Source organism: Pristis pectinata, chromosome 2, assembly GCF_009764475.1.
Source record: "Pristis pectinata isolate sPriPec2 chromosome 2, sPriPec2.1.pri, whole genome shotgun sequence".
NCBI lineage: Eukaryota > Metazoa > Chordata > Chondrichthyes > Rhinopristiformes > Pristidae > Pristis > Pristis pectinata.
In genome coordinates, this window is record NC_067406.1 from 130446079 (window position 1) to 130507848 (window position 61770).

At 43.5% G+C, this 61770-nt stretch overlaps 1 protein-coding gene across 1 annotated transcript; it reads right to left on the reverse strand.

Moving 5' to 3' along the window:
• Positions 1-11028: 11028 nt before the first annotated feature.
• Positions 11029-51090, reverse strand: LOC127583628 (insulin-like growth factor-binding protein-like 1). Its single transcript, XM_052039806.1, has 5 exons — positions 50591-51090; positions 18433-18542; positions 14968-15084; positions 13485-13602; positions 11029-11768 (listed from the first exon to the last, which is right to left on the reverse strand). The coding sequence occupies exons 1-5, from the start codon at positions 51042-51044 to the stop codon at positions 11731-11733; spliced, it is 837 nt and encodes a 278-aa protein (XP_051895766.1). The 5' UTR covers positions 51045-51090; the 3' UTR covers positions 11029-11730.
• Between the last annotated feature and the right edge of the window lie 10680 nt (positions 51091-61770).

A 61770-nucleotide genomic window follows, 5' to 3' on the forward strand; every position in this document is an offset into this window, starting at 1 on the left:
CACCCTGCAAGTTTCAGGGAAACGCCAGGGCCAGTCGCCGCTGATGGCTACGGCGGCTGGCCGCCGACAGAGCCTCCTCTTCGTTCAGGACAAGAAATCTGGACGGCATTTCCTCGTTGATACTGGAGCGGAGGTCAGTATTTTGCCCCCGACAGGCTGCGACACTCGTGACAGGCCACCAGGTCCTCTACTCAATGCCGCCAACGGTACAACGATACGGTCTTTTGGCACCCGTACGCTTCAATTACACTTTGGCGGCAGCCGTTTTACCTGGACCTTTACCCTTGCCACCGTCGCCCGACCACTCCTAGGAGCCGATTTCCTTCGGGCCCACAACCTGTTAGTCGACCTGCGAAGGAAGCGGTTAGTCCACTCTAGCAATCTCCGGACCTATCCCCTGGGAGAAATCAGCCCACCAGCCCCGCGCCTGGACTCCATTACCCTTTCTGGCGACGATTTTGCCAAGCTCCGAGCCGAATTCCCATCGATTTTGGCACCTTCGTTTACAAATTCTCGGCCCACACATGGGGTATGACACCACATCATTACCACAGGGCCACCCCTTCATGCCCGAGCACGACGATTACCTCCAGACAATCTCCGCCTGGCAAAGGAAGAGTTCCATCACATGGAGGAGCTGGGGATTGTTCGCAGGTCAGACAGCCCCTGGGCCTCCCCACTGCACATGGTCCCCAAAGCCACCGGAGGGTGGAGGCCCTGCGGCGACTACCGCAGGCTGAATGACGCCACCACCCCGGACCGCTATCCCATCCCTCACATCCAGGACTTCGCAGCGAACTTACACGGGGCCCGCATCTTTTCCAAAGTGGACCTCGTTAGGGGATACCACCAAATCCCGGTCCATCCGGATGACGTCCCCAAAACTGCAATTATCACCCCATTCGGCCTGCTCGAATTCCTTCGGATGCCGTTCGGCCTTAAGAACGCCGCGCAGACCTTCCAGCGGCTGATGGACGCGGTAGGCCGAGACCTGGACTTCGTGTTCATTTACTTGGACGACATACTGATCGCCAGCCGTAACCGCCAGGAACACCTTTCCCACCTCCGCCAGCTGTATTCCCGCCTCCGCGATTTCGGCCTCACGATTAACCCGTCCAAGTGCCAATTCGGACTTGACTCTATCGATTTCCTCGGCCACAAAATCACCAGCAATGGGGCAACACCCCTACCCGCCATTTTGCCCGCCCCGACACAGTCAAAGGCCTACAGGAATTCCTTGGGATGGTCAACTTTTACCATCGTTTCATCCCTGCAGCAGCCCGTATCATGCGCCCTCTGTTCTCGCTGCTGGCTGGTAAGGGCAAGGACATCACCTGGACTGACGAGGCTGCGGCTGCTTTCGTTAAGGCCAAAGACGCCCTGGCAGACGCCACGATGCTGGTACACCCTAGGACTGACGTCCCGACTGCCCTCACGGTAGACGCGTCCAACACCGCGGTGGGTGGGGTACTGGAACAGCTACTCGAAGGCCGCTGGCAACCCTTGGCATTTTTCAGCAAACACCTTAGACCGCCCGAACTGAAGTACAGCGCTTTTGATCGGGAACTTCTAGCGCTGTATCTGGCGGTCCGGCATTTCCGATACTTTCTAGAAGGCAGGCCTTTCACCGCTTTCACCGATCATAAGCCTCTGTCCTTTGCCTTCTCCAAAGTCTCCGATCCCTGGTCAGCTCGTCAACAGAGACATTTATCCTACATTTCCGAGTTCACAACTGACATCCAACATGTCTCCGGAAAGGATAATGTTGTTGCTGATGCACTTTCCAGACCAACCATCCACAACCTATCCTTGGGTGTCGACTACACGGCCCTGGCTGACGCACAGCAAGCCGACGACGAACTGCCCAGCTACAGAACCGCAGTCTCGGGTCTGCAGCTCCGAGATTTCTTGGTTGGTCCAGGTCAGCGGACCCTACTTTGCGACGTTGCGACTGGTCAGCCCCGCCCTATTGTCCCTGCAGCCTGGCGGGGACGCGTTTTTGACGGTACATGGGTTGGCGCACCCGTCCATCAGATCTACTGTCCGACTGGTCGCCAGCAAGTTTGTCTGGCATGGCCTGCGCAAACAGGTCAGTGAGTGGGCCAGGACTTGTCTGCACTGCCAGACGTCAAAAATCCAGCGACACACCAAGGTCCCACCACAGCAGTTCGAGCCTACCCGTAGGAGGTTCGACCACATACACGTCGTCCTCGTGGGCCCTCTGCCGGTTTCAAGAGGAGCCCGGTACCTCCTTACCATTGTGGACCGGTTCACGAGGTGGCCTGAGGCAACCCCCCTGACTGACATCACAACTGATTCCTGCGCCCGAGCGCTGCTCACAACTTGGGTCTCACATTTTGGCGTTCCGGCCCACATCACTTCAGACAGAGGCACCCAATTCACTTCCAGTCTCTGGGCTGCATTAGCGAACCTGCTAGGGACGCAGCTGCACACCACCACGGCCTACCATCCTCAATCAAACGGGTTGGTGGAACGTTTTCACCGCCATCTAAAATCGGCCTTGATGGCCCACCTGAAGGGTCCTAACTGGGTTGATGAGCTGCCTTGGGTCCTGCTCGGCATACGCACTGCCCCCAAAGAAGACCTCCGCACTTCGTCAGCTGAGCTTGTATACGGGGCGCCACTAGTTGTCCCCGGGGATTTCATACCTGCCCTTCAGGACCAAGGGGAACAACCCCCAGCAGTTCTACAAAGACTGCGCGAGAAGCTCGGTGCCTTGGCCCCGATTCCCACCTCATGGCACGGTCAAGCCCCATCCTGCCAGCCCAAGGAACTACGGGACTGTAAGTTTGTTTTCGTTCGCAGGGGCACACCTCGGGCGCCATTGCAACGACCATATGAGGGACCGTTCCGAGCCATACGGAATAACGGATCCACTTTTATTTTGGACATTGGAGGCAGGGAACAGGTTTTCACGGCGGACCGCCTCAAACCGGCCCATTTGGATCTGCAACAGCCTGTCGAGGTTGCCACGCCACGACGCAGAGGCCGCCCCCCTAAGCAGCAGCTGGCACAGCCCACGGACCTTGGGGACTGTCTCGCCGGTTCTGGGGGGGGTTGTGTGGCGACTCACCGTCTAGTCGGGCGAACCGGCTCGGCAGTCGGGTCGCGCGGCGTCGGAGCGACGAGGCCCAAGATGGCGGCGGGCCTCGTCTTTCCGAGCGACGGGGAGAACCCGCGCGCGGGTAAGTCCTGATGACGTAGGACTTACGTCATTGCCGGTTTTTTTGGGCGGGAGTTTTTCTCCCTTAAAGGGCCTGCACAAGGCGGGAAAATAAACCAGTTCTGTTTGGCAATCCTCCGAGTAGAGTCTTGTTTTATTCCGCGGTAGCAACCGCTACAATGTGCACAAGTACGGTGAGGTACAACTACAATGAAAACTTGTTTGCAGCAACATCACTAGCACATACAGTGGCATGCAAAAGTTTGGGCACCCCTGGTCAAAATTTCTGTTACTGTGAATAGCTAAAAGATGACCTGATTTCCAAAAGGCATGAAGTTAAAGATGACGCATTTCTTTAATATTTTAAGCAAGATTACTTTTTTATTTCCATCTTTTACAGTTTCAAAATAACAAAAAAGAAATAGGGCCAGAAGCAAAAGTTTGGGCACCCTGCATGGTCAGTACTTAGTAACACCCCCTTTGGCAAGTATCACAGCTTGTAAGCGCTTTCTGCAGCCAGCTAAGAGTCTTTCAATTCTTGTCTGGGGGATTTTTGCCCATTCTTCCTTGCAAAAGGGTTCTAGTTCTGTGAGACTCTTGGGCTGTCTTGCATGCACTACTCTTTTGAGGGTCCACAGATTTTCGATAATGTTTAGGTCAGGGGACTGTGAGGGCCATGGCAAAACCTTCAGCTAGTGCCTCTTAAGGTAGTCCATTGTGGATTTTGAGGTGTGTTTAGGATCGTTATCCTATTGTAGAAGCCATCCTCTTTTCATCTTCAGCTTGTTTGCAGATGGTGTGATGTTTGCTTCCGGAATTTGTTGGTATTTAATTGAATTCATTCTTCCCTCTACCAGTGAAGTGTTTCCCGTGCCACTGGCTGCAACACAAGTCCAAAGCATGATCGATTCACCACCATGCTTAACAGTTGGAGAGGTGTTCTTTTCATGAAATTCTGCGCCCTTTTTTCTCCAAACATACCTTTGCTCATTGCAGCCAAAAAGTTCTATTTTAACTTCATCAGTCAACAGGACTTGTTTCCAAAATGCATCAGTCTTGTTTAGATGTTCCTTTGCAAACTTCTGATGTTAAATTTTGTGGCGAGGACGCAGGAAAGTTTGGAGAAAAAAGGGTGCAGAATTTCATGAAAAGAACTAGTCTTGAAGTCAATTGTTGAAGTCTTCCTGATCTCCTTACTAGTTTTTGGACTTTTTGGTTCCAGATTTTAATGCAAAGAAGATCGTGTTTCTTTGTCAGACTTGCTTAGATTTGGTAATTCATTTTCAGAAGTCTGCACTGGATACAACTCACACAAAACTTCATGACAGAGTGGTTCACATTCAGAGCTATTCACCTCTAGCAGAGTTCATTTGATCTACATGAACATTTCAGATCTTGTCACCAACTTGAAGCAAATATCTCTTGGTATATCTGTCAATAGAATGAAGGTAAAAGCAGGTGTAATTCTTTATTCCATGAGCTCCTTTCTCAGTTGGTATATAACCTCAATTGCTCCTTGTTAGAGTGTGAGAAGCCAGAGTAATGGCTTTTATTTGCCCATCACCTTTTATGTGACTTATCACTGCATCTACCTTGTGAATTGAGACATTACATGCCAACTTCACATCCTGCATAGTATTAAAATGAACAGGAGAGCTTGTGGGTGCTTCTTTTCATGAGTTATGGTCTGGGGAAATTGAATGAGATCATGGAAATACCACATATAAATAGTCAATCCAATATCATGCCAAATTTTCCAAATTTGTGTAGAGTTCTAGGCACATTATCTGTCTTGCCTAAAAAGAAAGCAGATTTTAGTGCTCAAGCAGACAGAGTCTGTTAAGTAGCCTTGTCTCAGCTTGTCCTTGGCAATCTCACTGGCTCTCCACTCGACTTTGGAGCACCTAGACAACAGCAAAACATATGTCAAGCTGTTGTTTATCGATTACAGCTCGGCGTGCAAAACCATTATCCCCTCAGTACTAATCAACAAGTTTCAAAACCTGGGCCCCTGTACCTCCCTCTACAACTGGATTCTTGACTTCCTTATCAGGAGACCACAGTCAGTGTGGATCGATAGTAACAACTCCTCCTCGCTGACAATCAACACAGGCACACCTCAGGGATGCGTGCTTAGCCCACTGCTCTACTCTCTCTGCACTCATGACTGTGTGGCTAGGTACAGCTTAAACACCATCTATAAATTAGCCGATGACATAACTGTTGTTGGCAGAATCTCAGATGGCGATGAGGAGGCGTACAGGAGTGAAATAGATAGGCTGGTTGAGTGGTATCGCAACAACAACCTCATACTCAATGTCAGCAAAACCAAGAATTGATTGTGGACTTCAGGAGGGGGAAGTCGGGAGAACACACACCAGTCCTCATTGAGGGGTCAGCAGTGGAAAGGGTGAGCAGCTTCGTTACTGGGCATCAACATTTTAGAGGATCTATCCTGGCCCCAACACATTGATGCAATCACTAAGAAGGCATGCCAGGGCTCTACTTCATTAGGAGTTTGAGGAGATTTGGTATGTCACCAAAGACTCCTGCAAATTTCTACAGATGTACGGTGGAGAGCATTCTGACTGGTTGCATCACTGCCTGGTATGGAGGCTCCAATGAGCAGGATTGAAAGAAGCTGCAGAGAGTTGTATACTCAGCCAGCTCCATCACAGGTACAGCCCTCCCCACCGTCGAGAACATCTTCAAGAGTCGGTGCCTCAAGAAGGTGGCATCCATCATTAAGGACCTTCATCTCTCGGGACATGCCCTCTTCATGGGGAGGAAGTACAGGAGCCCGAAGACCCACGCTCAATGTTTCAGGAACAGCTTCGTCCCCTCCCCGCCATCAGATTTCTGAAGGGTTCATGAACCCATGAACACTACCTCGTTATTCCTCTTTTGCTCTATTTATTTATTTTTGTAACTTACAGTGATATTTATGTCTCTGTGTCTTACACTGTACTGCTGCCGCAAAACAGCAACTTTCATGACATGTCAGTTACAGTAAACCTGACTCAGATTCTGATTCCATGGATTCTTTAAGTTTTTCATGGCATTCAAAGAGTTAAAAATCGGAAGAATGTTCCTGGTTAACTGAACACATTGTTGCAAAGTATGCTTGGACATTTGTCAGTTTGTTTGAGAGATGAGCAAAGCCACATGATTCACATAAAATCATATTGTGAGATTTATTCAGCTATGTATCTGATTGGTGGTATTTCAAAGGAAACATCAATATAAAAATTTGTTACATTCCAGTCATTTTATTGAAGTAATTTATTGATCTGAAACTTCTATTGACAGGGCTCATTAGCTCTGGTCACCAGCCTTACCAAGATTGGAGGGCATGAAAAGAAGCCTAAAATGTAAATGAAACCTTCCTTTTAAACAGAATGGTTGGATTCTGTTTGAGGACAGTCAGTGCTACAGTAGTTAGTACTGCTGCCTCGTAGCACCAGCAATCTGGGTTTCATTCTGAACTTTGGTGCTCTTTGTGTGTAGTTTGTATGTTCTCCCTGTGACTGAGTGAGTTTTCCCATTTCCCAATGATATACTGGTTGGTAGGTTAATTGGTTATGTAAATCACTCTTAATGTAGGTGGATCGTAGGAGAATCAAGGCTGGCTTAATGAGCATGTAAAACAGGATAGGCTACATGGAAATGGAGGGCTGGGATTGATGGAATCTACCTGAAAGCTGGCATGGCTCAATGGGTTGAACGGTCTCCTGTGATGTTGTAAGAAAGAGAGACTGCAGCAAGAAGATCTTGATTTGTCAACTTGATAAGTAAAATTCCAGAAATCAATGTAAACATTTCATCAAACTGTTTATTATTTTCTACTATACTGGGAGCTAGTAAATTTTCACTCTGTAGAAAATATAGGTCCAATTTACCTTTCTCCCTCAACCATGGCATTAATTGCTCAAAATGTAATAAGAACTTCATGGTACTCTAGTAAATGTTTGTAAAAGTTAGATTGTGCATTTAATGTCATAGATCAGATTAAAACCAAACCATTGATGTGGCTTCTGGTCCTTGGCCGCAAGTATCCTGCTGCCTGCCAAAGAAACTTGGTCGAGGAAGTACCTGCCAACATTAGGACCTTCTGACAGTTGTGGGTAGAAACCAACATTATTTAAAAAGGTTTCACTTACTTCCTTTGGGCTCCATTTCTTTCATGCTTTCAGATCATCTGATCATACTGAAGTTGGTAAGTAGAGATGAGGACCCTTCCAAATGGATGCCCTTCCAGTGGGTTCTAGCACACTAGAGATCCAATAGGTAAGTGAGGGTAGTTGATACTAAGAAGCTCCGGATTCCTTCACTGTCCCTCCTATAATCCTCAGGGAATTACTGGGCCATAACAAGTGGGTGCATTTTCCTCTGATGTGTATCTAGGGATTGAATCTTTCCAGGTGTGACATAGGAAAATCAATCCTTCCATGGTTTGTTACCCCTACTAGTCATTCTATTTATAAATTAATACATTTATTAGTGAGCTAAAGCCTCAAACAAGACCAGATGTGACTCTGCAATCCTCTAATGAGGTATCATTTTGAAAAGGAAGGTTTCCTCTATGTTCAGTTTAGTTCTTCATTCATTCATATCTCAGGCTTAAAGTCAGATATGTTTTTGTGTTGTCAGATTTCTGGAGAGATCATCTTTCTCGACACTCTGGTTACCTTTTGTTAGATTCCTTCCCTGCCTTGTGTGCCCAGATCTCAATTGAAAACACCATAGCCATTGTTAAAATGCACTTCAAAAACATAGAGAAATTGGGAGTTACTACATAAAAGAGGCCCTGGCAGAACTCCAAAACCATTGCAAATTTTTTTTTTAAAGGACTAGAATCTAGACATTTGGCTTCTATTTCAAATTCTATCTCACAGAAATTTCAAAAATTCTAGAATCTAGAATTTTTGGCACACTGGGCTGTCTTTCTGAGTAGTTCCAATGCCCTGTCATCTCCCCCACAGAAAATCAGGAAATTGGCCTAAAATGTTTGAGACAATGCCAGGGTGATCTGAACCCTGAAAGGTGAGCTGAAAAAGAACTTGTGCATTTCATAATCAGAGCTGTGGAGAGCCAGTCACCACTGCATCATTGTTGTGCAGGGAAGGTTGCCAGAATTTAAAGGACTCATCTCCATGGCAGCTACTGACCAGCTGCATAAAAGGCTTCCACAAAGGTAGGGGAAAAAGTGGGCGGGGGGTGCATGGTGATCATCGGTGTGTGTGACCATTTGTCCAGCCCATTTGTTCTGCTGCCCTGATAGAGTTGCATGACACAGACTGCAAGAAACTGCAGAGAGATGTGGACACAACTCAACAGACCATGGAAGTCAGCCTCCCCTCCAAGGATTCTGATCTTCCTGATGTGTAGCCAACATAATCAAAGACCCCTCCCACCCTGGACATCCTGTCCTCTCCCTCCTCCCAGACTCAAGGACAGCTTCTATCATACTGTTATAAGACTATTGAATGGACCTCTTGTACAATAAGATGGACTCTTGACCTCACAATCTGCCTTGCATCTTATTGTTTGCCTGCAATGCACTTTCTCTGTAACTGTTAGACTACAGGAAGTCCCCGGGATATGAACGCCCGACTTACGAACGCCCGTACTTACGAACCGACCTCCGTAACAACAGTATGAAACTGCCGGATATGCAGAAGAGTAAAACGATGAATTTCCTTCGATTTTTAATCTCTGGGTTCATGTCATTCTCTCCATTGCTGCAGCCCCGTGTGGACTCTACTAGCCGCTAATATACGTCTGACCGTCAGAACATTGAACATCAAAATCAGAAAGAATAGCACACAGGGGGTTAAAACAAGGTGAAACAGGTCGAATGCGATCCATGCGAAGGACGTTTAGAAACTTCATCGAACAGCACAAAGCCAGGGAATATTGTCAATTATGTATCCGGGTTCATATTTAAAGTGCCAGGGGACACTCTCTGAACAGCCCAGTACACTTACTGTCCCTATAACCGCAGCCGTCGTTATCTCAGTGCAATATTTTGTTTTCAGTTTCTCACAAGAAATGGCCACAAATCGATCAAAGCTGAAAACGACTATCAGCCATACAGAGACTGCGATGCTTGGCTTGACCAGAAATCCGGTGAGACAACAAATAGGAGTGATGCTGAGGAAAGAATCAGGGAAATAAACGGAACCAATTAACACCAATCCGGAACCTGAGATAACGACCAGGAGATCGGCCTCTGCCATTCCCACCAGGTAGTGAGTGACAGATTATGATGTTTTAGGTAAAATATATACTATATACTAAGACAAATATTTGACTAATTGACGCTAGATGTGAACTGTACGTAACTGTTCCGACTTACATACAAATTCGATTTACGAACAGACTCAAAAATGGAACTCGTTCGTAATCCGGGGACTTCCTGTATATTCTGTTAGACTATGGGCAGGCACGGTAGTGTAGTGGTTAGCATAATGCTATTACAGTGCCAGCAACCCGGGTTCAATTCCGACCACTGTCTGTAAGGAATTTGTACGTTCTCCCCTTGTCTGCGTGGGTTTCCTCCGGGTGCTCCGGTTTCCTCCCACATTCCAAAGACATATGGGTTAGGAAGTTGTGGGCATGCTATGTCGGCGCCAAAAGCATGGCGACATTTGCGTGCTGCCCCCAGAACACACTACGCAAAAGATGTGTTTCACTGTGTGTTTTGATGTACATGTGACAAATAAAGACATCGTATCTTATCTTATTCTGCATTCTGTTATTGCTTTTCCCTTGTGCTAGCACAATGTACTGATGTAATGAAATAGTATGCAAAAAAAGTTTTTCACTGTACCTCGGTACATGTGAAAGCAACTTACCAATGAGCTGTGGGGTGATCAGTGAGACTGATTGCAAAATGGTGCATTTATGTGCATAAAACTAAAAGGCTGCAAATTATGAGACACTTTGGAAAAACAGGATTGGAAAAAGATTTTGACCAATGGAATATAAATCCAGCAGATTTTTTGATCAATAAAGTCTGAATGGCGACTCTTTAATTTGCATCTCATTGGGAATTTCAGCACCATGTGCGCCTTGTTTTTGTTTGCTTAACTGTTCAACTAAAGTTTTAGTTTTACCTTTGTGCTCCAACGTGTGCTGCCAAGTGCAGATATGGGCATTGCACAAATAGTGACGTCATTTGGTGCACACTTGATGGTGAAGAAATATCAGGGCACCAATGTGAATCACAGGGAAGTGCCGGATTCAATATCCCGATGGGGGCAATTTAACCCAGAAATGATCCCTGGCATTACCTACCCCGGATTAAACTGCTTTAATGTGACATTTGTTCATAGAAACTGGTGCTAACCAATCCAACTTCTTGGTTCAGGATTCCAAAGTATGGAGATTTTAGACTATTGTCAATTTTTCTGCATCCTGGAGTCACAGACAGGTGTTATTTTGTTAACACCTGATTCACCTTGGCTTTCCAGCTGGGTGGACCACAATGCTCTCTTCAAGTTCTATATAATCCTTTTGATAAATAGTTTCAGAAAAAGTGATACTTTGAGTTTGAAAGATAGAACAGTATTTTGTGCTTTTACTAATCTTGAGGTCAGCTAGTTGGGAAGCATCTTCTCTTTCATCTTTCCAAAATCTGTGATGACCATATCTTGCAGGAGGCCCTTTTTGCAAAGAACTATAGACTATTCTTGAGGTGAAGTTTTAGGCTAAACATGGTAATAGCCAAACCAACAAGATTTCCTTTGCATTACCTTCCTCAATTGGATGTTAAAAGCAAGAATGTGAAAGTAGGAGCTAAATATGTACTTGAAAAATAAACTACAAAAGATAGGGAAAGGTTCTGAAGGGTAACAATGATCTTTATTGAAACACTTTGTAAAAGAATACACAACAAAGATAGCTATTAAAATTCATAGCTTTTGTTGGAAATCTCCATTCCAGATTAGTCATACCAGCTGAGAACATAGCTGTGTCTCACCCAGAAATTTACAAAAAAGGGTTTCTGATGAAATTATGCATGGAAATTTGGTGGCTGCACAAGTTCCACCATGTCTGTTCGGTAAAGTTGAAGGTCAAATTCTTCAAAAATATAAAAGCACAATTTTTAAAGAAATCTATTCAAAGACTACTCATCAGCACTGAAGACAACACAACTAATGTATAGTTTAAGGGTTAAATATTGTACCAGGAGGTTTGCTGAAAGATTAAAACTTGGTTAATGTAGCATAAAATATCTTTGTTCTGGTGCTAAGGTGTAACACCTCATCTCCATGTTTTGTACAGTCACTGTGAGCTTCAAACACTTGTAACCCCAGTCACCTCCTCTTCACAAACATCTAAGGCATTTTGAATTGCACATTGTGATGTTCTGCAAATGCCAATCATTTTATACCAGATCTACCAACATTATCATAAAAACTTTACAAAAGTAGAAGAAAATGGTACAAAATACGTCATTTTCAATTCAATTGGTGAAGTTTCACTTTTATCTAACTCTAAAACGCAGGAAAAGGATTTATCAGTATGGAGTAGGCCAGGATTTAATTTTCATCCTTTTGAAGGTCCCCTTTCTTCTTACCTGAAAAAAGAGACAAACCCGGCAATTAAATAACATTCTAAACAAACAAGAGGGAAAAAGTAATTCATAGACAATGTTGAAGATATAAAATTCAGTGTTGTTTTCTTGGATTCTGTTGTGCTAAGGGTTAACTGGTTTTGATCCTTTGTGGAAGTTCTCTTTGGGTGTAGAAACATTATTTCCGCAGAAATCACACAATTTTACTTTCTTGCTCCCTGGTTTCATGTGAGATTGAAAAATTGTATGTAGAACTAATACTCCTCCACCTTTCCCTAGAGAAGTTGCACCATCTCTCAGGGCAAGGTCAGTTTTAAAACATGTAACAGTTTGGGATAGGAGGAATGGGACTTTGATCCTTCCTTTATATTAAAAATAATGAATGTTTATGTAAGTATATATGTACATAAGGTGATTTCTGGCTCATCTGATAGCACTCTTCCCTCTGAAAGTTCAGTTCAAGCCCCACTCTGGTAACATGAGCACAAAGATCCAACATTCCCATACTGTACCAAGGGAATGCTACATTATTAAAGATACCAAAAGATATTAAACTGAGGGCATGAATGCTGTGAGAGGAAAAAGGAAGCTATCCATGGTGTCCTGGATAATGTTTCTATATTAAATTCGGTTATGTATTTCAGTACTGTTTATGTGCAAATTGACTGCTGTGTAACAGTGTCCATGTTTCAAAATTGCTCATATGGGTACAAAGCACTTAGGGATATTCTGAAAAGGTTGTGAAATGCATGTCTCCTCTTTGTTCAACCTGTGAGCAAAGACTGTCTCCTTCAGTGAACAAGGAGTCACTTAGAAAGTGATATGCCAATCTTTAATGCTGTGACTCCTCTTTAGTGTATTCTTCCAAAGCATTATTGATGAAGGTTTGGCTTAAGCTAATTAATAAAGGAACAAAAAAAAGGATAATTACAAATCTGTAATTTATGTAGCAGACAGCTATAGTTGATGATAATACTTCCCATGTAAGATAATGTGCAGGAATAAAAAGGTGACAGTGTTAGAAATTCTCCTTTATTGGTGGTCTAAATGTAGCCAAAAGATCCTTGTCAATGGAACTGGCTACTGGGAGAAGAGTACACTGTGGGCTGATACTCCCAAATCTCTTTAACACTCAGGGCAGGTGAGTCTAGAATTAGAGGCACATGTTTAAGGTAAGAGGGGAGAAATTTAAGAGAGATCTGAGGGGTAAGTTTTTCCACACAGTGTGGTGAATATTTGGAACAAGCTGCCAGAGGAGGTGGTGGAGGCAGATATTATTATAACTTTTAAAAGGTGTTTGAATGGGTACTTGGATAGAAAAGGAGTAGAGGGATACAGGCCTAATGAGGTCAAATGGAATTAGTGTAGATCGGCATCATGGTAGAATTCCTCAATAACATTCCTCCTAGATACACACTGCAGTCAGGCATCCCTTCCTCTGACTCCTGCAGGAGCCCTGATCCAGAGGTGTTTATGCAATCAACAATACATTACAATAATAGTGGGCTAACTAAAAGTATTTAAGTACCATCTTTAACAATGCTGCTGATTGGTGTTAACTCCATCTCTAAATGTTTCAACTGAAATATCCTCCTCTGGTGAATTTCTGGATGAATGATACCCGATTACTTTTCTGCAGATCCTGTCACATTTTCTAATGAAACATAACATCCCATCAGGCTACCAGTCAGTTATTATGTTCCCAAATATTAATTGCACCTTTAGTCATCATGACTTTCTCTGTGACCTTGATTGTGCCTTCAGTCTGAGCCTCTCCAAGGATATTGCTGGCATGACATTGATAAACACCTTCATCTTCCTTTGTCAGTGGATTTATCTAAATTATAAGGAGGATTTGAGTTACAAATATTATATGTAGAATCAGCAATGATTGGATATAGAACTGTAAACAATGATCAATCCAAGATGAACACTATGTATAGTCTATACATTAATGAAATAATTGGTGGCCATGACAACCCCAGTATTGGCATTTACTGGTGGAAATACTTGATATTGCTTTTCATTACAAAATTACTACTAATATTAACCAAGAAAACAATTTAAAAAATTATCCATCCAGGTGGATCTCAAATAGCCCTCATTTTAACAAATAAATTGCACCTTAAATGACCTATTTTGGGAAATGCATCAGCTCCCTCCTTTTTTTGGTTAAATGTTGAAGAAAGTTATGTGTAGGAGATAAACTTTCCCAGTTTGGAGTGCTCACCCAGTGAAAAATTGCTCCACGCCCTGCATTTTCCAGAGAAGGTTGTCTGATTACATCACGGAGTGCCGTTGGAGAGAGGCATTCACATTGAACCACCACCAGGAAATAGAAATCCAGGATATCAAAAGTAACTTTGGAAATCCATTACCAATAGAATATGATCATGGTAGTCTATACAGCCTCAGGTATTAGTTTTATACCATCATTCTTTTTGGCTGCTATTTTGGGCCACTAACCATTAAGAAATTTGTTTATGAGTTTGTAGATCTACATAATGATTTTGCTTGCCTTCTCTCTTTTTGTTAAAGGGACAAAGCTCCTCTTGTTACAGAGAAAACAGAAAAATGTTAATATGCTGGATGGGGCAGATTGACAATGAGGATTATGGCTGGGGGTGGGGCTCAGCTATCGGGATCAGGGGATCAGCCAGGTGGGAGATGGGAATGGCCTACTGGAAGAAGGGAACAGAGCTTCCATCAGGGGCTTCAGAGTGTGGGCCTGCCAGAGTAAAGGGAAAGGCCCCAGCCAATGTCGAAACAGGCAGCAAAAGGTAGGTTTTCAATATGTACTTTGAGTAAATGCTTTCCATTTGATTCCATAATCTTTAATTGAAAACTTTAAAATCATTCCATTTCTAAACAATGCAAAATAGTCTGCATAAAATACTTGAGATGATCTGCTGGACTTTCTCTCAGAGATAAAGGTTAATGCATTCCTCCCAGACTACCAGAGAACGGTACTGCAGATAGTGCGTCCCAACTCATGCTCCCTTTGAATTAGTCTTCCTCCTGGGGATACTGATGCATCTTGTGGGGTTTTCTCTCATGCATTAATATCTCATACACTTTCTTGTGCTCTACTAAGACCTGTTTGTTGAAAAAAAAACCTGACTCTGTTACAATTGCATCTGTGTGTACTCTACACTGTGTTACCTAATCTCTACATGTGTCAAACTCACCACAAACTACTTACCAGAACCCATCCAGTGCTTTCGTGTTTGGATGGTCCACCACGGACCTGAACTGCAACATTCACCCGATCTCCAGGCAACTCTTCCAAAAGCTTTACTCCCTTGGGTGACTCTGTGACCTGTTCATAGCCAATGTGTAAATATTAACTGAATGATAAAAGAACCAATAAACAAAATAATAAATACTAACATAATACAGACCAATATAATGGAGATGTGCAGTCACGAACGAACAGAAGGCGGTGTACCAATCTACGTTTATGCCAATAGTTCACACCAAGCAATGCAACTCAGTTCCCAGATGTGAGGACTTATAAATTCAGTTTAAAATAATAGTGAAATTAGAATTTATGCCTAACAACAGGTACCTATTTGGATCTGGTTACATATTCTCTTAAGGACAGGGAAGGTATTTTTACATGTCAACAGTTATCATCCTGCCTATCCAGTGTTCCAGAGTCTGGCTCGTGATGCATCAACAAATGATGATGTTAATCTGTAGGGTGATCTAAAGGTGGACCACACCCCAGGGTTCTGAAAGAGGTAGCCGAAGAGATTGTGGAGGCATTAGAACTGATATTTCAAGAATCACCAGAGTCAGTAATAGTTCCAGAGGACTGGAAAAACTCAAAGAAGGGAGGGAGGCAAAAAACAGGAAATTATAGGTTGGTTAGCCTCACTTCAGTAGTTGGTAAGATTTTAGAGTTCATTATTAAGGATGAGGTTTTGGGGTACTTGGAAACACGTGATAAAATAGGCCGAAGTCAGCATTGTTTCCTTAAGGGGAGATCTTGCCTGAAATATCTGTTGGAATTCTTTGAGGAGGTAACAGGCAGGATGGACAAAGGAGAGTCAGTGGATGTTGATTACTTGGATTTTCAGAAGGCCTTTGACAAGGTGCCGCACATGAGGCTGCTAAACAAGATAGGAGCCCGTGGTATTACAGGAAAGGTACTAGCATGGATAGAAGATTGGCTGACTGGCAGAAGGCAAAGAGTGGGAATAAAGGGGGTCTTTTCTGTTTGGCTGACGGTGACTAGTGGTGTTCCTCAGGGGTCGATGTTGGGTCTGCTACTTGGTAGTAAAGAAGACAAATACGATGTTAGCATTCATTTCGAGAGGACTAGAATATAAAAGCAAGGATGTAATGCTAAGGCTTTATAAGGTGTTAGTCAGACCACATTTGGAGTACCGTGAACAGTTTTGGGCCCCTTATCTAAGGAAGGATGTGCAGGCATTGGAGAGGGTCCAGAGGAGGTTTACGAGGATGATCCCAGGGGTGAAAGGGCTAATGTATGAGGAGCATTTGATGGCTCTGGGCCCGCACTCACTCGAGCTTAGAAGAATGAGGGGGGATCTCATCGAAACCTACTGAATATTGAAGTGGACGTGGAGAGGATGTTTCCAGTAGTGGGAAGGTCTAGGACCAAAGGGCACCGACTCAGAATAAAAGAACTGAGATAAAGAGGAATTTCTTTAGCCAGAAGGTGGTGCATCAATTTGTTGCCACAGACGGTTGTGGAGGCCAAATCATTAGGTATATTTAACGTGGAGGTTCATAGGTTCTTGATTAGTGTACTGTTGAATATATCAATTAGAACAACTTATGATGTATCTAGGATATCATCGGGCTTTTGTGTGTGCTTCCATACTTTTTTTGACTGTACTTGATGATAAGGATGAATTGTTAAGTTATTTTGTTTTCCAGATACCAGGAGAATGAACATTGCAACAGTCAAGCCAAATTCAAAATGCATCTATTTCAATGAATTCTGCATTCCTCCCACATAAAAATAATAAAGTATGCTCCCTGACCTCTTCTCGCCACTGCCTTTTTGAATTTTAAACCTTATTTGCCACACTTCATTTTCTCCACAGCCTGGAAGTTCTAGGTCTCAAAATTCAACAGCATATTATTTGTTATTTGCACATCAGGGGCATTGCTTTGCTCTGTGTTTGGCACCCAATATGCACTTTCACGTTTGCAGTTTGAGTCACACCAGCTACCATTTTCAGAAGAGTCTGATGGAAATGTGCTGAGGAAGCAACTCTTTATGCCAGTGCTGGCAAACTGGAGCTTAACAATGCAGCTACTGCCATGTGTATAACATACATGGAGGACAAAGCATCCTGCAGCAGAGAAGAAACCCTTGCTCCACACCATCACCACTTGTGTTCTTTAGAGATATCATCATTACTTGCCATTCAGTTGCAGATTGCTGTCTATTGAATGTTTGTCTGTGGACTAGTGTGAATTTAATGCTTCCAGACCTCTTAGAGTTGCTAGTCTACAGGAAGGGTTGTACCAAGAGCTCATGGAGTTTGTCTTGACATCAAAATGTCTGCAGTTAGCAGTTGCTCTGCACGTAGCAGCACTGGGCTAGACATTTCACTGTAGGTCTGCTTGAATTTTGCAAATAGTCATCTATAATATTGGGCTGCCTGTCATAGAACTGAAATAATTATTGGGATTTTGGATCATGTTGGAGCATTAGACCCGGTTGCATCCCTGAACTGCTTGTCACTTTATTAGATTATCATCCATGGTAATGGAGTGCCTATTACAAAATTGGATTATCCATTACAGTTCTGGATTGTGATACTACATTGTTGTCACAGCACTGGACCACCCCCCAAGAGTTTTAATGTGCTTTATACTAATGGAATGTTTGCCACAACATTGAACTGCCTCTCACAGTTTTAGACTGTGTCATAGTTTTGCATAAGCCCCTTCAGTACAGGGGTGTCTATCACAGTTTTGGACTCTCTGTTGTAGTATTGAAATGCCTGACACAGAGTTGGATTGTCCATTGGAAATATTGGACTTTGCACTGCATCAGTGGACTAACTGTCACAGCATTGCTAACACTGTTGACCCATTGTGCAGTTTTTGACCATATGTCACAGTTTCTGACTACACATTGCAGTATAAGAATACCCATTACAATGTTGGATTTGCTGCCAATGTTGGACTGACCATCACAGTAGTGGTTTGCCTATTGCAGTAATGGACTGTCCATTGTAGTTCGGGACTGTTTGTTGCAGTCTTGGTAAACCTCCTGTGGTATAGGATGTTCATTTCCCTAGGACTGCCTTTGTTGGTACAAGTCTGTCCATTTCAGCTTTTTCATCACATGAATTCACTTAAGGATTGTACTTGCAATTGATGGTGTATGTACAGTATATTGGGGAGAAACTCACGGTAAGAAAATGTTCCTATCTTTGTCCGTGCTCATTAACCAGTAGACAAGTGGAGTTCAGATTTCACTGTCACGTTGACAATTAAGCTTACATAGAACAGAAAATATAAAACAGGTAAATTTGAAGTTCTGAAGGAATGTTTTTTTGCAGAATGACAATTCTGAAAGTTGTTACCTTTGGGAACTATCATCATAGTCTGCTTTTTCCATAGGAACAACTTCCCTAAGGAAGAAAAGCAGAGATCATGCCAGTTGCCAATGTCCTACCTTCCTCCAGGTGACAATCGGAGTTGGAACAGCTTTCACTTCACAGGCCAAGTAGACTTGGGCACCAGTCACATTCTGGACCGACTTTGGAGAAAGAATGATTACAGGTGCTATGAGAGAGCAGATGAGAGAAATTTATCTTTCAGAAAGAAAACCTATTTAACATTGACTCCTCTGTATATATTGTGGACTGACTTTGAGGAGCAGATGATTACAGGTGCTGTTCAACAGCAGATTGGAGAAATCCATCTTTCAGAAGCAGAATGTATTCAACATTGACTCCTTATGTACACGTGCAGCAGTTTGAAATTTCTAGTTGCGATATTTCTGTCCTAATCTTTCCTACCTTACTGAGAATTTTTCCCTCATCTGAAGATGAATGAGATGCTCCTACCGCTGATGAACAGACATTTTTAGGAGTGAAATTGGGAACTATTTTTTCCATTCAAATGATGGTGGGAACCTAGAACTTTCCCCTCCGTGTGGGTCAATGGAAATTTCAAGGTTGAATTTGTGCTAGTGAGAGTATTGAGGGTACAGATGAAAGGTTTGTGACTATTGCAGGATCTGAACAAATGGTGGATGAGGAGATACTGAATGGGTTACTGTTGTACTGTGGCTGTGCATTCTTGGTTACAGATTATTCCCATGCTATAACAACACATGGCATGTTAAAGGCAGCTGCTGGCCTTTGATTTGCTGTGGGATTTACCAGGTTTAATAGCACTGGGAAGAGGACAGATATTGGAGCTTTTGGGGCAGATATGACTATTGTAATTACTGTCCCTTCCATCTAATATTTCCCTTTGTAACTAGATTGCATTCGATCAATTGGATGAGATCATCTGTGAATTCCACAAACCACACTTCAATTAACAATACAATTGTTCCTTAATTAATTTCCTCTTTATGTAAGGAAGGACAATGTCAGTCAATTTGTGTATCCATAGAACATAGAACAGTATAGCACAGGAACAGACCCTTCAGACCACAATGTTGTGTCGAACTAATTAAACTAGTAACTAAATGCCTGACTAAACTAATCCCTTCCAACTACACAAAGTGCATATACCTCCATTTCCTGCACATTCATCTGCCTATCTAAGAGCCTCTTAAACACCTTTATTGTGTGTGCCTCCACTTCCACTCCTGGCAGCACATTCCAGGCACCCACTACTCTCTGTGTAAAAAATCTTGCCCCACACATCTCCTTTGAACTCAACCCTTCTCACCTTAAGTGCATCCCCTCTAGTATTAGACATTTTGACCCTGGGAAAAAGATACCAGTTGTCGACTCTATCTATACCTCTCATAATCTTATAAATGTCTATCAGGTCTCCCCTCAGCCTCCACTGCTCCTGAGAAAACAACCTAAGTTTGTCTAACTTCTCCCAAAAGCACATGCCCTCTAATCCAAGCAGCATCCTGGTAAACCTCTTCTGCACCCTTCCCAAAGCCTCCACATCCTTCTTATAATGGGGTGACCAGAATTGAATGCAATACATATTTTTCTGCATATACATATTGTCAGATTTGATACATTAACTTCATCATGAGTAATATCATATTGACACAATATGCTGGATTTAAGAACTGGGTTTATTTTATTCAAACTGGAGCTCTGATTTGAATTCTTGTTCCTGAAATACCCTTCAACTTGGGTGACTTGTGGCAGAAACCCATAATCACAAAGGAATAGTCCTGTGTCATGGCTGTGATCTGCAACCTTTAAAAAAGTCTGGAGAACATTCATAAAAAGACACAGTAGCTGTGTTTTAGAATGACACAGCTTAAAAGAAGTCCCAGCTAATAACATCATCTACTGGCAAGTTGCAGCTATAGAGCCATCTGGTATACAATGTGTGGAGGACAATAGTTGATTCCCTCTCTTTATTGAGCCTGGTTCATTCAGGTAAGGGTTGAATTTCAGTTCTTATCAATCTTACTACAATGATATAGAACCTCAGTGACACTGCACCTGGAATATTGTGTACAACGCTGATCTTACTACCGAGGGAAGGATGTACTTACAATCAAGGGAGTGCAACGCAGGTGAATGAGTTTGATTTTTGGGATGGGCCAGATTGATTTATGGTGAAAGATTTAGTAGACTTGGCTGATACTTTTTAAGACAGTTGATTAGGCATGGTCTTATTGAATACCAGAGCAGGCATGAGGGGCCGAATGGCTTATTTCCCTTTCTGTTTCTTATGTTCTAATGTTGATGAGATGCTTGTGACAGCTGTTTAATAGTTACAAAATTCTGTTCAATTAGATTTAGTGTACACTTTGCATTCATTGAATGTGAAGTATTTGCAAGGAGCCAAGGATGTCGTATTGGAAAGACCATCTCAAAAATCACCAGGCTGAGCACTGGAGCCCCCCAGGGCTGCGTGCTCAATCCACTGCTGTTCATGCTGCTGTTCTGCCAACTCATGCTCCAACCATGTCATCAAGTTTGCTGATGATACAACAGTAGTGGGTCTCATCAGCAGGAATGATGAAACAGCTTAGAGAGGAGGTGGCGAGGCTGGCGGATTGGTGCTCAGTCAACAATCTCTCCTTGAATGTGGACAAAACAAGAGAGATGATTGTGGATTTTAGAAAAGATCAGGCTGACCATTTACCCCTGTGCATCAATGGCATCATTGTACAGAGAGTCAGCTGTTATAAGTTCTTGGGAATACATATAGCAGACGACCTGTCCTGGTCAACCAACATCTCTTCCCTCGCCAAGAAGGCACAGCAGCATCTCCACTTTTTACAGCAGCTGTAAAGAGCAAACCTGCCCTCCCCCACCCTCACCACATTCTATAGGGGTACCATTGAGAGTGTCCTGACTAGCTGTATCTCTGCCTGGTATGGCAACTGTAACATCTCTGACCGTAAGTCTTTGCAGAGAATTGCAAGTACAGCGAAAAAGGTCATAGGAGTACCTCTTCCCTCCATCTCGGATATTTACAATACACGATGTACACGTAAGGTTTATAGAATCATAGACGACCCTTCTCATCCCTCCCATGACCTACTTGTCCCACTGCCATCTGGCAAGTGGTACCGGAGCATCTGGGCCGGAACTACTAGATGCACAACAGTGTTTTCCCCAGGCTGTCAGGCTCCTGAATACCCTGGTAGATAAATGCTGCGTCAAAAGCTCTGGTTTGTACAACGGCGTATAAGAACTTTGGCTGCTACTGAACATGTTTATACAATTGGTGCAACACATTGAGCTTGTATTGCTCTTGTCCAACTTGGTTTTGCACTAACTCTGCACTAAATTTGTATTTTGTATGTACCATTTTTTTGCACTATTTGTACTTGCACTATTTTAAAAAATTTTTTTTTGTTTTTTTGTTTGTGGTTATTGTATGTCTTCTGTTCTATGTATGTCGTCTGTTGTGTGAGACTGGGGGCAAACGACATTTTGTTCCGCCATGTGTTTTTATAGCATGGATGAATGACAATAAAGTAATTTGAACTTGAACTTGAAAGGGACATATAAATGCTGCTCTCTCTTTCTGCTAAAGACCGATTTTCACTCAAGTAGGAATCCTATAGACCACAGGCTGAAGTGGATTGGATTCTGTCTAGTCCTTCAGAGCAAGAAGCCTGTTTCAACCTGGCAGAAAGCACAGGCTAGCTGGCTAGTGAGTGGGATATCAGTCAGGAGGTGTCTGCTATTGGGAGCCCATAGCAAATGTTTGGAATTGCTATTGGGGAAGGGCAGCAAATTCCTGGAAGAGGAATGGATTTGATTGATTTCCTTGTTGGTATTGGTTGGTATTGGTATTGGTTTATTATTGTCACTTGTACCGAGGTACAGTGAAAAACTTGTCTTGCAAACCGATCATACAGGTCAATTCATTACACAGTGCCATTACATTGAGTTAGAACAGAGTGCATTGAGGTAGTACAGGTAAAAGCAATAACAGTAAGAGTAACGTGTCACAGCTACAGAGAAAGTGCAGTGCAATAAGGTACAAGGTAACAACAAGGTAGATCGTGAGGTCATAGTCCATCTCATTGTATAAGGGAACCATTCAATAGTCTTATCACGGTGGGGTAGAAGCTGTCCTTAAGTCTGGTGGTACGTGCCCTCAGGCTCCTGTATCTTCTACCTGATGGAAGAGGAGAGAAGAGAGAATGTCCCGGGTGGGTGGCGTCTTTGATTATGCTGGCTGCTTCACCAAGACACAGAGAGATAAAGACAGAGTCCAAGGAGGGGAGGCCGGTGTCCATGATAGTTTTGGAGCTGCACTCCTTTTGCTTTGATCCATCTGCCCTATTGGTCCTTAACTTGGTTCCAAGGAACCTTTGGCTCCTGGAATCAAGTTAATCTGGTTAAAATTTCATGTGCCATGATGACATCATCAGAATCTGAACCACTTATAAAAGGACTCCAAAGCCCTCCAGCAGATGTCCATTCCACTTGTTCCAAAGAGCAACTTAATACGCAATGGGTAAGTAGTGCAATCAGGATGGGTTTGTTGGCTACCCCTTTTTGTTGAGTGGCCTGGTTTAAAGTCAACTTTACACTGTTAAAGGAAAACAGAGGAGTCATAACAAACTTTGGAATATAACAATAAAAACTTGGCACTTATCATTTAATTCAGTAATAAGAGACAAGATTGTCATATAACGGGTAAAGTAGCTTCAAGGTTAAGTAAATGTCTAGCAACCAAAGTTCTAGACCAATGAATCAGGGGCATGGGTTCAAATCCCTCCACACCAGTTCGTAAATTTAAATTTGAGCATTTAGAAAAAGATTCTCTCAGTAAGAGTAGCCATTAAACTATTGCGTTGTATAAACTGTTTCAGTAAGTGAAGGAAATCCTTCATTTTTACCCAGTCTGGCCACAGGTGACTAGAGACACACCAATATGATTGACCCATAAATGCTTCCTCCGTTCAGCACAATTAAGGATGGACAATAAATGCTGATATTGCCAGTCACATCCACATCCCGTGAATGAATAAAATTAGGCAGTGTGTCCGATCATCAACAAAACATCCATGTAGTCACAACAAGTAAATTTTATTAACCGACCTTCTGTATAATCTGGAGTTTACTTCTCAGTACAAGGCTGCTTCAAATCATAAATACAGCATAATATTGGAAATGGCACAAGGTTTGCTTGCAGCTGTTTCCAAGTGCAGTTAAGCATCTACTAGGTCCCTGATTGGAGAGGAGTGCAGTAGAAGGGATGGGAAACAGGCCTGTGCTGTGCAGCAAAGCAGACAGGAGTTGCAGGGTGAAGCGATTGTGGGGGATCGTTCCCAGGAATTTCAGTGTAAGTGGGCACAGGGCCAGGAGCAGAGCTCCCTCTGCTGGGAATTCTCTGCCTTTGACCTAACAAAGATCCAGCTCTGTTTCTTACACCAGCCCCACAGAGGTTTATGCATTTGCTACACTCTATTTCTCTCCAATGTTGATGGTTCTGTAGCTAGACCAATACAACCCAGGGGTGAACAGAATCTTCATAATTACACTTCCATCAGCAAAAAAAAAGCCCAGGCTCCGGAAACAGCATCAAAATCCTGCTGAGTCAAGCCAATGAAGCTATTTACTGCTGAAAGCTGGAAGTTAGGACCAAGTTAAAAGGTCTTTTGATTCAAAATCCCTAAATTTCTTCATGCTCTGCATGAAGCTGGGTAGAAATGTAGGTAGTAGAATTTACAATCTAATAAAGCAATAGCTAACGAGGTCTTTATAAGAACTGTCGGGAGAATGCCACAGCAGGAGCCTCTATCATTGAGTCTATAGTAAATCATTCTTCTTATTAACGAAGTGGCAGAGTGATTTTAAAGGAGGCTCCAGAACTTTTGCCAAATATCCTCTTATTATGAGAGAATTGGGGATGTCTGCAGGGAAGCTGGGACTCCCGAGGATCACTCATAGATTTAGTTTTGACAGCTGTTACATTTCACAGTGATGCACGCATCCCCATCTGCTAAGAATGTTCCATCTCCAAATTTATGAACAGGGTAAACTCTAATGTAATGTTCTTCAAGGGAGTGTAGAAGGGCTGAGACAATTTTTGCATCAAAACTATTTCCTGATGGAATTGTTAATTAACAGCAGCAGCACAGATGCTTAAGAAGCTGTTGGCTCACCAAAATGCAAGAAGCCAGGGATTATTCTGCTATCCATTTTGCCTTAAAGGGAGGAATTCATCTATTATATTGTCCTTTTGCGATTGCTCCGATGCACTTGCCTGAAATCCCCATAAACCTAGCAGGCACGGTAGTGTAGCGGTTAGCGTAACGCTTTACAGTGCCAGCGACCCGGGTTCAATTCTGGCCACTGTCTGTAAGGTGTTTGTATGTTCTCCCTGTGTCTGCGTGGGTTTCCTCTGGGTGCTCCGGTTTCTTCCCACATTCCAAAGACAAACTGGTTAGGAAGTTGTGGGCATGCTATGTTGGTGCCGGAAGTGTGGCGACACTTGCGGGCTGCCCCCAGAACAGTCTAGGCAAAAGATGCATTTCACTGTGTGTTTCGATGTACATGTGACTAATAAAGATATCTTTTTTCTTGTCTGGCCTAAGTGTGACTCCAGACAATATGGATGACTCTTCACTGTCTTCTGAAATGACCTGAAAAGCCATTCACTTATATCATAAGAGCTACATTAAAACAGAATAATGGCCTTTACCAGATATTCAAGAAGGCGGTTTAAATTTGGGGTTACCATTTAAGAGAGAGATGAGGCAAAATTCATTCTGTCAGAGAATTGTGAGTCTTTTATAGATCGTATACTCATACAACGTGGAAACTGGCCCTTCAGTCCACTGAGTCAGTACTGACTATCAAGTATTCATTTATAATAATCCTACTTTAATCCCATTTTTTTATTCTCCCTAGTTTCCCATCAACATTGTTTCCCTTGGTGGGTGAGTTCAGGACTAGAGGACACAGTATTAGAATTAGAGGGTACCCATTTAGAACAGAAATGAGAAGAAATTTCCTTAGCCAGAGGGTCGTGGATTTATGGAATTCGTTGCCACCTACAGCTGAGGAGGCCCAATCATTGGGGGTGTTTAAGGAGGAGATTGATAGATATCTAATTAGTCAAGGTATCAAGGGATATGGGGAAAAGGCCAGGAATTGGGGCTAGATGGGAATAGTTTAGCTCAATGTGAGGTAGCGGAGCAGACTCGATGGGCTGAATGGCCTACTTCTGCTCCTTTGTCTTGTGATCTTGTGAACTCCAGACTCCAGCCCCAGATTCTGTCACTCAGCTACAGACTAGGGAGAATTTACAATGGCCACTCAACCTTCAGCACGTCTTTGGGATGTGGAGGAAGCCGGATCACTGGAGGGAGTGATCCAGGCAGTCACAAGGAGAACGTGCAAATGCCACACAGACAGCACGGGAGATCAGGATTGAAGTTTGCTCCACGGAGTTGTGAGACAGTGCCTCTACTTGCTGCACCACCGTGCCACCCCCTTTGAAGCTCTCTTTGTCAAAAGATGGTGGAAGCAGATAATTTTCATATTTTTAAGACGGATGCAGACAGATTCTCGATAAGTGAGGTTCTGAAAGACTTCTGTAGATAGATGGGGATGCAGAACTGAGCGTAGAATCAGATCATGCATGATCTTACTGAATGGTGAAGAAGGTTGAGGGGCTGGGAGGCCTAATCCTGCTCCTAATTCATATGTTGCCACCATCTACAGCCAAGGTTGATGGGGTTTTTGCAGTCCATTCTAACACCACAATAGTAATTACCTACACTGAAATTGGAGTAAAATTGGTAGGAAATAGGGCAGCAAGTTAGCCATGCATTCTTGGCCATACTTAATTGTGGACGAGTGGGCTTCTGTGAGTCTTAAACAATTTTAGGCGAAGTGTCTTTGATGCAACCATCTAAAAACTAATTTTACTCTGCTGGTCACTTCCAATCCATTCTAGAATATGGCAAATTTCAAAATGGAATCCAGGCTGAGTTCCGCATTTCTTCAAGCGTATTAAGATTAAGATTTAGAATTGTGTCTGGGTAGGCACCTTATGCACAAACATAGAGTCTTATGAGATGAGGACTTGGGTATGTATGGAAGGATGAGTCAAAGGGCTGGATAACCTCAGCTCACTTGGACTTACCTTTGTGATTATACAGAAGTGGCCCAGGTTAAGTTTGGCAATATAACCAACCCCAACTTTTGGCTCATGTTTCATTGTCAAAAGTTTCAATCCATTCTTCAACCACTTTGATGGGCTGTTTGAACCCTAGGTAAGCTTCCAACCTTGTATTCATTCTGTTAGAAGTCCTTCTACCTCAAGGATGGCAAAATAGTGTAGCTGGTGGAACTGCTGATTCCAGCGCCAGTAATCTTAGTTCAATCCTGTTCATTGTGTTGAATTTGCATGTTTTCCTTGTGATTCTGTGGGTTTCCTCCAGGTTTTCCAGTTTTGTCTCACCCCAAAGACATGCACATTTGTAAGTTAATTGCCCCTTATAAATTCCTCCAAGCATGTAAGTGACTGTTAGGATTTGGGGGCAGTTGTGGGGAGGTTAAAATGGGATTAGCGTAGGATTATTGTAAAAGGGTGCTTGGTGGTTTGCATGGATTTGTTTCTGTTCTAAAGCACCTGTTTCTGTTCTGTATGACCCCATGGCTCTACGAAGAAGGCAGTCTTCCCCAGTCCTGCCTTGGGTGAATTCCCCATTGTCATTTTCATTACCTTCAGAGTTAATAATTCCACTACATTTGTGGAATAAACAATGAATCTGCTGGAAATTCATCGCAGATCATGCAGCATCTGTGGAAAGAGTAACAGAACTGGTGAAAGATCATCCATCTGAAACATTAACTCTGTTTCTCTCTCCACTAATGCTTGCATGACCTGCTGAGTATTTCCAGCAGTTTCTATATTTTATTTGCAAGCTTTAGCATCTACAGTAGTTTACATTATTTTTCTGCTTGGTTTCCAATCTGTGAAGTTGAGCTCATCCAAAAGCTCTCCTGACCGTATATTATTCCACTTCCGTCATTGCTACCATTGCCCTGATTTGCTGTTTAAATTTGTCAAAGTATAAATTGCCATCTTAGAATGTGAAGGTTACAACACCTGCAGTTTAATAAACATCCACAGAAGCCAGAAACCCTGAAGGCTCATTAATATGACAAATTTGGCTTCTCCTTGGCCCCAACCCAAAGTCCAGAATATCTGCCTTTTTTGCTCCAATGCTCCCCCTAATTTTAATGTTGTGTAAAGAGTAGGCTAGTTTAAAATAATCCACTAGAACCAATGAGCAGGGAGCCAGAGGCACTGGTGCAAGGCAGAGACAGCTGCCACATCATTTCAACATCACTAATTTAGTACTTGGAACCTGCTTCCTTACACTGGCAGCAAGGCTCCAAGTACTAAATTAGTGATGTTGAAATGATGTTGAAATGTGTTTACTGTAACAAAGAGAAGGCCAGCTACTGGTTCAGGCAATTTGTCTGCGAAGAGCTGGTACAAATGAGAAATAACTTGCTCAGGTTTGGTTAGAAAATAGTAGGCTTGTGATCATGCACAGGCAGAAGAGATGTAGTTTAATTTGGCATCATTTTCAGCACAGACATCATGGGCTGAAGGGCCTGTTCCCGTGCTGTTCTATGTATAGCATAGTGTGATGTTTCCACACTACATCATAGGCATTCTGAATATCTAAGATGTGTAGCACAACTTGGCATGATTTGTACAATGTCTTCTTCCAGATTGTGCAAAGTTGAATCATTTTCTGAAATTGCAATTATGCCTCATTGCAAAAGCTCTGAACAAATAAAAACACCATTCAATGAGCAACCACTGTACACGTTTCAGTAAGCTGTCACTGTGCATCATTCAGTGTGTACAATTCATTGAACAGCCAGTGTCTACTTTCTCCAACCAGTGTACACAATTCATCGAGCAATTAATGTACACTATTTCCAACCAGTGTACACAATTCATTGAACAACCGGTGTACAGTACACTGGTCTACTACTGGCTGGCCTTCTACTTTTCACTCTCATCAGGAGAAACTGCTACTGTCCTAACCTGCTCCAGTTGTGTATACCCATTAAATCTGACCCACATGGGATCCTGGATAAGCAATTTTAAAAATGGAGAATTTAAAAATTGTCATTCTTGTTTTCAAATCCCTCTGTGGCTCTCTCTCTGCAACCTCCCCCAGTCTATAACCCATTCTCCTCTGAGATAAGTTGTTCTACATTGAATTTGGCCTCTTTCCTTCACATCCTTGATTTGAATTGTTCTGTCATCAGTGGTCATGCTTATAGACTCACTGCTCTGCAATTCCCTTCTTAAATCTCTTTCCCTTAAGTCACTCCTTAAAACATTTCTCTTTGATCAAGTTTTTGGTCACAGGGAGACACAAGACACTGCAGATACTGGAATATAGAGCAACAAGCAAACTGTCAAACTACTGGAGGAACTCAGTGGGTTGAGCAGCGTTTCTGATGCAGGGTTTTGACCCGAAATGTCGACAATTCCTTCTCCTCCCCAAGAAATGCTGCTTGACCTGCTGAGTTCCTCCAGCAGACTGGTTATTGCTCCAAGGTTTTGGTTATCTTCTGTAATATTCCTTAATGTGGCTCAGTGTTAAATGCTGTTGAAACTCTTCCTGTGAAGCACCTTGGGACACTTCTCTACACTAACAGCAAAATATAAATACAAGTTGTGTTCTGATATCAGTTCAGTGAGCACACTGCTAACCAGTGGATACAATTCAGTGTGTAACTGATGAACTAACGTACGTGAGCTGGCCATGTATTCTGTCCCAGACACTGTGTGTATGATTAGCAGAATTATCTGTACTCGTATAAAAATCCAACCAGATGATTCACGTCCCTTGGGGATATACCTGCCAGTCCCAGCCCAGTCACCTTTACACGTGACTCCATTCTAACACTTATGTGATTAACTCTGAACAGCCTCAAGGTAACCTGGGTGGAGCAATAATTGCTGACTTGTCAGTGCCACCCACACCTTAATAATGATCCTAATAAAAATATTAGTTCAATCTCTTTGTTAAAAAAAAATCCAACCTTTATATTGAGATATTTTTGACTTTAGCTCAGTGAATAAATAAGATGAACAGTTTGTGTAGCTGGGAGCAGGAAGTTACAGAGGGACATGAACAGATTAAATGATTATGAAGCTGGAATTCAGTGAGAGGAAGTGCGATCAAAAAGACAAATTGTATAATTTTCCTAATGGTGAAAGATTAGGAACTTTTGAGGAGAGAGTTCAACGCGCATCTAGATCACTAAATACATCTTCTGAAAATCACAACTTCAAACAACCAGTCTGAAAAATGCAGTGGAAACTAAGTGAATCCTTTGTCGTAAGTGTCCACATTTCATGTTGGGGGAAGGAAACAATTGGCACTTTGTTAGATCTAATTTAAGGAAAACTTCATAAGCTCTGCCGGCTGCTGGTGTACTTGAGCACAAGGTTGTAGACAGGAAAAGACTTGATGACAAAATAGGGAAATGATTGACATTGAAGGAGAGATGGAAGGATTTGGACTGCAATGAAGAAGAGAAAGAAGGAAAGAGGAAGGGAAGCTGCTGAAGGGAAGAGAGAGGGATATGGTTGACAATGAAGAGAGAAGCAAAGAATTGAAAAGAATGGAAATGGGCATTTTGAGAGGCAAAGGATAAAAATTGCCTGCATATACCAAGGAGGTGGCGATGGATGATGCTGGTATTAACAATGGTTGTGAGTTGGAGGGAGAAAGGTGGAGACAGGTTTGAAGAAGAACGCGAACTGGACTGGAGGGGGAGCAGAATGGCCACCTCAGCTGCAAGGGAAGTTGTAGCTTGAATAGGAACCAAAAGGCAAGTCGCAGTGAGTATGGCAACTTGAGCTAGGGTCTACCAGCTGATCTGAAAGCAGTGGCCAGAAGATTTCCAGTGTAGCTCTGTCCTTGGGAACAAAAACCATATTGAGTCTTACCATGTTGCCATACGCCCACTTAGATGAGGTGATTGGAGGATATAAAGAGTGGACTTACAGAACACACATTTCCAGGTTTCAAAGCACCTTACAATCATTTTTGTATATAGAAAACATGGTAGCCAGTTTGTGCTAAGTAAGATCCCATAAATTGCTAATGACCAAATAATTTTTTTTAGTGATTTTAATTGAGGGATAAATATTAGTCAGGAGATCAGGTCTCATGCTTTTTTTTGATACAGTGCAGTTGGATCTTTAAGGTCCACCCTAGACAGCAGAAAGGGACTCAGCGACATCTCACCTGAAAGACAGATGTACTTTGCGTTCAAGTCTCTGGAGTGGGACTTGAATCTATAATCTGACTCAGGCGAGCTTTGTGTCACTGAGCCAGATGTAGCAGCACTGAGGACATTGACCAGCTTTTACACATGATTTTGCAAGCTATGGGTATTTGTGATTGTATCTCTCATCCAGAATAAACCTTTCATCCAATTCACTTGTTTCACTCTGCTTGGCAAGTCACCCAACCGCTGCTAAATGTGAATTCTTTAGTGAGCACATGCATGGCCAAGAATGTCAAAGTCACGCAAACTAAACAGAATGCACAAATGTTCAGCTTTGCACAGCTCCATTTGCAGTGAAACAAATGGGTGCATTTATTCACCTGCAACTCAATTGTTTTTATATTAAAAAGCAGTGATTGATAACTCTTTAATAAACTTCTATTAAAATAGATGACCTGAAGCACAACATTAATATATCTGCAGGGCAGGGCAAAACCTACATCCTATTACCATTTTGTCAGTAATGAGCTGAATGTCTGGGCATGTTCTCTTTATTAAGTTGGACAAATGAATCACATACAAAGTGCTGGAACCCACATCACTTTGGAATCCAGTCTTGTTACACTTTGTATTAGTGGCATCCTAGAAACCAGGAGGAGGCACATACAAGCTTTTGCATTTTTCTTGAACTAATGCTAACAGAGCTTGCTAATGTAATTTAGGATTTATTTCTCTCTAAGGTAGCAATAGTCATTCTAAGTCTCAAGGCCCACAGTATTCAAAGTTTGCCAGCATAATGCATTGTTTAGCTGAAGTAAGAGCAGTTTATGTATTAAAGAGAGTTTGAAAGGACTAGAGGAACTGCACCTTCAGATGGGACTCCATATAGGAAAGATGATGGGGTAGCAATTCATATGGAGTGGTAGGCAAATTGGAAACTTTCTAGTCTGGCATTCTGTGGTCCGGTAAGTCCCATGGTCCAGCACATTTTGAATCTGTAGTACAGACCTGTGTTAATTAACTAATTCTAAGTAAGATCTAACTAATATCTAAAATTAACAAAGATCTATGCTAATCTCTAGCTCATTAAGTTTTGCAATCTCAGCCAACAGCGTTTCCAATTTATGGAAACTTCGGGTTACGGACAGTTCTCAGATCTCTTATGTAACCTGGGGAGTGTCTAAAAAATCAATGTTGTGAAGAACAGTTCTCCTGCTCAGAAGATGATGATCATGGGGCAATTTCTGTGGTCCAGTATTTTGTGTGATCCGGCACTAGTCAGGTCCCAAGGGTGCCAGACCAGAGAGTATCAATTTATTTCAGCAAAACTGCTGCTTAATTGCAGCACCTGATGTTTAATGTCATTACAGTGAATGGAAGTCAATATTGGATTCATGTAACAGGTAGCTGATATGATACTAATCATTAAGTGTCAGCACCAGAAAGGAATTTCTAATCCAATATACATTAAAGGTTGCAAACCAAGGACTTCTTCAAGACTCAAAGATAAGGGAAACAAAGTAATGTTCACTGTTAAACTAAAAATTCAATTGCATAATACTGTATTATTCAGGGTTAAGCAATTGAAAATTAATTTTACCTGCAATGAACTGCAATAACAATCATTTTTGGGTCACTCTGGAAATTTTACCAGGCACCTTTGCACTTGTTGACGCTTACCTTGGTCAACTAACTTTGGTTAGGTGAATGACCACACAAATCCTAATTAATTCAAACTACTCACAACTTTGTTGTATCAACTTATTATATCAAATGCAAATACTCATGTAATTCCTGAATTCTGTTGTTCCTTTTGGACCAATATTCACCCAAACTACATTTCTCACTTATACCGAAATAGGGGATCTCCTGTTAGCCAAATGACTGATCCTTCTACTCCCTGCCCCAGGCAGGGGGGTCTTCCTGGCAAAAGTTGGTCTCCCCGGAGTTCTCGCTCATTAGTCTCCTGAGTTCTCGCTGCTCTACCTCCAAAAACCGTAATTATTATTCTTTTCCCTTATCAGTTCTGCATCATTATACTTTGACTCTGATTCATTGGGTCATCCTGTGTGCACCTCTCACTGGTGCTGGCCCAAGGCACCCCCTCACTGCACACCTCCGATGTCATTCCTTTGCTTTTTTTGCTGAATCAGGCCATTTCACACTAATTATAGGCAGTTCAAGTCAGACGCTGGGCTCAGGCACTCCAGTTCACCGACACAAACTACTTCTGCCTCATCAAAGAGCATCCCACAAATAACTTCCTATTTGGAAATGATCCTTGATTAGCAGATTATCAGTAGGGCCTTCGTTATGTCCACTTCCAAGTACTTCAATCCAGAAAGATTTAATTCAGAGAACGACAGTCTCCACTTCTTCTACCACCAGGACCGCAAGAAACTGGAGAGAGTTGCGGATACAGCTCAGCGCATCACAGAAACCAGCCTCCCCTCCATGAACTCCATGTCTTTACCTCTCGCTGCCTTGGCGAAGCAGCCAGCACACTTGCCAGCACAGCCAGCAGACCTCACCCACCTGGGTCATTCTCTCTTCTCTCCTCTTCCATCAGGTAGAAGATACAGGAGCCTGAGGGCACGTACCACCAGGCTTAAGGACAGCTTCTACCCCACTGTGATAAGACTATTGAATGGTTCCCTTATACGATGAGGTGGACTCTGACCTCACGATCTACCTTGTTGTTACCTTGCACCTTATTGCACTGCACTTTCTCTGTAGCTGTGACACTTTACTCTGTACTGTTATTGTTTTTACCTGTACCACCTCAATGCACTCTGTAGTAATTCAATGTAACTGCACTGTGTAATGAATTTACCTGTACGATCATTATGCAAGACAAGTTTTTCACTGTACCTCGGTACAAGTGACAATAATAAACCAATACCAATGCCAATACCTTTGTTTTGCCTTACTCGTCTGCTGTCCGTGACTTGTTCCAGCCAGCTGTTCTGCAGATCTTAAAATCCTTCAGGCCAACACACTCCTGATGTGATTTTCACATTAGGCTACACAGGACGAAGCCGTTTCCCTGTGCAACAGTTCTTTGGAAGCATTGAAGGAGAAATTCAGGCCTCTGTTTCTGGAGCAACCATTGTTGTCCTACATGGGAAGTATAACCTGGAGCTACTCTGTGGTGGTAGAATGGAATCTTGCCAGTTAAAACCCTTGGGAATATAGCCTCACAATTCCCTATCACGCGCACTCTGTGAACTTCTCCACCTCCATTTCAATCCTGACCTACCGATTTGTCACCCATTCCTCGACCTTACAATCCCCGGAGGTTCAGGCCCTTTTCTCTTGGGCCCTCAGAGGTATTACAGAACAGAGAGACCTCAGGGTACAAGTACATGGTTCCCTGAAAGTGGTGACACAGGTTAGAGAGGCTAGTGAAGAATGGGTACAGGAGTTGGGACATCATGTTACAGCTATACAAGATGTTGGTGAGACCGCACCTGGTATATGGTGTGCGGTTCTGGTCACCATACTATGGGAAGGATGTGATCAAGAAGGTAAGAGGGTGCAGAAAAGGTTCACAGGGATGTTGCTGGGACTGGAGGGCTTGAGTTATAAAGAGATACTGGATCGGCTGGGACCATTTTCACTGGAGTGAAGGAAGTTGAAAGGTTAGCTTACAGGGGTTTTTAAAATCATGAAGGGCATTGATAAGGTAGATGGTCATAATCTTTGGGACCAAGGGATGCTAAAACTAGAGGGCATAGGTTTAAGGTGAGAGGGATAGATTTAAAGGGGACCTGAGGGTCTGCTTTTTCACACAGAAGGTGGTGGTATATGGGACAAGCTGCTAGGTGAAGTGATAGGTGTGGGTAAAATCACAACGTTTAGAAGATATTTGGGAGATTTGGACAGGTTCATGGTTAGGAAAGGTTTAGAGGGATATGGGTTTAATGCAGGCAAGTGGGACTAGCTGAGGAAGGTGCCTTGGTTAGTATGGACGAATTGGGCCAAAGGGCCTGTTTCCCTCCTGTATAACTCTGTGACTCGAGATCTGCTGCTTGCCTTGACCATTCATCGCCACAGGCCACAGTGTTTCTGGTCCCCCACATGGCCATTTGAAATAGTCTTCTTGAGTGCTCCCGCATTTCTAAACCTAAATTTCCAAGGAAGGAGGAGAGTTCGCTGAGAAAACTGAGGACGTGAATGAGTGTCTACTAACCTGGTGTGAATACAACTTTGCCATGTGAGATTGGCATCAACATCTGCAGCAACAGCTCTAAATCACAATCCAGAGCTTTAACATGTCCCTGTTCATTCTTGTTCTCCCTCTCTCTCTCTCCTTCCTTCTCAATCTATTAACCAGATCGATACATAAACATTGGAACTATCTCGGTAATCACAGTTACCCTATCAAGAATATTCTCTTTCTCCTTTCCATTCCTCCCTTACTCTCTACAACACAAAATTATTCTGTTTTCTCATTTTCCTTGTTCCGGAGAATGGTCTTTGACCAGAAATATTGTCTCTGATTCTCTTTCCACACATTCTGCCTGACTTGTTGAGTGTTTCCAGCATTTTCTGTTTTTATTTCAACTTCTAGAATCTGCACATCCACAGTTAAACAGAGCTAGAGGGGAATTGTTGTCAATGATCTTCTGCTCCACCACATGGAATGCTACTGCAACCTTCACAGTCAATACAGAATCAGTGATTAGATATTGATGTGTGCTTTTACACATTCTCTTGTAAAAATAATGGGCTGAATCATCCTTATCATTCATCGTAGGAGAATTGCAGGCTAGGTCTTCTCAGTAGGTCAGCGTATTCATAACTTACGTTGCAGGGTAGAACCATTGAACATGCAAGAGGTTAGATGCCAGCCTGTTCACAAAGATGTTATTCTAACGAGCTGAACCTCAGACAAAAGGGGAGTGATAAAACCTTTATTCTGGATCCAGCACTAGAATGAAGCTCAAATCAACACATTAATGCTTGGACAAGATTTTGTAATTAAAAGAAAATTCATTTGGAACACCCCCAAGTTTCAAGTTCTAATAGGTTTTATTATGAACTCTAAAACTGCTTGTGTTAGCAGTTCTAACCTACAGATATTGAGTCCAAAAGATTAAAATAACAAAAGCAAAACCACACATAATATATATTATGACAAACTTAGCAGAATGCCTCAGGGATTTTATGATAACATTGTCTCACAAAATTTGACAACAGGGATATTATGATGGATGACTAGGTTTTAAGTAGTGACTTGCAGGGGGAGTGCAAGGGAGCGGTGTAGAGAGGTCTAAGGATGTATTCCAGAGCTTGGTATCAAGATAAATAAATGCACAAACACCAGTGGTGCAGCAATAAAAATCTGTGCAAGAGGCCAGAATTAGAGTGCTGTTGGATTGGACCAGGTTAGAGGAATAAAGGAAGTAAAGCCATAGAGTGATGGCACCATGTTTGATCAGAAGGATGAGAGGCAAATGGTATTTATTGTGAGTTAGAATGGATACAGGCAACTGAATTTTGGCAGAGTTTAGGTTAATGGAACTAGGAAGATGATCAGGAGATCATTGGCATAGTCTTGTCCACAGATAATGAGGCCACTACGGAGGGTTACAGCAGTTGATGATCTCAGGTGCAGTAACGATGGAAGGGTGTGAATGGATTGGGGTGCATGAGGGAGAAGTAGGTGGCTTTGATGATTGACAGCTTTTGTTTAGTAGCTCAACCCATGGTCAAATAGGATGCAGAGAATGGAAGCTTTGGCTAATGAGCCGGTGGCAATGTGTATCTGAATAATAGAATAATTTCTTACATCCACATCACAATTACATGCAGGGTCATGCTTCTGTATTTCACAGCCTAATAGAAAGTTAGTAACTTGAGCTAGAGTTCTTCTTTATCAGTTATCTTCTTTAGGGCATACTTTAATGGTTTAGGTAATGAAATCTGATATGATGAAGTACTCTGCTTCCATTTATATAGTTTCTAATCCCCACTCACTGGCATTTAACCTTCTATAAGAATGCTGTATTTATAGATATGCATTGCTATTTATAGATTGTCTATTAATACTTATGTTTAATATATAACACTGTGCATTTTAATTGATTTGACAGCGTCACTGCAAAAATCAGCTACAGAGTTTGGTATTTACTCAACAGAATTCAGAGAAAATATGTATTTACAAAATATTGTGGTACACATTAATTGTTTGTAGCAGTTGATTATCTAAAACTAAGTACCAATGAGATAAACATCTTGGCAAAAGTCGACAATACTTGTTTGACTAGTTTCATTAAAATATTTCACAACGGTCATTGTAGATATCACCTTGATGGTGGGCATAATTTCTGGGATGTACCTATCAGTGCCCTCTCGTTGATCTCAGCTGAATGAGTTGACAAATAAAAATAGGTACGTATTGGATACTAAAGATATGAATGTAAAATAACCTCAGTCCTTATTGTAAAGGGACCAATTTCATAAACAATTTTAAAAACTGCATACTTAAATCTCCAAGATCTGGGCCATTGTTTCCAACCTGAACTCTGACGTAAATTCTGTCATCAAACAAGCATTAATTGGAAATTCTTGAATAGAAGTCAAGCAACAGAAATAGAACTAGTGACTGTGCTCAAAGGTCTAGTAACATGCCAAGGATCCACTAAGTGGTAAGTTGCATCCAGGTCTGGTATGTGCAAGACATGAAGATATAAATTGTTCATAAATGATTCTTCTCCCTATCCTGGATTAAAATAGTATCTCTCTTCAAAGGGAACATCAACAAAATATCCACTAGATAATTAATAATCTCTTTAGGATGTTTGGTAGAAATGCGGTAACAGTTTGTTACTGGTGGGTGGTGGAGAACTGCAGATGTCTGCTTCCATTCTTACATAATAAGTTGTAGCCAGAAAATCATCTGGAACAATGTTTTTTTTAATTCCCCATACCTTTACCCATGGTATCCTCCAAGGATCTGTCCTGGTCCCTGTTATCTTCTCACCTATATGCTTTTACTTCTCTCTGAGAGGGTAGATCTCTGACACCACAGCAGTCCCTCCATGCTGTGCAGTGCTGGGCAGAGACAGGGTGAATGCACACAGTCTTTTTCCCAGGGAAATAGAATCAAAAACTAGAGGGCATAGGTTTAAGGTGAGAGGGGAAAGATTTAAAAGGGACCTGAGGGGTAACTTCTTCATGCAGAGGGTGGTGCGTTTAAGGAATGAGCTGCCAGAGGAAGTGGTTGAGGCAAGTACAAGAACAATATTTAAAAGACATTTAAAGGTACATGGATATAAAGGTTCAGAGGGATATGGGCCAAATGGGACTGGCTTAGATGGGCAACTTGGTCAGCATGGACAAGTTGGGCTGAAGGGTCTGTTTCCGTGCTGTATTACTCTGTGACTGTGTGAGAAATGTCTGTCTTTGATTACATGACCATATCTTCATTAATCAACTTGGACAGTGATTCCATTTGCCAGAGTTTTTGATCAAAAAGTTGTTATCTCTGGGACAATATAGGGTGAAACGGCATCATCAATCCTTCTCCAATATGTATGGAAGCAGCAAACTGAATCTAGTGTTAAAGCCCTCCTATTAAAACTTGGATCTTTTATGGAGCGTTGAGTTCCGATGGTTTTCTGTATAACAGGTCACACTGTCTAACATGAGATGAGGTCATTGGTTCATGTAATCCTGAACTAATAATTAACCCACATTGCTATAGAATATTTTTCAGAAATATTCTTTCATATCTCATTCTTGCCAAATTGAAAAGTAGAAATACAACCCATCTTTGGGAATGTAATCTGCAAATAAGTTGATTTACCCCCAACTTATAAAGGAGAAGAATTTATTAAATAGTCTACAATGCAGAAAATGTATTTACCCTCCTTTCATCACAATTCTTTTCCATATTCAAAAGCCTGTCAGTTTTTGCTACAGTTCTTTGAAATTAAATAATTTCCTTGGAATGAAATAGATAAGCTTCCCTTATATCTTGGAATAAGTCAGCAGATGGATCCTTGAGACAGAAATTCTGCTGATATTAGATGCAATGCTAGAACTGCTGAACACTCAGACTGTATTTTTATGCTGTGCTTTATATGTAGGTACGTATGAACAGGAGGCAGCCTTTCAGATGCTGTTCTATTCAGTGAGATCACAGTATCTTAATTCTATCCACCTGCATTGTCTCTTATCCTTTCATACCCTTTTCTGGCAGTAACCAACTAAGGTCAGATTTTAAATTATTAATAGAGGCAGCATCTGCTACTTTTTGTGGGAGTGAGTTGCACATTTTTACCATTTTTGCATTGAGATATTTCCTAACCTCTCCTGAATGGCCAAGGTCTGCGTCTCCTTGTCTTAGAATCCTTCACCAGTAAAACAAAAAAGCTAGGGAAGCAAAGGACTGCAGATGCTGGAATGTAGATGGAAAAACAACAAGATGCAGGAGGAACTCAGCAGGTCAGGCAGCATCCATGGAGAAAAGCAGATAGTCAACGTTTCAGGTCAGGAAACCTTCTTCAGGACTGAAGGCAGGAAAAGGGGAAGCCCAATATATAGGGGAGAAAATCAGAGGGGAAGGGAGGAGAGGAAGTGATGGAGAGGGAGGGGGAGTTGCAGCCTATCGCAGGGACCACTCTCTCTGCAAATCCCTAGTTCACTCCTCCCTTCCCACCCATCCCACTCCCACCCTGGGGACTTTCCACTGCCCCTGCCATAGGTGTAACATCTGCCCCTCCATCACCTCCATCCAGGGACCCAAATAGTCCTTTCAGGTGAGGCAGAGGTTTACCTGTACCTCCCCTAATATCATCTACTGCATTCGGTGCTCCAGGCGTGGCCTCCTCTACATTGGCAAGACCAAACGCAGACTTGGTGACTGTTTGGTCACCTATGCTCCATCTGTAACCGTGATCTGCAATCACTTCAACTCCCCCCTCCCACTCCATCACTGATATGTCAGTCCTCAGCCTCCTCCACTGCTGGGAGAAGTCCAAATGCGACCTGGAAGAACAACACCTCATTTTCCGTCTTGGGACCTTGCAGCCTAATGGCATGAACATCGAATTTTCCCACTTTAATGAAACCAACCTCAACCGCGCCCCCCCCCCACCACCTTGCTTCTTCTTTTCTTCCCTTTCCTACCCTCTCTCTCTTTTATCTCCTCGACATTTTTTTCTTCTCTCTCCTTTTCCTCTCCTCCCCTCCCCCCCCATGCCACCTGCCTCCATACCTTCGACTCATCCCCCTGTGGATCTGCTCCCTCCTCCTCGCCCGCATCTGCCCATCACTATCTCTTACCTGCATCTACCTATCACCACCTTGTGTCCATCCTGCCTCCCCTCTTTAGTCCACCTATCACTGCTCTGTTTCTCCCCCCTGTATATTAGGCTTCCTCCTTTCCTATCTTCAGTCCTGAAGAAGGGTCCTGACCCAAAATGTTGACTGTCTGTTTTTCTCCATGGATGCTGTCTGACCTGAGTTCCACCAGCATCTTGTTGTTTTGTCAAACAAAAAAGCTTCTCTCTATCCTGCTGTGATTCTAGCACTCTAGTACCCATTCTGTTTATTACTTGTACCTGCTAATACATTTTAATGACCTGTGTACAAGGACCCCTGGATCTCAGACCTCTGTTATTCATTTTCACCTTTTAAATACTACCTAGATCTATCCGTTTCTGATTCAAACCAGAGGACATAACATTGACCTGCATTGATATCCATCTGCAGTAACATCATGCACTTAATTTATCAAGGTTTCTGTAGTTTATATGTTCCCATCCCACACAATTTCAGTATTCCCTCATTGCATCTGTTGTAAGCTTGGATACATGCCCCTAGATTGTGTGATCTAGCTTATCAATAAATACAGTGAATAACTCGGGCCCCAGCAGAGATCTTCTGGGATACAGTTAATTACTTCAAAAATAAGACTGTCAATCAATCCTTGATACCATTAACAATGAATGGTATGAAACTTAATCAAATTCCCATGTTTGTTTGGCTCCAATCTTCAAAAAGAACAAGACTATTTATTTGGTAATAAAAATACCTAAGATTCTTTACAGGATCAATTTAAAATTGAACTGGGTATTAAGCCTCTGATGATGGTGATGAGCCTCTCACTTCAGTGACCCAGGTTCGATCCTGACCTCTGGTATTGTCTGTGTGGAGTTTGAACAATCTCCCCACGAACCTGTGTGTTTCCTGCCAGATACCAGCTTCCTCCCACTTCCAAAAATAGGTCAATTGACTTCTCTACATTACCTGTAGTGATGGGGACTCAAAGGAAGATCAGGGAGGAGTTGATGACCTTGTGGCAGAAAATAGGTTTCATGGAAATAAATGTGGGAATGTCTGAGAGTGAGCACTGATTCAGTGGACTGAACAGCCTCACTCTATGTTATTATGAAAAATAAGATGAGCCCCATGCTGATTGGTATGTTAATTGGTAAACTATCCCTTGCGTAGGTGAGTGGCAGGAAGTTAGGTGGCATGAGTTGATGGGTTTATGGGAGAAAATATGTTGAAAATATGCTCAGAGAGTTGGCATAGACCTAATAGACCAAATGTCCCCCTTCTACCTTGCAAGGAAACGAGGCAGAGAGGCAAAAGGTTTGAAGTTGCAGGGGTGCATTGGAATAATCACGTCCAGAGGTAATGAAGACATGGTTGAGGGTTTCAGCAACTGAGGCATATTTGGAGTCAAGCATTATTACAAAGCTGAAAGTAGGCAATGGTGTTGATAGAAGAGCCAGAACGCAACCTGGGGCCAAATGTGACATTGTGGTCACAAGCAGTCTGGTTCAGTATCGGACTTGTGCCAGGGAAAAAGATTGAATTAGTAGCTAGGAAAAAGACCAAAGACAATGACTTTCTATTATTTAATTGAAGGAATCTTTTGCTCAGCCATTACTGGATGTTGGACAAACAGTAACAATTTAGGGCTGGTGGATAGGGTCAAGTGGATAGGGTCAAGAGAGATGGTGATGAGAGAAAGTATGTGTCCATACCTTATTAGTGTATGCTATAAAAGTGAAAGCTTTTCCTTCCTTCTGTTATATTCCTCAGTTGATAAGGAAGGGATTTACCAGGATGCTGCCTGGATTGGAGAGCACGTCTTATGGTTGAGTGAGCTAAGGCTTTTCTCTTTGGAGAGAAAGAGGATGAGAGGTGACTTGATAGAGGTCTACAAGATGATAAGAGGCACACAGCCATGTTTAAAGTCAGAGACTTTTTCCCAGGGCGAAAATGGCTAGCACGAGGGGGCATAATTTTAAGGTGATTGGAGGAAGGTATGGGGGGGATGTCAGAGGTACACAGAGAGTGGTGGTTGCGTGGAACGCACTGCCAGCAGAGGTTGTGGGGGCAGATACATTAGGGACATCTAAGAGATTCTTAGATAGACATATGAATGATAGAAAAATGGAGGACTATGTGGGAGGGAAGGGTTAGATAGATCTTAGAGCAGGATAAAATGTCGGCACAACATCATGGGCTGAAGGGCCTGTACTGTACTGTAATGTTCTATGATAATTGTATACAGTATTCCCACAATAAGCCAGCTCCTGATACAGACGTAGCTTGCAGCTGCAATATAAGTATTAGCTGCTTTAGCCACTGTGGCATGACTAGATCTGGCCTTCCCTCAGATGCCAGCATTTAACAGCAGTGGTGGGTCTGCTTTTCATGCTACATCAGTAGCTTTAATCGCCCTGAGTTGAATCTGGAGACTGTACCCCATGCTGGTGCCAGATTGGAGGATTTTCACAATTCATCTTCACTCCCCTGTGAGTAAGAATGTTGTGCACAGAAACCAAGATTAAGCTCTTCATACTTGGCTGCTTTTGCTCCCCTGATTTAATTGGCCATTTACATCAATGGCAAATCTTGTCTACCTTTTAAATGCTGGCCTGAATTGGCGGAAAGATTACTGACAGTCTGCAGAAGACACCAGGGTCGTTCTGCACCTATCAGCGATTGGCTTGCTGCAATTTGTCAGTATCTCAAAACAAAACAGCATCCTAAAATCTGAGCGTTCTAAAAGACTTCAAAGAGGAGCAATGTGCTTTTACAATGTGGAAGTATTACGACAGTGGGCTTTGTCCTGTTTGATGGTCGGAGAAAAAGACATGAATTGAAATTGTGTATGCTGACTGTACAGATGGAACAAGCTGAAGCCATGAGATTAGTGGCTGGAAAATCCCTTAAAAGGCTCTGGTGTCCCTTTAGTTTTCTCGGTTGGCTATTGTATGTGGAATGAATGAAGAAAGGGTGAAGGTTTTGCTCAGCGCAGTTTACAGGAATTTTGTTTCTCCTATATATGGTAACACCATATCACTTGGCCTTGCACAACTGAAAACAAAATGCAGTGATTAGCAGGGCATATTGAGCAATTTAATACTGAACACTTATTCATCAAGATGGATAAACACACAGTTGATTAATTAATTTTTCAGCACAAGCTGCTAGTTACTGCCTTCTGGGATGTGCTTTGAAGTTTTCAGTGCTGAGGTGTATTAAAGAACTTCTTGCATTTTGGTGAAAAGATAATTAATGTGAAAAATGCCCAGGATTACTTTTGGATACTAATTCATTTGGATGCAAAACGCAGCAGTATTCCCAGAGATTTGTCACAGAAGACTATTGTAGTTAAATTATTCACCCTTCTCTATTCAGCAATGCAGACTGATTCAGCACCCAGACATATCCATTCATAGACTAAGCTCAGTGAGAGGATAAGTAAATGGCAGCTGTAATGCTTTTGATGAACAGTATGGATAATGATCAGTAGAGCTACAAATCAAAACAATTCCTATTTACAAATCCCAAATAACAATTTAATTTAACAGCATTGTAACACCATCATTAAATTTCCAGCAGGTAAATATCCATAGAAATTCTTCAAATATAAACTGTTTTCTTGATGTACTTATAAACAGGCTTTGTAAATACTTACATGATCAATAATACTTGATCTAAATAATGTGCAATACACTACTTGCAAAAACCTCCATCTTTCCAAGTATAAATCATCATGATGACTACATAGCCCCTGTTAAAAGTTAATCCGTGTTTCCATTCTATTGTACAAATTTGTTTTTCGCCATTCAAAATCCTTGGGATTTTTTACTGCTTTAAAAGTGCTATGTGAATTCAAATTTTCATTGTTACGATAATTAAATGGTTTTGTTAATGTTTATTACTTAATCTTAAATGGAAACCAATGCTGAGCAGCATTCAAAATAAGGCAGTGTCACTATTTGTCCTTATCCCATTCCCTTTCTATTGCTTGATGATCATCTCTGTTTGAGCAGGCAAATAGGGCACCTGACTCAAACCAATGCGTTCTTCTTTAATTATGCATCATACAAATGTATTGATAATGATGTGACGAGTGAGGGAAAGGAATAGGAGGCTTCAATCAGAAGAGCAGAGGTGTTGCATTGATATCTCAGGTTGAAGGATGTCATAGGTGAAGGGGTTTCCAAATTAACATAAGAATGTTACTGATAATGTATTAGGAACAGAGTAGCAATTCGTTGTTTGCTATTTGTTCTCGAGTAAGACCATGACATCTAGTCTATAGAGGCCACTTCTGGTCTCCTTCCTTGAGAAAAGATACACTGGCTTTGGAGGTGGTGCTGAGGAGGTTCACCAGGTTGATTCCAGAGATGAGGGGTTAGCCTATGAGGAGAGATTGAGTCGCCTGGGACTATACTCGCTGGAATTCAGAAGAATGAGAGGGGATCTTATAAAAACATATAGAATTATGAAAAGGATGGATAAGATAGAGGCAGGAAAGTTGTTTCCACTGGTAGGTGAGACTAGAACTAGGGGACATAGCCTCAAGATTTGGAGGAATAGATTTAGGACAGAGATGAGGAGAAACTGCTTTTCCCAGAGAGTAGTGAATCTGTGGAATTCTCTGCCCAGGGAAGCAGCAGAGGCTAACTCATTAAATATATTTAAGACACAGTTAGATAGATTTTTTCATGGTAGGGGAATTAAGGGTTATGGGGAAAAGGCAGGCAGGTGGATCTGAGTCCACAGCCAGATCAGCCATGACCTTATTGAATAGCACAACAGGCTCGACGGGCCAGATGGCCTACTCCTGCTCCTATTTCTTATGTTCTTATAGTGGTGGGATGAGATCACAAGATCACAAGATCACAAGACAAGGGAGCAGAAGCAGGCCATTCGGCCCATCGAGTCTGCTCCAAGGAAAAGGGAAAAAGAAATGGGGTGGGGGAAAAAAAAAGAAAAACTATTCTAATCCCATTTTCCAGCCTTATCCCCATATCCCTTGATACCCTGACTATTTAGATATCTGTCTATCTCCTCCTTGAACACCCCCACTGATCTGGCCTCCACTGCTGTGCGTGGCAAGGAGTTCCACAATTTCACCACCCTCTGGGTAAAGAAATTTCTCCTCATCTCTGTCTTGAAACTGTACCCTCTAATTCTAAGATTGTGCCCTCTGGTCCTGGACTCGCCCACCAAGGGAAACAGCCTAGCCACATCTACTCTATCCTTACCTGTCAACATTTTAAATGTCGCTACGAGGTCCCCTCTCATCCTTCTGTACTCCAGTGAGTACAGTCCAAGAGCCGACAAACGCTCATCGGAGATGGCTCAAAAGTTCCTATCACATCAGTGATAGGGGTGTAGAGTTGCTGTAGCATCAGTGGTTCTTGATTTGAGATCCTCTTTTCCCCCTTGCTTTTGTATACAAGAAACAACGACTTGAGCTGTCATATCCCTCACACCTCTCTGTCTCACCCACCTCTCCTGAAATCCTTTGATTTTGCCTTGAATCATCTCATTTTCTTTTGGTGCTGTCTCCTCTGCCCTGTGCCACTGTGAGATTAGGGTGGTGGACAAAAGGCCACCGCATTTTACGCAGAGTCACAGATAGTCATAGAGTCATCCACCATGGAAACAGGCCATGGTGCCCATCATAGAAAATAGAACATTAAAGCAGTGTACAGGCCCTTCAGCCCACAATGTTGTGCCGACATTTTATCCTGCTCTAAGATCTATCTAACATAGCCCTCCATTTTTCTATCATTCATGTGGCTATCTAAGAATCTCTTAAATGTCCTTAATGTATTTGCCTCCACCACCTCTGCCGGCAGTGCGTCCCACGCACCCACCACTCTCTGTGTAAAAAACTTACCCCTGACATCCCCCTTATACCTTCCTCCAATCACCTTAAAATTATGCCCCTTCATGTTAGCCATTGTCACCCTGGGAAAATGTCTCTGACTATTCACTTGATCTATGCCTCTTATCATCTTGTACACCTCTATCAAGTCACCTCTCATTCTCCTTCACTCCAAAGAGAAAAGCCCTAGCTCACTCAACCTTTCTTCAGAAGACATGCTCTCCAATGCAGGCAGCATCCTGGTAAATCTCCTCTGCACCCTCCCTAAAGTTTTCACATCCTTCCTATAATGAGGTGACCAGAACTGAACACAATACTCTAAGTGTGGTCTAACCAGAGTTTTATAGAGCTGCAATATTACCTCACAGCTCTTAATACCCCGACTAATGAAGGCCAATACACCATACACCTTCTTAACAAACCTATCAACCTGCGTGGCAACCATGAGGGATCTATGGACGTGGACCCCAAGATCCCTCCGTTCCTCCACACTGCTAAGAGTCCTGCCATTAACCTTGCATTCTGCCTTCAAATTCGATCTTCCAAAGTGTATCACTTCACATTTTTCTGGGTTGAACTCTATCTGCCACTTCTCAGCCCAGTTCTGCATCTGTCAATGTCCTGTTGTAATCAACAGCAACCTTCTACTCTATCTGCAAACTTACTAACCCACCCTTCCACATCCTATGCTTCTCCAAATGCCCATAAAACCTGTCTCTAAGAATCTTGTCCAGTAATTTGCCCACCACTGAAGTAGACTCACTGGCCTGTAATTCCCAGGGTTATCCCTACTCCCTTTCTTGAACAAAGGAACAACACTTGCCACCCTCCAATCATCTGGCACTAATCCTGTGGCCAGTGAGGACACGAAGATCATCGCCAAAGGTGCAGCAATCTCTTCCCTCACTTCCCGTAATAACCTTGGATACACCCTGTCTGGCCACGGTGACTTATCTATCCTAATGTTTTTCAATAGTTCCAGCACATCCTCCTTCCTCACATCGACATGCCCTAGACTGTTGTACGCCATCCTCACAAACGTCAAGGTCTCTCTCACAGGTAAATACTGAAGCAAAGTATTCATTAAGGACCTCCCCTACCTCTTCTGACTTCAGGCACACATTTCCCCTTTTATCCCTGATCAGTCCTACCCTCACTCTAGTCACCCTCTTATTCTTCACATATGTGTAGAATGCCTTGGGGTTTTCCTAATCCTACTCACCAAGGCTTCCTAATGCCCCCTTCTAGCTCTCCTAAGTCCATTCTTTAGAATACCTTGTAACTCCCCAGAGCCCTGTCTGATCCTTGCTTTCTAAACCTCAGGTAAGCTTCTTTCTTCCTCTTGATGAGATACTCTATGTCTCTTGTCAACCACGGTTCCTTCACTCTACCATCCTTACCCTGCATCAATGAGACAAACCTATCCAGAACCCCATGCAAGTACTCCCTAAACAACCTCCACATTTCCATTGTGCACTTCCCCAAGAACATCTGTTCCCAATTTATGCTCCCAAATTCCTGCGTAATAGCATCATAATCCCCCCTCCCCCAATTAAATATTTTCCCATATCATCTGCTCCTATCCCCCTCCAAGGCTATGGTAAAGGTCAAGGAATTATGGTCACTGTCTCCAAAATGTTCTCCCACCAAGAAATCTGAAACCTGATCAGGCTCACTGCCTAGTACCAGGTCCAGAATGGCCTTTCCTCTAGTCGGCCTGCCCACATACTGTGTCAGGAACCCTTTCTGGACACTTCTAACAAACTCTGCACCATCTATCCCCTTTACACTAAGGAGGTGTCAATCAATATTCGGGAAGTTGAAATCACCCATGACAACAACCTTGTTATTTTTGCACCTCCTGATCTGCTCCTCAGTGTCTCTGCTGCTATTGGGTGGTGGTGGTGGGGGGGTTCTGTAGAATACTCCCAATAGAGTGAGCGTTCCCTTCCTGTTTCTGACTTCCACCCACACTGACTCAGTGGATGATCCCTCCAGGACATCCTCCGTTTCTGCAGCTGTGATACTGTCCCTGATCAGCAAAGCCACTCCCCCACCTCTTTGACCTCCATGAGATACCTACCCATACTCATCCCATTATGGACAATGTTCATAGCCTTCTATGCCATGACATTTTGATCCCTCGTCTAAATACTTCTTAAGTGTGAGTATACTCACCTTCTCCACTCTCAGGCAGTGCACGCCAGATTTCACCCTCTGGGTGACACAATTCTTCCTCCAATCCCCTCTAAATCTCTACACAGTGCAACAAACCAGCACCCTGTTCATAATGTAAAACTCCTTGGCTTTCTGGACAAGTCTGAATGGATCTTCTAGCAAAAACAGGATGACAAAATCGTGACTGTGGCTTCAGAATACTTAGACAAATGTAAATTGACTCTAGTCTGAAAGTAAGAGTATGGAGCATTCCTTGATTTGTTTACTTTCTTTATATTGGTTCAAAGGTATCAAGCCAGCGCTAAACCCAACAAACAACTAAACACGGCAGGGCTCCTGCTTATCTGCCTAATATTTGTGTAGGCGGCAAATTTTGTTTGACAGTTTCAGTGAAGTGCCTTGGGGTGCCTCGCTTTATTGACCACACTGCCTAGATATAAATTGTCAAACAAAAACTCAAATCTACAGCCTCTCCCGTAGCACTTGTACACACATCAATGGAATTCAAATACCTCAAACTTCCATCAAAACTTATACCGATTTCGTTGACCTAAGCTGGCTAGTTGTCAAACATTTTCATTTACAGTCAGAATGAATGGGATCCCTATTCATTCAGAACCAATTTATTATGGAGTGAAAGAGGTCTTGCAGTAAAACAGTCCGGAGCCTAATTTCACACCCCCCCCCCCCCCCCACCACCCCCTTATTCTGGAATTCTCGGCCAAATAAGTGGATTCCAGGGCTGAGGTCTCCCAGTTTTCTGTGGATATACACCTTGCTCCCGCTGCTTCCTGCACTTTGCAGATACACACGGGGACGATCTTTTTGGAACGATTGATAGAGACCCACAGTCTAATCGGTCAGGTCTCCGTGGCACCCTTTCGCCCAAGATCATCGTTTCTAACGAAAGTTTATACCTGCGTGGGTGATTGATGGTCTTTCTAATTGCTGGAATACCCAGTTGCCAGGGATAGAGGCTGGCACGGATCAGAGAGCACAATGCCTCCAATATTCCATTAACTGGGGCGGCAGCTGTTTCCCGGGACCCCTGTTCGATGTCCACACAAGCGCCTTCTCCCACAGGGACCAGGAGTAACCGCGGGCGTTCATCTGCGAAACGTCGCTGTCAGCAGCGCGTCCTCGGGATTCACACTTGACACGCTCGCTCTGGGCAAAGGCGGGATATCTGCCGGAGCCCAATGCGCTGAATTAAACGCGTGAAAGAGCAGTCCTGAGGGAGCCTGCAACCAAAGCTCGGACAGTTGGAGGAGGTGCAGACGCGGCCGGGACTCGTTCTGTTGTCCCGGACCCCGGCAGCCAGCTGTTCGGAAGACGAGGCGCTTCATTGCCCGTTTTGGCACGGCAGACCAGTCAACGCCAACACTTACACGCGTGCAAACGAGGCAGAGAGGGGATGCAGACGGACACAGGGAGAGAGTGAGCGAGGCAGAGAAAGGGACAGCGGAAGTCGCTCTCTCTGCCTAACTCTTACTTTCCACCGTGTCTCTCATCCCCTGGGTTGGTCTCCTCGCTCCATCTTTGGCTCTTTGCTGCCTCTTTCTATCCGCCTGTCTCTCTGCACCTGTCTTTTATCCTCTTTGTTCCCGAACTCACTTTCTCCCTCCCTTTCCCCCCCGCTCAGAGAACCAGGAGGAACCGCAAACGGAAAGTGAGGCGGAAAGAGAGAGAGAGAGACAGAGAGACAGAGGTGTTGGCAGAGAACGAGATGGATAAGCGGGGAGAGGAAGAGAGAGAGACAGATGCGCACCGAAAATGATGGAATAAACTATGGGGGGAGAAGGGAGAGAGAGGAAATGGGGAGGAGTAGGGAGAGGGAGAGAGAGGGTGGGGGAGAGGGAGAGGGAGGGTGGGGGAGGGAGAGAGGGGGGAGAGGGGAGAGGGAGAGGGAGGGAGGGGGAGAGGGAGGGAGGGAGAGGGGGAGAGGGAGGGAGGGGGAGTGGGAGGGAGGGGGAGAGAGAGGGTGGGGGAGAGGGAGAGGGAGGGTGGGGGAGAGGGAGAGGGAGGGTGGGGGAGAGGGAGAGGGAGGGAGGGAGAGTGGGAGGGAGGGAGGGGGAGTGGGAGGGAGGGAGGGGGAGAGAGAGGGTGGGGGAGGGAGAGAGAGGGTGGGGGAGGGAGAGAGAGGGTGGGGGAGAGGGAGGGAGAGGGGGAGGGAGGGAGAGGGGGAGGGGGGGAGGGAGGGAGGGAGGGAGGGAGGGAGAAGGGGGAGGGAGGGAGGGAGAGGGGGAGAGGGAGAGGGAGGGAAGGGGGATGAGGAAAGGAGGAAATGTGCGGGCAGTATAAAGTGCTGGACAATTTAATGCAATTGTTCCAGTCTACCCCTTCCTTGTCTCTCGTTCTATTCCGTCCTCGATTACCTGCCTCACTCAACCTGTTCCTCCTCTATCCCCACTGCCTGACCCCGTGTCGTTGTCCCCTCATTGTCCCCCCCCCGCATCCTCTCCTCTCCCCCCACCTCTCTCCCCTCTTGCCTTCTCCTCCATCTCCCATCGGTTTTGTTCTCCCATCCCTTGCCTTCCTGCCATCTTCTTGCCCCCCCCCCCCCCAACACTGCCCGGCCCCCTTACCGTATTTGCACTCCCCGTCGTGGAGTTTGTGGATCTTGCCCTCTCGCTGGTGCACGGATAACCAACTGGCCAGGTGCAAGGCGCAGATCGTGGGGTAGGTGTTGGCGTCCGAGCCACACACGGGGTAGTCGTGCTTGCACACGCAGGACCCGGTGCCCTCATCTTCCTCCCCCTCCTTCTTCTCGTCCCCCTCCTCCCGCCGCTGCCCGTCCGCCGAGGTCAAGCACACGTATCCCGGGGCGCAGCGGCCGTGCCTCAGACCCCGACCACCGCACCGTTCGTCCTCAACCCCCAGGCACCGGTCACAGCAGCCGCACTCGTCCTTGGCCAGCAGCTCGGGCACTCTGCACTGCACGGCCGGGCAAGAGGCGGGCTGGCACCGGTCGCAGCCCGACTGTGCTGCCGTGCACCACGTCGCCCCGCCGAGCATTAGCACCAGGAAGACAAACTCCATCCTCGCCGCTCCTGTGAGAGTGACCCACTCCGGATCCCAGCCGCTAACTCAGCCCCACCTCCCCCCCCCCCCGCCTTATTCATTATTCATTAGGCTTCCACCCACCAGGGCCGTGCACATTGGACAGGTTCGGATCCAAAACACCCACCCAGTAGATCCGCAGCCAGTCATTCAGCACCTTCCCAAATAAACAGCTGTCCCCTTCCAATCGCACCTGGGATCCGCGGTGCCTCCCCGGAGTTCACTGAACGCACTGGCATTCCTTCCCGGGACACGTAAACCCGCTGCCACCGCAGACCCCCATCAGCGGAGTGTTTACCTTGCGGAGGGGCGCAGTTTCAGAAGCAGGTTGACAACAAAATATTGACGGGCTTTTTAATGCAACTTTACACAGTGTTTGAAAACAAATGGACTTAGAGACACAAGAGACTGTAGATGCTGGAACCTGCAGCAATCGACAATCTGCTGGGGGAACTCAGCGGGCCGAGCGGCATCTGGGGGTGGGAGGAATTGTCACCGTTTCGGGTCCAGACTCTGCATCGGGACTCATCCATCCCCCCCATCCGACCCCTGCAGATGCTTCTCGACCCGCTGAGTTCTTCCAGCAGATTGTTTGTTGTGAAAACAAGACGATGTTGCGTTTATGTAGCGCTTTTACCACCCGAGGACGCCCCCCCGAAAGCGCTGGGGGTGGGGGTGGGGTGGGGTCAACAAAATACTTTTGAAGTGCTTTTCCCGCTGTGAAGTATGACATGCCTCAGAAAATTTCCGCGCAGCATGAATTTATCAGCAGTAATCACATAAACAACAAGTTGTCCCTTTTAAAAAAAAGTTGTTGGAAATATAAATATTGACCATGGCAGTGAGAGATATTTATCTTTAAATGGTGCCCCGGGATTCTTATATATGGAGGACAGGACAACTGGAAAGCTAGCACCTCTGACAGTGCAGCACTCCCTCAGCACTGCACTGAAATAGCAGCCTAGATTATGTGCTCCAGTCTCTGGAGTAGGACGTAGACCAACATATTTTGGCTCAGATATCAGAGCATTATCAATGAACCAAGGCTGTCTGGCACGGTAGTGCAGCGGTTAGCGTCACGCTTTACAGCGCAAGCGACCCGGGTTCAAATCCGGCTGCTGTCTGTAAGGAGTTTGTATGTTCTCCCCGTGTCTACATGGGTTTCCTCCGGGTGCTCTGGTTACATCCCACATTCCAAAGACATACGGGTTAGGAAGTTGTGGGTATGCTATGTTGGCGCCGGAAGCGTGGCGACACTTGTGGGCTGCCCCCAGAACACTCTGCTCAAAAGATGCATTTCACTGTGTGTTTCGATGTACATGTGACTAATAAAGAAATCTTATCTCCATAGCTTATGGCAATTCTTGCCATCCCTTCCTGTCCAGGTTCTGCATTATTGCTCTGAAAGCCTCCTTCCCCCCTCAGAGGCTTCTCCTGGTCACCGGTTCTGATTGCCACAGTTGTAAAGTCTTCTCTCCTTAGGACAAATCCTTTCTCACCTTCTTCCTTGCATTCTGCCTCTCAATCCCCTGTTTTCTTCCCTGCTCTGGGCATCCCCTCTGGTACAACAATTTTCCTCTCTCCCCAATTCTTTTCCTACTACCCATCACCACCATTTTCCCCTCTTCTCCAACCACCATCATCCCCTCTCTCCATTAGGTCCTATTCATGAGTTTCCAACTCACTGCACCTCCGACCCTTTCAATTCCCATGACTCCCTAACCCTTGACTACTGCACCTCCTCAGACATTCCTGGAAATGTAGATCCCATTCCAGAGACTCTACGAAAAGTCAATCCATGTTATTATCAGCGTCCTTGAAGAAGTGTTTCTTGACATCAGTCTTAAACCTGTATTTTGTGGTAATCTCCAATTCATCTTTGATAACTCTCTTTCTGTTACAATATTGTCCAAATCAATTACAGTTATTCTTCTTTTTTGCATTATTTGAAGGTTCCAGTGGATCTTTCTTTTCCTTTCCTAGTTCTATAGTCAAACAACTAGTTTAGACTGAAAGCCCCAAAGGGTCAAATGGAAAGCAAATAAGGAAGGTGAAGTTCAAAATGAGTCATGAAAAGTGTTATAATTCACAATGAACAATGAGCTAGAACTCATTGAGGATGCCTTAAGGCTGCCCCTACATGTCCAACCATTTGTGGCTTCAGTGTATCGATGGCATTCTCTATCATGATACATGGGTTTCATTGCTCTGCTTCTGTCAATGGCTCCCACAAGGATCTCAGCAGTTCTGGCTAAGGGAGTAATTCTGGGCTCTGCCTTTGAGCACCCCTGGCTCAAAATCTATCGAAAATAAAATTCCTTGTGACCCATCATAAACTTAGGTTCACTCAAAACTCTGCTCATCCCCCTTGTTCTTGCTGATTTACATTAAAGCTACAATGCCCCAAAGGTTGTTTTCAACCCCTTCCATGGCAGTTATCTTTCTCCCTATAAACTCTTCCAGCCCCTTAAGCCTTTGAAATCTTTGGGCTCCTCTTAGTGGTGACTATACTTTCAACTGCCTTTGTCATAATCTCTGGAATTACCACACAGAATTTAACTTCTCCACTCTCTGTCTTTCTGTGCCTCCCCTCTTTTTTAAAACTGCATACAAACAAACTCTTAGACCAAGAAAATGTTCCGACACCTTCCTTGAGGCTATGTCAAATTTCTGAAGATAACACACTTGTGTGTCACCTTGGGATGTCTGTTAAACATGTGCAAATTGTTGCTGTTATTCCTGTTGCCAGGAGTGTTTGGAGTTTGGCTTAGTTGGATCCCAAGGTAATTTCTAGCTCTTTCAGCTCACTGTTCCCTCTGTTCAGAAGTGGATTTTCGATGCAGTATGGATTTTCCCATTTTAAAAAAAAACAACTTGGATGGTCCTTGTCAATATTTCAACGACCAGTGGAAGTGCTGATTTGCTGTTGGTTCATTGGCAAGTCTATCATACAGAAAATGTAACTCAAAATATTTATGAGACTGTGAAAGACAGAAGAGATGGCAATGGGGGTGGGGTGCAATTGGTGGGATTAGTGAATTTGGGTAGTTAAAAATAAGCAAAAGGCAAATCAACAGCTAATTTTACACCCTGCCCAATTCTCTTTCTTGTAGAAATCAATTAGTGAGAAATTCTGGTGCAATGTTAATTCATTCTCTTTCATTTTGCATTGCCAGCCAACTCCAGTTTCACATCGAAACACAAAGTGAAATGCATCTTCTGCGTAGAGTGTTCTGGGGGCAGCCCATAAGTGTCACCATGCTTCTGGCGCCAACATAGCATGCCCACAACTTCCTAACCCGTACATTTTTGGAATGTGGGATGTAACCAGAGCACCCGGAGGAAACCCATGCAGACACGGGGAGAATGTACAAACTCCATACAGGCAGCGGCCAGAATTGAACCCCGGTCACTGGTGCTGTAATAGCATTACGCTAACCACTACACTACTGTGCCTGCCAAATTAATTACCTTTCAAGAGTAGGTGGAGAAAATACTCTTAAAGGCTAATGGTATATTTGCCTTTACATCCAGGAGACTGGAATGCAAAGGGGTTAAAGTCATGCTATGGCAAAGCAGAACACTTATTAGACACATGGTATGCTGCTTTCACTTCTGGACTGCACACCTTGGTGTGGATATTTGGCACTGGAGAGATGTAGCATAGACTTATTGCAATGAAACACAGAATGAAAGGATTACATTATGAGAAGAGATTACATAAATTAGGATCGCATTCCCTGGAATTTAGGAGATTGAGTTGGTGAATTTTTTGGAGATATTGTAGAGAACTGAGAGGGAAAGTAGAGAGAAAAAAAATCTATTGGTTGTAGACTCCTGGGCTAGGGGGGAGACAGACAAAAAAAATCCAAACCTTCCAGAAGTGAAGTTAGGGAAATATAAAGGCAGAATTGAATGGCAGGACAGACTGCATGGCTTCTCCTGTTCCCATGCTCTGAGAAATAATTAATTTGTAATTATCTATGAAGATTGCTGTGGAAAGAAGTCACAGAATCAGGAAATAACATGACAGAGTAAATAGACAATGGATTGATTATGTCTGAACCAGCTCTTTGATAGAGCTCTCCAATTAATTACACTCTTTTGCTCTTCCTCCATAGCCCTGGGACTTTTTCCACTTCAGTGGTTTATCCAATTTTCTTTAAAGATTATAATTGAATCTATTTCCACCACCTTTACAAGCAGAAGTGTGATATTTTTCCCCTGTTGCCTCCTTTTTCATTTATTATTGACCTTTAATGATTTTGCACACCAGAGAATTGAGGCTAACAGTTCAGGCTAACACTCCAGTGCAGTATTGAGGCAGTGCTGGACTGTTGAAGGTACCATCTTCTGGATACAATCTTTAAATGGGGGTCCTTTCAGCCCTTTCTGGTGGGCATAAATAAAACAACAGCAAGATTTTGAAGCAACACATAAAATGATGGAGGAACTCAGCAGGGCAGGCAGCAACTATGGAGGGAAATGGACAGTCGATGTTTCGGGTTGAGACGCTTCATCTGGACCAGTCTGGACCAGCACTTAATAGATACTGCCTGACCCGCTGAATTCCTCCAGCACTTTGTGTGTTGCTCCAGATTCCAGCAACTGCTGTCCCTCATGTCTCCAGCAAGATTTTGAAGTGGGGAGGGTTTATCTCCAGTTTCCTGGCCAATCAACATTACAAAAATCAGATTACAGTAAAACTCCAATAATCCAGCACACTCAGGACATTGGTGGTGACCGACTGGCAAATTTTCCAGACTATTGGATGTTATTCTTATAAACACCCCAACACACTTCGGCCTCATTTTCTTTAGATGTTACATAATACTTTAATTTTTGCAGTGAATCCGGTAACTTTGAGCTGGAAATGGGCCAAGGGGCATTTTAAAAGGATTGTGGGAAATCGGTGCTTGGTGAGTTTATGGGAAGTGTGGGAACCGGGGTCCCCGTGAGTTTAAAGGGAATATGCGAAACATGAACCAAATACCAAACCACTGGGATTTCTGAACGGTTGGATAGCCTGAGAGTTTACAATGTATGAATTAGTTGCCACACTTTCTATATGGAAACGGTGGTGGAGGTGGATACGATAGAGTCTTTCAAGAGACTGTTAGATAGGTACATGGAGCTGAGTAAAACAGAGGGCTATGGGTAAGCCTAGTAATTTCTAGGGTAGGGACATGTTTGGCACAGCTTTGTGGGCCGAAGGGCCTGAATTGTGCTGTAGTTTTTCTACGTTCTATGTTGTAAAAGTGGCTACACTTCAAAAGTAACTCATCTGCTGGAAAATCTTTTGGGATAACCCGAGGCACTATATAAATGCAAGTCTCCCTTTTCTTTTTGCAAAGAACAGTTCTGGTTTCCCTACTTTTTTGTACTTCTGAAGTTTCTCATCACTGGTATTATCCAGCTGATTTTAGGCTGTTGTGAACCAATTTCAGGTTTTCTATTGGACTGTTTAATATATCTAACTGATATTGTTTATTGCAATACTAATTCTCCTGATAAATGAACCTTTTTAATAGTCAGCCTACCATGGAACACTCTTAGTGGGACTGATACGAGCCATTGTCTGAAATGGGCAGCACGGTTGTGTAGCTGTTCAAGCTTCTGCACCTCAGCTCTAGTGACCAAGTTTCAAGCATCACCTTGGGTGCTGTCTGTGTGAAGACGGCATGTTCCCTTTGCATCTGTGTGGTTTACCCAGGTGCTCTGGTTTCCTCTCACATCCCAAAGATGTGCTGATAGGTTAGTTTGTCACATAAAATTGTCACTAGTGTAGGTGGTTGGTAGGAGAATCAAGGTGCACTTGATGAGCATGTGTAGGAGAATAGGTTACAGGGAAATAAGCAGGTGAATGGGATAGCTCTAAGTTATTCAATGGGCCAAATGGCCTCCTTTATGCCATAAAAATATCTGAAACGATAAAGCCTGTAGATTCCTATATGTTACTGAGTAGGAACAAAAGGTTTCAATCTTTGCAAACTATCCCAATTTACTTCAAGCACAAAAATTACTTTCCTTTTTGTAGAAATGATAGGTTTGCTTGTGGAAATTGATTTTTTATTTGATATCAGGGAAGATTGAAGTGGCCTATTTCAAGTGATATTTGTGAGAGATCATGTTTATTCTCATAAAAATCTTTAAAGTACAATCTGCTAATTCTTTAAAATTTGTGACAGTAGACTTCATTTTCCTTTAATTAAAAATAATCTATGTCAACTGATAGGCTTGTTTAGTTAAAGACATTTTCAGGTGACTCAGTCGCATGCCGGTCAGAGCCACTAAAATAAGGGGCTCTATCAGCTGAAAAGCCAAAACCTGCATGTGAAATTGGAAGAACTTGAAACTGTCCAGTGGAGAGAGAATCTGTTCCTCTTCAACAATCTGTTTACAAACACATGGGAATTGTTATTTGTCCACCCAGAGCTCTTCAGGTTAGAAAATTACAAAGATTCACAGCCCTCTGAGCTCTTTCCTAAATATCCTATTCCTCATCCAGAGGCCCTGCTCCATTGTTCTAGATACCTCCATCAGGAGAAATAACTTTTCAGAACGTTGCGTGTTTTAATGAGGTCTCCTCTCATTCTTCCAAATGCTGATAAGTGGCCAATTGTATTCCCTCATCCCTCACTCCTTATCCCTGGAATCAAGCTGTTAATCCAACGTTGTATCACTTCCAAGACGAACATATCTGTTCCGAGATAAAGAAACCAAAACTGTGTACACTGGTGACACAGAAGAAAACATTCCCTTCATCCAGATTATGCAGGTCAGCAGCTGTTAACAATGTTTATGAATATAAAGATACAAAAGCTTGAGAACACGTAATACTGGCTCAAGGACAGCTTCTATACTGCTGTTATAAGACCCTTGTACGGAACTCTTGTGCGATAAAGATGAACTCTTGATCTCATAATTTACTTCTTCAAGGCCCTTGCACCTTATCTGCCTACTTGCACTGCACTTTCCCTGCAAATGTAACATTATGTTCTGCATTCTGTTATTGTTTTTCCTTTTTGTACTACCTCAATGTACTTATGTTTGGAATGATCTGTCTGGATGACATGCAAGCGAATGCTTTTCACCATATCTCAGAACATGTGACAATAATAAACCAATTAGCAATGAACTAAATGGGGGTTTGGCCAAACATATGCTGAAGTTTGAGAGTGCAATAGGGAAAGAGAGAGTAAGAAACACTCAAAGGGGTGAAAAACAGTGGAACAGAAAAATAAAGGTAGTTGGTAACAGTGATGCAGGCAGGTAGTAAGAGTGTAATGTTATTCCATTGACTTATAAAAGTCAGCTTTAAGTTTGTGTTTCACCTTGATACTGGAAGACCTTGATACTGTCCAATGGAGAGAGAATTTATTCCTCTTCAACAATCTGTTTACAAACACATGGGAATTGTTATTTGTCCACCCAGATCAATGAAAGATCCAAATGCATTGAGCTGAATGTGATTGAGACTATCTGTCAGTAAGGCCAAATAAATACTTCAATAACATTTAGGTTCCTCTGCAATATCCTGGTGGATCTCCTCTGCCTCTTTTCCAGTGCAATGATATCTCTAGTCTCTGGAGTAGAAGGTGAACCCAAGATCGGAGGTAAGAGTGCTCATTGGGTAATGTGTGAAAGATATCACACTGGTAACAAACAATGTGCTGGGGGAACTCAGTGGGTCGAGCAGCATCTGTGGGGAGGGGAAGGAATTATTGAAGTTTTGGGTTGAAACCCTGCATCAGGACAAAGAGCGGAGAAGGGAACAGCATCCCCCATAGATGCTGCTCGACCCACTGAGTTCCTCCAGCAGATTAGTGTTCCTTTAATTCCAGCAACTGCAGTCCTTTGTGTCTCCATTTTGCTGCACTGGTACTCGCTCAGTGCTAAGGATGTGTTTCTCAGGTATGTAAACGCGAATGGAATCGGTGCTAAGAAGTTTCATTATTGCATTACGTATGGATGGACGCATTACGGACAGAGCTGCTGTGCTGGGAAACTCCCGCAGCAATGAAATAGTTAAAGTGATCTCATCACTGCATGGTTCAGAGTGCAGGGAACCACAAATGCAATGTGCAGTGGCTATCTGTGAGGGCTGGTGTTGGGTAGGCTAGAGTGAGTGGTGCAGCCACTCAGTGCCGAGACGTAGAGCTGCACCCTGACTGACACGGTGAGTGTGGGCCATTGCTGGAGGCAGCCAGGACCTGCACCTACACCATCTCCCGTTGGATGTGAGGGAAGCTGTTGTTTTCCCTTCCTCTCCTTGTTTGAACATAGAACATAGAACATAGAACACTACAGCACAGTACAGGCCATTCGGCCCACTATGTTGTGCTGACATTTTATCCTGCTCTAAGATCTATTTAACTCTTCCCTCCCACATAGCCCCCTATTTTTCTAGCATTCATGTGGCTATCTAAGAGTCTCTTAAATGTCCCTAATGTATCGGCCCCCACAACCTCTGCAGGCAGTGCGTTCCATGAACCTACCACTCTCTGTGTAAAAAGCTTACCCTGACATCCCCCTTATACCTTCCTCCAATCACCTTAAAATTATGTCCCCTCGCCCTGGGAAAAAGTCTCTGACTGTCCACTCGATCTATGCCTCTTATCATCTTGTACACCTCTATCAAGTCACCTCTCTTCTCCAAAGAGAAAAACCCTAGCTCGCTCAACCTGTCCTCATAAGACATGCTCTCCAATTCAGGCAACATCCTTGTAAATCTCCTCTGCACCCTTTCTAAAGCTTCCACATCCTTTCTATAATGAGGGGACCAGAACTGAACACAATACTCCAAGTGTGGTCTGACCAGAGTCCTATAGAGCTGCAACATTATCTCGCGGCTCTTGAACTCAATACCCCGACTAATGAAGGCCAACACACCATACGCCTTCTTAACAACCCTATCGACCTGCGTGGCAACCCTGAGGGATCTATGGATGTGGATGTGGACCCCAAAATCCCTCTGTTCCTCCCCAATCTGGAGATTTCTCCGTGGGGAAAACAGAAGATAGGTGGAGACAGCAGCTGTGGGGAGACTGTAGGATCTGGGTGGTCTCTCAACACATGGGGCAGGTGCTGAAACTCCCCACCATATTGGGCGGGGTGCAATCCCAAGTCGCATCCCACCAAACAGCACCCCCTACAGGCAGCCTCTGCACATTGACTCAATGGTTCATGGCACACAGAGCCACCGGGTGAAGTGATTGGCATTCCATTGCCACAGGAGCGCCAGGGGAGGGTGAGATTCACGCTGGGTTCCCGGTGGAGAGGCACAAAAACCCAGGTAGACATCTCCTTTAATGTACTGGGTGGTACGTGCCTGTGAGTGCCCAGAGTCAAGAACCAAGAGTGCTGTAATGAACCTGTCCTCTGCAAAGAAGCACTGCGCAGTGCACAGTCCGTTCATGGGTAATGAACAGAGTTTGTTTTCACAGACCAGCATAAGTTGATTTTGTCCATGAGTTGGAGAGTACACAAAAATCACTCGAGATGGTAACCATACCTCTAAGGTATTGTAATGAATGGCATCAAAAGCATATAAGACTGATTAGAAAGAACAATTACTAAAAGTGGAGAGAGAGAGGAAACTAGTTCTGATATTCGTTGAAAATTGAAAAATTGGACTTTTGAATTTAGTAATATTATGGGAGCTCGTTCATTTGTAGGCGGTATCCACATGTTGGGTTTCTTAACCCCTGTACTTGGTGGACCTGGAAGGAATGTGTCAAAGGATATTACAACATCTAGACTCCCAGTGGTTAGATCGGCTCCCCTCTCCCTGCCAGCCCCTGTAGTCCACCGGTTATCCAGAACTCTCAAATTCAATTAACTTTGTGAATTATTAGTTTAGCTTACAAGTTAAAGATACACTGTTTTCAAACATTCTGACCAAATGCATTTCAATGCTAAAATTCAAATCCATATAATTTAATGTGTGACAGTTTGGGAATCAGAATCAGGTTTACTATCACTGACATATGTCATGTAATTTGCTGTTTTGCGGCAGCAGTACAGTGCAAGATATAAAAATTACTATAGGTTACAAAATAAATAAATTGTGCCAAAGAGGAACAATGAGGTAGTGTTCATAGGTTCATGGACTGTTCAGAAATCTGACGGTGTTCCTAAAACATTGAGTGTGGGCAGCATTTGTTTAATATTATTTAATATGATGCATACATACATTATTATAAACGGAGATAACTCATGCTTACATTCCCAAGTGCTGATGATGTCTATGAACATCAGTTCAATTTCATAGTCTGCATCTTTGGAAATGGATCTACAATAAAAATGTTGAGACTTTCTCCCTTCAATTCTCATAGGTATTTGCAATGAATTTATTGGCAACTGAATTTATTCCACCCCTTTTAAATTATTTTCTTCCTTCTTTATTCACGTTCTGTCCATGTATTTTCTTCATCATCTCCAAAATCACTGGCTCCTTCCCCGGACACACAACCTACCAGTTCGTTTTCACTGGGACTCTTGTTGTGATCGCTGTGTGATGTGTATGGCTCTATGGTGACACCTAGAGGTTGCTGTGTGTATCTTGAGCTGATTCTGGCCATTGAAGCTTCGAAATTTTCTCAGACTAATCAATATTTACGTAGGTTCCTACTTTGTTTGAATTGTTCATTTTGTAGTTTCTGGCTCCTTATGGCTTTCAGCAGTACTTACTCTGGGGTGGTTA

Bases quoted from the DNA above. Each gene is read 5' to 3' on its own strand.
- LOC127583628 (XM_052039806.1), bottom strand. From the start codon at position 51,044: ATGGAGTTTGTCTTCCTGGTGCTAATGCTCGGCGGGGCGACGTGGTGC. The intron at 15,085-18,432 runs GTAGGACATTGG...GGCTATGAACAG, and splicing joins CGATTGTCACCTGGAGGAAG to GTCACAGAGTCACCCAAGGG. The intron at 13,603-14,967 runs GTAAGTAGTTTG...CTTATAATTTAG, and splicing joins AAAGCACTGGATGGGTTCTG to ATAAATCCACTGACAAAGGA.